The sequence below is a fragment of the Triturus cristatus genome, chromosome 10, assembly GCF_964204655.1.
Source record: "Triturus cristatus chromosome 10, aTriCri1.1, whole genome shotgun sequence".
Lineage (NCBI taxonomy): Eukaryota > Metazoa > Chordata > Amphibia > Caudata > Salamandridae > Triturus > Triturus cristatus.
The window spans coordinates 612,817,398-612,889,486 of NC_140593.1; the positions used below are offsets into that span (position 1 = coordinate 612,817,398).

The following is a 72,089-nucleotide window of genomic DNA, read 5'->3' on the forward strand; positions in this document are numbered from 1 at the left end:
TGGAGTGAAGATTTACATAGACTTCACAATTTAATCGTGCATTGCCGAACTAGTGAGATTCAGATGGTCTTTCCACTGTCCTCAGAGGAGACGCTTTCTTTGCTCCAGCCTGAAAGAGTTAGACTCCTGGGCAAATCCTTTCTCACTTACTTCACTGAATCTTTATTTGATTCTGCCTTTAGAGGCTTTACTTGCTGATATCGTTTGCCTGACTTCTCCCCGGTTTACCGGACTTCATAGCTTTAGCATTTTAGGGAACTTCCCATTGTGGGAAGCCGAGCCTGCTTCAGTTTGCTTTATAATAACTTTGACAGTTTGTCTCTGTATTTGATATTTTGAATTGATTTGAAAAATACTTACTAGTGCATTCATGTATTGATTACCGAATTTCACCTAATTCGAATTTGCAACTTTACTAATTTGTTATTAAACCTTCATGGTTTGCAAATCTATCACTTTCTGTCACCATTGTGGGACCTTATGTGGTTCACTGTAGCTAATGTATTTGATTTGTTGAGTCACGCCTATGTTTGGTACTAGTTGTCCGCCCTTTTGGGTGTAGCTTGTACTTGAGTTTGCATCAAAGATCTGCATGGTGCAGATTTGCTGTATTAATCCATTTCCTCAGTTAAATTATCTCTCTGCCTCCCCACTCCCACTTATATTGAATAATGCAATACTCCCGCTTGTTCTATGTCCAATGCTCTGTTGTTTTTAAAATCAAATTCAATACATGCATAATATATTCTTTTGTGGCATAGTTACACATGCTTTCCACTGGGGAGAAGGAGTATTGAGGGTGGCCACGAGCTGGCTGTTGCTATAATCTAATTTACTAAGTACCAGTGAATTAATTAGTTCCTTGGCAGTGTAGAACAGGAGAAAAGACATATTTAAATAACATTTATAGTCTGGTAGTCTGCTACAGTGTGATCACAGAGGGAAATGACTTCATGGGCACAGAAGGATTATAAAGAACCCTGAGGTTTTTGGGTGTGGACATGGAAGTCAGGATGCCTGAAGGAAATTCGGTAGAACTAGGTAGAGGAGCAGGGGCAAAAGTGGCGGGAAAGGGGAGAACCTCTGGTTGGGGGAGTTGAGGATAAGAGACCTGACGGTCAGTTCTTGTTGGATGTTGATCATACTTAGAAGCACAGGGAGAGGGTGGAAAAGGATAAGCTGTGTGTGTCATAGGTGCAAAGGTAACAGGAGAGGCCAAAAGAAGAGATGGTATCACTAAGGGAGATGTTATAAAGAGAGACCTGGGACTGACCCTTGAGGGACCCTTGATCTACTGAGCTTTAGCCTCACTTCTCAAGTGCACAAGCTCTCTTCAGTGGCTTGCTTTGAATTGCAAATGAGGGCCTTGTTAAACATATGACAGCATGTCTTTGGTGTGGTGCGCCTCTTCAGTAGATTGCAGATCCCAGTGCAGAGCTGTCCCAAGTTTCTCAAGTCTTTCCTCTGCCAGACCTGTTCTCCAACTAATGATAGGTGACACTAGACTGTGGCCTCGGTGGACTTTATGTGTGTAATACCAAGCCCTTGAATTCCAAACCTTCTACAGTCAACAAACATGATTCAGTCTTAGCTGCCATTCATTCTGTTATGAAACGATGTTCTCATGAGACCTGTTATTTTCAACATGAGGAAGTGCTGAGATGTTGCACGGCCATTTTGACAAAGCACAAATGTATTGTACATCCATACACCTCTTCTTTCTGTTGAGATTTTTGCCATTTGCAGAGGTCGACAGACTCTTGTGATCCAGGCACTAATGCCAAGAATTGGAAATCAGGAACTGGAGCCTAGAGACAACAGTATCGAGAAGCAGAAAGTCACACAGGGTTGAAAACCGGCTCCAAGTTAAGTAAGTGTAGAAAAAGCAGCCGCGGCCCGTGCATGTAAGAGCGGTGGGGCCCAGTTGGGTGGATTTCGATGGACGATGATGAGGGAAAATTAATTGTTTATTTAGTTTTCCCTCGTCATCGTCCGTCGAAATCCCCCACACCCGGCCCCACCTCTCTCACCTGCACGGGCCGCGACTGAGAAAAAGGAAATTACAATCGTCCCATCCCCTAACTCATTACAGACAGTTTATCCCCAAAGTAGCAAACTATTCTAAAAGCTCCCTCCAAGGCTCTAATTGGAAAGCAGCAGGGGGGTTGTGTAGTGCAACAGAAGGAAATAAAATCTCTGAATACTACATGACAAGGGTAAAGTTGCCATTATCGATAGATTATGAAAACCTTGTGACATGAACAATATCAGACATTCTGTGAGTTATATAATGCCAATACATCGGTAATTTTTTTAATTAGACAAATGTCTGACAATTTTGTGAATATAATGAAAATATTTTAATATTGAGTCTCATGTTAGGACTCACCTGTCTCTAAATGCTCCAGATGCTGTTGATGTCAAAAGAGAGATAGTGGACAGAGGCTGACTATTATAGAATAAGAGAGCTTAAATGTGTTAATCTTTGCAAGTACCTACAAGTGCAAACAGTCTCAAAATTAAAATTAGGTATATCATGCTGCAATTGGGTAGTTAAATCTGAGTTACACAAAAGTCTATCTTTTCTTTAATCGGGTGGCAGTACAATAAAAAATAGAAAATGGATAAAAGCTCCATATATCAAGTACTGAAATCTAACTATTCTAATAATTATTGTAATGAATACCTCTATGTTTCTTAATTCATTTTTGCCAGCAGTATGGCTAATAGAGCTCGGTCGTTGCTGGCAACTGCGGCGCTCTGAAGACCACAATTTGGAATTTTGACGAAGCACATTCAACCTTCCATCCTTCTGAGAGTGATACATTGTGTACCATAAATTCAGGTGTGACAGGGCGTAGAATCAACAGGAGTGTGGTATGAAGCACTATATATAAGTAGGACTCCTACACTATAGTAATCTCACACAATTTCACAAATTTTGCATTACATGGATTACACAAAATTCCTGAAATTACATAATTACGACACGCAATGTAATTTCACCTTGTTCAGTTCGAAAGTTCAGGAGCACAGGAGAACATGACCGGCTACTGTTCGCTGCACTTTTTTTTTGCACTATTTGTTTGTAGCGTAAAATGTATCCTTGTGTAGAAAATGGACACAAGGATGCATTTAGCACTCAGATATAGAGCTTTTCACATAATTTTGATTAATTGTTGCAGAATTTAGTATAATTACACGCATTCAGCGCGCGCGCGCACAAACACACACACACATATATATATATATATATATATATATATTCACTCAAAAAAACATAGGTTTCAGGGGTGTTATAGTTAGCTGGACTTTTCACTTGTACAAAACCATTGAAATTCCCCCGTTATAGTTAGTTCAGCTAACTATAACTCGCGCGCCCGCAATGCACTGCTGATGACGTCACATATCACATCACTCATGACATGGTAAGTGACATCACTCATGACATCACTGATGACATCTCAAATGACATCACTGATGACATCACTGATGACATCATCCAGTGAATGTCTGTTTTTCTGAAAATTAAATATGTTTTATATATGTATATCTAAACAATGATGGAAGAATAAATGGGTATATAAGCGTCTAAATGGATGATTTGTTTTTGAAAAATTGATTGTGTAACTGACTGATTAAGTGTATCATAGTGAATACATGGCTTAGTGAGTAATGTTTAAATATGTAAATATCTGTATCAGTCTCTCACTTTGTGTATAAGTGGCTGCATGGGTTGGTGAGTGGCTACATGGGTGTCTATATAGGTTATTAGTTGGTTTTTTGAGTATCAGTCTGAGTGTCTGCATGGTTCGGTGGGGGGTATTACGTAGTGCCTAGGTGCATGAATGAGTGACTCACTGTTTGTATGTGTTGAAGACAGCATGTGTGCAGGACTGTATGGGTGGATGAGTGTGTGTATGGGTGTGTTAGTGAGTGCATGACTGTCTCAATAGTGTCTTTATGAGTAACTACATATGTTTTAAACTAGTATATGTGACTATTGGTGTATATAAGTGAGTATATGTGAGAGTGAGAGATTGAAAGAGTTACTGTATGAATAAGTATGTGTTTCTATAAGTGATTGTTTAAAAGACTAAGTATGTGTAAGTTTCCGTAGAAGTAAGTGTGGTGGTGTGTGTATAACTGTATATGCAAGTAAATGTATGTTTCATTCTTTATTAGCATGAGTGACTATGTGTGTGAGTAACTCTATGGATGAGTGGCATTGTGTAACAGGATGTATAGGTGTATGAGTACATATGATGAGTGAGTAAATGTATGAGTGACTGTATAGGACTGTTGGTGAATGAGTGGATGTGTATGTGGATCTTAGAATTACTGAAGAGGTTGTTGTAACTGGTGTTGGTATGTCCATTGTTTTGAAAATTTTAGTCTCTATTTTTGAATGTGTGTATCAAAGGTTATATTAGGGTGAGAGGAGGTCTGCCACTCTATCACAAGGATGATGTCATCAGTGATGTCATCAGTGATGTCATGAGTGATGTCACTGACCATGTCATGAGTGATGTAATATGTGACGTCATCAGCAGTGCATTGCGGGCGCGCGAGTTATAGTTAGCTGAACTAACTATAACGGGGGAATTTCAATGGCTTTGTACAAGTGAAAAGTCCAGCTAACTATAACACCCCTGAAACCTATGGTTTTGTGAGTGAATTTCTGAGGTTTTTTAAATGCTAATTCCTAACTATAACGTGCCTGAAACCTATGGTTTTTTCTGTGAATTTCAAAGATTTTTTAAATGCTAATTTCTAACTATCCCTACAGAGATAGGACATGTGAAGAAAGAAGAAAAAATGCACAGAAAGAAAACAAAGAAGTGCAGAAAGAAGCAACAGAAGTCCTCAAAGATGAAGAAAAGTGCAGGAAGAAGGATAACGTGCAGAAATAACAAAAAGAAGAGCAGAAAGAATCCTTGTTGCAAAATCATCCTGTACCCTCAACTTTTTCAGACGGATACTGGTGGTAACTGAGTCTGACTAACCAGTCCTAGAGCCAGTGCTATGTTAAAAGACACTTAGAATACAGTGAAAACACCTACATACACTAGGGAACATTATGTGTTGGGGTCCCCCTGTGATTAGCATGACCTCCTCTGTAAGCCCCTAGTATATAATAGGGCAGGGGGGTTAAAACTACCTCTTAAAACAGGCCACAGGGCGTTTTTGCACACGTTAACTCAGGCCCCGTCCCCTCCCTTCACCACTGTGTAAACACGCCCTGTGTCTGTTTTTACTTGGGAGATTAAGTTCATTTGAATCCTGAGGGTCCCTAGAGTCCAACTAGCCCACTAGGTACCTCCAGTAAGTGCCACAGAGCTGCGTTGCAGAGAGGTGTAAAAAGTGGCACGGCCTGGACCACCTCTCTGCAATGCAGCTCAGTGGCGCTTACTGGAAGCACTTGGTGGGCTAGTTAGCCCCCAGGGGCCCTCAGTATTGAAGGGAAATTATATCCCCAATTTAAAACGTGCCATAGTGCGTGTTTGCACACGTCACCTCAGGCCCCATCCTCTCCCTTCACCACTGTGTAAATGCGCCCTGTGGCTGTTCTAAGTTGAGAGATTAAGTCCCCTTGAATCCTAAGGGTCCCTAGGGTCAAACTAGACCACTAGGTACCTCCAGTAAGCGCCACAGAGCTGCGTTGCAGAGAGGTGTAAAAAGGGGCTTGGCCTCAGAACACCTGTCTGCAGCTACTGGAGATGCCTGTTGGGCTAGTTGGCCCTCAGGGACCCTCAGTATTGAAGAGGAATTAATTCCCCAACTTACAACTCGCCAGGGGGCGCGTTTGCAGAGTGCTGCAAGGAGAGGGCGTGGCCTCCGGCACGATGACAGTCTTTTATTTATTTTAATTTTTTAAGAAGGAGGGCTGTGTGGTTCCCCTTCTTATTCTAATTTATTGGCCCTGATGACCCCATCCCCCAGGGCCTGTCTCCTAATTATATTTTTTTGACCCCAATCCCCAGGGCCGGTCACTGTTTTTTATTATTTTTAAAAAATATATATTTATAGACACACCTAGGACATGCTGGACAAACCGTACGTACCTATCACCATGACGATTTGCATGATATTCATTAAAAGGCGACTATGCATACAATGAATCCACGTGGAATGTATTTACACCACTAGTGAAGCTCTGACATGTCTGATGCCCTACCGTGCCTAATCCCAGTAGACACCCTTGTTGTTTATTTATACAAACATGGGTAGCTATTGACGGGCACATTTAATACACATGCACACCAAGCCATTCAAAGGGGATTCGACAAAAATTCGACCAAAACTATGCAAGAAACCCCCCTCACGGTTAATAAAACACACATCCACTGCCGGATGTGTAATACTTTTTATTTTACTCTCTGGAAAGGGGACGAACATCACTTGAGAGTCACAGCGCGCTCCTGGCAGAGCCCAATGCTGTGTTACACCCACCATTGCCTGCCGAGTGCCACACACCTCTGTGTTGTATTCCACCAACTAGTGCGTATGCTATGACACTCTCTAGCCCATGTGCACTGTAACACCACCCCGTGAATATGTCATGCCACACTTGTCTTCGCACGGGTTATATTGCCCCATCTAACGTGCCTTACGCGATGCCTATGTTATAACGCACAGTGCTATGCCATACATATTACAATCTGGGATCCATATCTTTGTCACAGTGCATATACAACGTTACACTCCCCAGCACATATTTTATATTACAACTTTAGAGACTAGTTAGGTTACACAACACTGCCCTGTGCATATTACACTCCAAGGCGCATATCGCATAGCACGCGCTAGTGCCTGTGCTATCTCGCGCTCTCCAATGAATCTGTCATTGCGCACAATGTATAGCATATTATATTTCACGCCCGGTTCATCTTATATCACACTTTTTGGTGCATAGTTTATACCATACACTATATCTAGTTTTCATTTTCAATCGTGCTCTCAGGACTATGTTCTATATAACACTGTGTTCACCTACCCTTTTCACGGGCATTACATTTTGCGATAGGGGTGGAGGGTCATGGGGTGTTTCTGCCAAGTGAGCCCGGAGTCACAGTCACAAACGTCCTTTTCTTCCTGAATAAAAGTGAGATTATGCTGCATACTTGTTCATATTTTAAGTAGTTCGCACAGACACACGTTTTAAAAACAATAAAGTTCCTAATACCCGCCTTCTCTGAACAGTTAGCTTGCTGCCCCATCCCCCTCCTCCCTATCCTCTGTTGTGTGAATCCATGGACTAGCCTCCTCCCTCCTGCCATGCATGGTCTGATGTGCTGCCACTGCCCTCAATTTAGTATGATGTACCAGTCCACTCCTCCTGCCCTCCATTGCCCAATTCTATGCCCCATCATTGACCTCCTGCTTAAACTCTGTGCTTAGCTTGCTGCCCCTATTCTCCTCCCCCCTGCCCTCCGATGTCTTTGTGCATGCCCCTGCTCCATCCTTTTTGCCCACCATGTTCCATGGACCTGCCACTCCTATCTACTCTGAGTGTTCTGTTGAGCTGCCATTCCCCTCCTACCTGCCTAGCATTGTCAGATGACTGTAACCTGTCCCTGCCACCTCCACCCTGCCTGTCCACATGCCATGCCCCTATCCTCTTCCTTCTGTCCTACATGGTCCATTGTACTGCCACACCCTTCTGCCCTCCCTGGTGTGTTGTGATGTAACTGCTCCTCCTGCATGCCCCGTGCGGTCTGTTGTGAGGCCCCTTCCCCTGAACTTTCTTGTCTGTGCACAGGTCCTGACCCTCCCTTCTATCCTCCATCGTCCTTTGTGCATGCCCCTGCACCCTCCTTCTTGCCCATCATAGCCATTTTGCTGCCACTAACCCTCCCACTTGCCATGCATGGTCTTCTGTGCTGCCATGGCCCCTCTCACCTTCCCTGTGTGGTCAGTTAGCTGCCCCTGACCCCCTCCCACCTTCCCTCCATGGTCTGTGTGTATGCCATCACAGTCTCACTGTTGCTCTTCATGGTGTGTCTTGCTTCTAGTGCTCATCCTGCCTGACCGTCATGGCTATCTTGCTGCTCCTGCCCTGCCCCCTTGCCCCCAGCCCTCTGTTTACATGTGCAGACCCCTACTCCCTCCCTCCTGGCTTGTCTGTTCCATTGTAATGCCCCTGATCCGTCCCTCCTGCCCTTTATGGTCTGTTATGCTGCAGCTTTCTCTCCTGTCTGTCCATTATGGTCAGCTAGCTACCATTGCCTCTTGCCCCTCTGTTCTCTGTTGCCCATGTGCATGGTCCTGTCCCCTCCCTCTTGCTTTCTATGGATTGTTGTGCTGCACTCCCGTCCCGCATGCCCTGTGTGGTGTATTGTGCTGCTGCAAACCCTGATGCCTGCCCTGCAGGGTCAGTTTGGTGCACCTCTCCATGTCCCTCCTGTCCTCTGTTATCCAAGTCCATGTCCCTACCCCATTTCCTTCCATGATCCAATGTACCGTACTTGCGAACATTTTGAGCTTGGTAAGAGGGAGATTTTGAAAAAAAACTGGGGTATTGATTTTCTCCTTTGAGTTACATTGAAAAAAAGGAGATTGTAGACAGGAGACAGATCAAATAAAGCACATTTGAGCTTAAAAACATTGGACGTTTCCTGGCTGAATCGGGTCTGTTGGCATGTATGGTTGTACTACCATTGCCTCTTCCTTATGCCCACAGTGGTCTATTACATTGCCACAGCCTCTCTTGCAAGTCCTGTATTGTTGGTTTGTTGCCCCTGCCCCCCTTTCCACTGCCCTCCATAGTCTGTTGTGCTGCCACGGCCCTTCCTGCCTGCTCAGTGTGGTTAAATTGTTGCCTTTGCACCCTCCTACCTGCCTTCAATTTTCAGAGTCCGTGCCCCTGGCCTCTGCCTCTCAACAGTATCCTAATGAACAACTAGATTGCTAACATTCTATATTTATTACAAAAGTGTGGAACGCCTGACGTCATCTTGATGTAATCAAAACGGTAATACCTAGAGCATTTCCTTTAGAAATTACATATATGAGAGGGTCTTATTGGCATCAAAATTATGGTTAGTGCTCTAAAAGACTAAAATAAGGACATATTTTCTGAGTTTTCAAATAGCGACAAAGCACTTTTAAATTATTTGTTATCTTTATGTTTTTTTATCCAGTTGACCACTTGATTGAATGTTGCACTTAGGGGAGAGGATGTGGTGTTACTTCCAGAACTGCAGACTTTGCAACTGGGGAACCAGGTTGGAGTTTCTGCTTCAGCTCGACATTCTGTGATTCTGGTCAAATCACTTAGTCTCCCCATGTCTACAACCAAAATGAATTTGTTCTTGTGTGATGTAACCAATGCTCATGTAAAGCACTCCACTACCTGACAAGTCTGCACTATATAACACTGCAAAAACACAAAATAATAAGTGTTTTGCACACTTCTGTCATTGGGCTATATTTGGGCTACATCTGGGTGATTTTGGGCTACATTTGGGCTCATTTGTCTCTGGTGGCCATCTTGGGAGACTTATTTGTTATGAAGTTTCCTAATTTCCTCATTTACTGCAGTCTCCTCAGTAGGAAATACTTTCAGTTTTTTACTTTGATTCCATCAAGAAGGCATTCAGATGTGTCACACATTTGCCATAAATTCAGAATGTTAGCACTCTTTTTGCTCATTAGATCACTGTAGTAAAGCTACTGCTCACCAGGGAAAACTGCTGCTGGTATTGAAAGTGCATGTTTCAGTCTGCATGTCAGAATTTTTTAATGAAATAGAAGAGGATTTGAGAAGTCACTCAAAATGTGCCCTAATTTTTCTTTCTGCAGCACAAATCATACTTTTTATGGAAAAATGAACCCCCTCATTTTGTTCCTTTTTAAATTAAATGTTTTAAGAGTTACCACTTTAATCCAAGCAAGATGGCTTCAGGTGTGCCATACGTTTATCATAAGTAGGACTGTTAGCGCTCTAGTTGTTCTTTGGAACACTCTGGGAAGCTGCAGTAGAACACAAAGGAATCAACTGACAGTCTCTGCCCTTGTTGGATGTACATGTTTTACTGAGAATGTCAGACTTCATTCTCACATGACTGAGAAAGATAATGTGAATTTACAGAAAATAAGCTCTCAGTTTAGCTTATAGATCACCTTCCAAACCTCTGTGGGAAAAGCATGAGAAAATATTTTTCTCTCAATCATGATATCCCAGTAGAAGGCTTTTTCACATGGTGAAATCACCTTAGAACATACCACAATTCCTAAAATGAGTATGGTACCATCAACAAATGATTTATAATGTAACTAAAGTCTTAAAACCTTCTATTAACTGCAATGCTTTTTAATGAGGTGCTATCATGTATATTGGTCCCAAGATGGCTGCCAACACTTCTTGGATGAAGTGCTGACAGCCAATCAGATCTCAGGATGAGATGTGTGGTTAGGCTCCGCCCACATATATATATATGATTTTACTTTTGATTTTCTCAGGAACTACTGAACAGATTGACACCAGACCTGCAAAAGGCACTTCCCTGAGCTGAGGACTACCTCTCTGCCAAATTTCAAGTAATTCTGTTCAACCGTTCGGGCTGTACCTTGGACTAAAGGTCCCTATGGAAAATTGCATGGGGAAAACGCGCTTTGGGACCCCCCTTTTTTCTCAGCCCCCGCTTGACGAATCCCCCCGAGACTTTCAGGGTAGGAGTGGAGCGGAGCGGAGCGGAGCGGAGCGGAGCGCCCCACCTATTTTGAAAATTGCGCGAGGATTCGTCAACCGGCGCCAAAGTTATTCCAAATAGAATGTTGCGGTTTTCCTATGGAAACACGGTCCTAACTATAACTATCTACTGGCGACCGCCAGTAGATAATATATATGCACAATTTATTTTTTTAAGGAATTCTCATTCCTAGGGGTTCAACATCTTCTCCAGATCTCTGCTCTTTCTTGGAAAACGTGTGTCTGATAACTACCAGACTTGTTTGTATGTCAAAACATAGATCTAACTTTTTTACAGTTTCATCAAACTCATTGGGTTCCTCGTCTTCGTTGTTAGCTACAAACGGTGGTAAGTGTTTGGATACCAACCTTACCTTCAAATTCCAATGAATGAAGTAGCAAGAATTTTATCTTCCCTGCCCAGAATGCAAGGCACCTATTTTTTCCAAATATGTGGTAAATGCATCATACCAGTTCTTCCATGCAATTGGTGGATTACAGACACCTCAAGGAAAGGCGGAGGTGGTGTGACTGCTTGCATTGTGTTCTATAATCAGTTTTATTCAACTAAAAAAAAAAACACAAGTCAATGTTGCACACCTGAATAACCTTCAAAAGATGCCCAGCTGCGTGGCCCTTAATGCTTAGCGTGAACAGCTCCATATGAAGGTGTCACCGTGATGCAACTGCGCCAGTAGAACCAAACAGGCCACAATGGTTACTCTCCAGTGAGTGCATAGGACTTACTAAACATGGTTGTGCATATCACGGCAAAATCTGTGTCAAAATATTTGTTTATATGAAAAACACCAGTGCTCCTTACAAGTATTAGGACACACACTCCCTGAAACCTGTATTTATGTTTATTTTATTATTATTATTTATTTATTTTGACTTGGTGTGGAGATCACCTTGAAGTGCCTCCTAACATCAATTGGAGCATGTTCTTCTTTTGTTATGGTGTGCAGATCACCATGTGTTCCACATAACAACCCCTACATTGTTTTGATTCAATTATGTGCACAGATCACCGACAAGACTCTTCCTTGACTGACAGGTGTAACCTGGGTTATGCCGGCTGGTGCAAAAAAACAGAACAATAGCCCTCTCACTCTGATTGGATAGGTGAATTCTGTGCTAGATACAGTAGCCAGTGCAAAGGACATCGCTTACAAATGGTGGTACGCACGTGTTTTGGGCGATGCGCATTTCTGTAGAAACACTGCTCCAAAATGGTGGCGGCTGATATTGTGAGACGTCACTCAGCAGGTCTTGCATCACACTCATCAGGCCCCTCTTGCATTGTCCTCCTTCAAGCAATTCGCATGAGTACTGACCGTGTTCTCCGTGATGAACTGCTTTAAAATGTTACCGTGTCCACAGCACTTCCTTCAAATTTGTAGTGCTCGCTGTGAGTCTGCACCCCTCTATGGCAAGATGTACCTCAGCCAGCAATCTTCCACACTCACCAGTAAGCAGTTGTTTTTTCTGTCTGCGTTGTGGGTCCTGCAGTCTCTTGTCTTCCCCAATCATTGCAACAATAATTGTGGTTACCACTTCATACACAAGTGGTTTGTGTTGATAGGCTTTATTCTTACCATGGATTGTGTTTTAGAGAATTTATCTTAGTGCAGTTGCCTGGTCTGGGTGTTTGATGCCAATTACTAATGCATAAACTGCTTCCCCTTCATCCTTCCTCTTCTCTTGTCCGTTGCTTTCAGCTTCACTGTTCTCCACTCTTTGTCTGCTCTCTGATCTGCTCCACTCCTCCATGTCTTGTTGTATAGTTCCTACAAATCTATATAGGATCAGTGCGTTTAAACAACATAAACTAAGGAATTGGTGTCCAGACTGATTCCAGATTCCCCCAAGGGATATGTTACCTGTAGACCAGCTAGCTCACCGTGCCACTATAAGCCCCACAATCTTACCAAGAAGCGAATTGTTTCTTGCAACTATCGAACATGACAACTCTCTAATCCCTCAGGGATCGTGGAAACAGTACACTACTTTTCACTGAGTCCCTTGTGCTAATTTGTTCTCAGAGAGATATACAGAATAAACGATGGGGATGTTTTCAATAAGCATTAATTGAACCAGCGTCATCTAGTATAAAATATGGGTTCTGCAACACCCATTAGACAGAAACAGATATATCCGGTTATAAGCACCAACAGAGTAAATAAAAGGTAGAATTCTACCATGGTGCTAAAACAATGAATATACGCAGGCATAGAGATACATGACAGTAATCATGAGTACTCCTAGGATGCATAACCTAACTAGATGTACCAAAGTGCACCTAGCATGTATCAGGGTTATAGCCAAGAATCCCCCTAGGAAAGAACCAACCCCATTACCTGATGGGAGAGAATGAAGGGCCCTGACTTGATCTCCGGTTGGACACCACACGAGGGATGTCAGACCACTGTGTGCTAGAGTTTCTGCGTGCAGGGACTTCAGCTTCTCATGTCAGTATGGAAGCTCCTCCTCTGGTTTCCCCAGCAAAGATGTGGTACTTTTATACCCGGAAGGTACCCTCTGGGGTGCTACTTAGATGTGTCATTGTACTGTTGGCCTGTCGGCCAAGGATGACAATAGTGGTGACTCTTGTACAGAGTTATTATGCAGAAGATGGTAATCCTGCTGTGATACTAAGAATCCTCATGCATAATAAATTAGGCTAGTTTTCAATGAAAAACATTTATTCGGCACCTAACTAGGTAAAAGGTCAGTACCAGAGCCGTTATGTAGAGCAAGGTAGGATAAATGTAGGTAAAAGGTCGTGCAACTACCTAGGCCTATATTGGGGTGCATTGGGGCTCATAATAGTCTTCCTTGCTCCTCGCCACACTCTTATTCTCCAAGCCTCTTCTGATTTCTGCTTCACACCTCTCCACCACACCTCCGTCTCAATCCATACTGCACTCTCGTCATCCTCCAGGCCGATGTCCTGGTCTCCATGCCATTTCTCCATGCCACTTGAGGGATTTCTTGCTTCTACTTCTTGTGCCACAACCCCCTCCATTTTTTCACAATTTGTATTTATGGTGTTCCCCTTCACCCTAGACACCATTATATTTATACAAAAATGCCTTTTTCTATGGAACGTGCACCTGAGGCTGAACCGTAACTACACAGTGGCGACCGCCACTCGGTAATGTGCTCGCGAGTGTGTGCTCATGCATGCGCATGTGTGTGTGCTTACGTATGTGTGTATGCATGTGTGTATGTTTTCATCACTTTTTTCTGTTTTATGAATTTGCAGTAGAGTGCATTAAGTGGCAATGAGATCCATTAAGAAGAGCAGGAGTCCACTATCCCTTAAACTCTGTTAAAAAAGGCGCTGCTGCTTAATAATGTGAATAAGGACAGACAAGTACTACAGAAAAGAATGGGATGAGAGGAAAATCCTGAAATCAGAAATCAGCAATAAATAAATGGGGGGATTGTGAACCTAGAAACAAAGGGGATCTTTATTTTGAAAACGCTAACGGAGAAAGAGAGAAAAGTATAGGAATACAACTTAACATCGAAAGTAAAGAGACAAAATTGAGCAGGCTGTTAACCTCACGGTTAAAATGCATGTGAGTTATTCTTCTGTAAAGATCCCGATTCAGTCTGATAGTCATTGACATCAATCCTTGTGAGATAGTTGGGGGTGCCGCTCGTAGGTTGGGTTTTCTTCTGCTCAATTCCTGACTCTTTTGAGCTGACTGTGGAGCTGAGGGCACTTTAAACAACACGAACGTGTGCCTTTGCATTCGGGATTTCCAACGTCAGGACTGCGAGGACCAGGGCGCTTTGCGCCAAGAACATCGCCAGCACCTGGGGGCCTCTTCCTGACTCCTCCCCTCAAAGGTACTTCACGCCTCGCGGCCCCCGCTTTGCGGGAGCCGCTCGTAGGCTGGGTTTTCTTCTGCTCAATTCCTGACTCTTTTGAGCTGACTGTGGAGCTGAGGGCACTTTAAACAACACGAACGTGTGCCTTTGCATTCAGGATTTCCAACGTCAGGACTTCGAGGACCAGGGCGCTTTGCGCCAAGAACATCGCCAGCACCTGGGGGCCTCTTCCTGACTCCTCCCCTCAAAGGTACTTCACGCCTCGCGGCCCCCGCTTCGCGGGAGCCGCTCATAGGCTGGGTTTTCTTCTGCTCAATTCCTGACTCTTTTGAGCTGACTGTGGAGCTGAGGGCACTTTAAACAACACGAACGTGTGCCTTTGCATTCGGGATTTCCAACGTCAGGACTGCGAGGACCAGGGCGCTTTGCGCCAAGAACATCGCCAGCACCTGGGGGCCCCTTCCTGACTCCTCCCCTGATTACTTAAGCCACGCCCATACCCGCGCGAGCGGGACGCGTGCGGGGCGTACCCCGGGGCGAAGACCGGGCAAAGAGCGGGCCGTTTGAGGCCGTTCGAGAACGGGAGAGATAGGGCCTGGGCCACCCCTCCTGGCCTAAAACTCCTCATTTAAACGTGAAACTGAGCTTCGGACCATGACCGCAAGAGAAACAAGGAGCAAAACCACGCTGGCCGCTGGGATGGCAAGAGGTACTTTGGACACGTATTTTGCTAAAGCAGTGTCACTTCTTATTGATGAAATAACTACCCTAGAAAGGCGTATTTCACAAGAAATCGACTGGGTTAAGAGATCCTCCTTGGGACCCCTCGCACATGCCACCACCCCAGAACAAATGCCTGACTGCATATTAACTGATGCTGGGGGGATAAATGGTATGCCTGACCTACCTGATTTAAGTAGCCCTATTATATCCATCACTGATTGTGACATCTCTGCCCCCGTAGAGATTAGTAGATTACCTTTTCCACCATCCAGGCCCCCTCCACCTCCAATCATTGCCAAAGTGAGTGTCCCTGATAAGGACGCAACTACTGATAGGGCTCACCTGATTGCGCAGTCAACACAGGGGGAGAGGGAGAGAGCTATTCCGAAAAGAAAAAGAAGGGCACAAATCACAGGGGGCCGAAAGCCCAAGATCCCAAAGCATAATCCGATGCGGGAGGAAAACCAACATGGCATAGCTAGTAAGGGGTTAGATCCGCTTTCAAAAAAAGGGCATTGCCCTCCCATACCCCGGCCCAGACATCTCCTAGCTTCAATGTCATATCGGGGCAGGAGGTCGTCACTCTCTCGGATATTCGCTCTCTCCTGAGGAAAATGCTTAATCCCCTAGAAGACCGTCTAGTAAAGATGGAAACGTGCTTATTGAACCTCCAAAAGGGAATTGCACAATTAGTAGATGCCCCAAAAATAGCCAGACAATGCACGAAGCTTACACCAGCACCTCCAGTTAAGGAAGGGCGTCCTCCATCAAAGCTCGCACAAACACACCACCTCACATTATCCACTCCAGACACCTCAAATCTACAGGTTCCATCATGCGCAGCTAACGCTAGTTCTCAAGAGAAGTTAGCTGCACCCGTAACAGGGGTACAAGGCAATGGTACAAAACATAGGCCAGTTAATTTGCCACCGGAGGCCAGTCCGTACACAGTTATTCTAACCGGCATTCCTGAACTAAAACCATCTACTAGAGAACCTATGGAGGCCCTAAAAAACAAGGTAATCCACTGGCTTTCCACCAACAGGCCCCTCCCTGAAGGTATTCATAGTGAGGTACTCATGGTGAGGAGAGTCCCTTGGCTAGGTAACACTAGAAAATCTATTCATGGAGACTGTGTCCTGATTAATTTCAGGGACCCTCTTACTGTCTCACACATATGTAGCTGGCCTCACCACGCCCAGGGGACTTCTATCCAATCCCTTCCCCTTTCATTCTTTTATCCCTCTACAAGCAACAAGCAGGAAGAGGAGGGGTGGGAACCAGTACGCAAGAGAGGAGGTAGATGGGGCCCAAGTGAAAGAAGGGATCACCCTATTCCCAGATTTCCGCGATATGATCATTTTTCAACCTATAACAGGTTTAGTAACCTAGACATGGTGGATTGACCGAGTAAGACGGGGGATGGAGAGGACCTGGGCCAAAATAGGATCCTGATATCCAATATACGACTAGCAATTCCCACGGTGAAGGATTATTCCGAGCATATCCAAATAAACGGAGAAGGTCGTGTAGGGACCCCCAGCCCTCCACACAATACATCTGAGGTGATGGCTGCCCAAGCTGGTAGCTCTGATTTCATCCCATCACTGGGGATACATTTTGGTATGGCTGCGTTTCCCAATTCACAAGCAGAGAGAATTAACCCCTCCTCGCTCAAGATTCTTTCATGGAATGTGGTGGGCTTGGGTAATAAACTGAATTGCCTGGCCTGGAGTTCCTTCATCAAGGATAAAGATATATGCCTGTTTCAAGAGACCTGGGCGAGGGAAGACGTCTCCTGCACGGGCTTCGCTGTATTCTCCACACATGCAGCATGGGGGGGTAGAGGGCGTCCTTCGGGAGGTCTCGCAATCTGGGTGGCTACCGACCTGGGATGTAGGGCCGCTGTCCTTCCATTGAACATGGAGGACATTTTAGTTGTATTACTGGAATGGCCAAACTCACACAGCCTCCTGCTGATAAATGTTTACTCCAGGCCAGTTAATATTACACAGGAGTCGCGCACCATTGAGGAGCTTGCGCTCGCCCTTAACGAAATTCCGGAGGGTATCCCTTTTTTAATAGGCGGTGACCTGAATTGCCATTTTGAGCCCCTTTCAGGTACACTGGATGGTTTGGCTCAGGAGGAGGACCTGGCGTGGTCTATACCTCCTTCGCAGGCACCGGCCCCAAGAGCATGGACCCCTTTGGCTCTACAAATTACATCTCTAACCTTGAAATACGGCCTACGGGCCTGTAATGGAAAGCTAAAATCTGATATCCCTCCAAGATGCACATATAACAGAGTGGGCAGGGAGTCAAGACTTGATTATATTCTGGTTCCATTGGCCTCGTGGTCACTCATTAGAGACTTCCGGGTGACAACTAGGGAAGATAGCGATCACAACGCTTTAGAACTGGAATATGACCACCCTGGTCTTGAGGTTAGGGGGAAGCAGAGGGAGGCATCTGAGGTGGGGTTAGCCCTTGCGAACAATAAACGTAGAGTGAAGTGGGAGAAAATAGCTTCCAATCCAGGGAAGATATCCAAGCTGTACGCTCGGGTAATTCCTACACTCGAAAAGGTCCAGGCACTAAAGGTGCAAGGCATTACCCAGGGTGCATACAAACAACTGGGGCAGTTACACGAAGACCTCATTAAAACGGTGTCTGAAATCCTTACCACCACACCAAAAAGGGGTAATGGATGTGCTGCCGGCCCCCTCTGGTATAACATGGCATGCCGCAAGGCAAAAACTGATCTCCTGACCTTGATTAAGGCGGGGAAGGGAAGTGTGGAAATTAGGGCCAGGAGAACGGCCTATAAGATCCTGACTACCAATGCTAAAAGCGAATGGGAGTACCAAAGATGGGAAAAACGTACTACCTCCCTGGCATGTGGGGATTCGCGCAAATTCTGGCGTTGCGTGAATACAGGTTCTGACGAGTTGGCCTCTGCCATAGAGCCCAACATCTCAGCTAAGGCATGGCAAGATCATTTTCAGTCCCTTTATAAGTTACCTGAGGGGGATAGGACAAACCCCACCCAGACGGTTAGCATCACTTCGAAAGGGGTGCCGTTCACATTAAAGGAGGTCCGAGCGGCTATTGCCGGGTTGGCATCAGGCAAGGCACCAGGCTTGGATGGCTTGCCCGGAGACTTATTTAAACAAGAACCGTATGTCTGGGCACCCTATTTTATGACTTTATTTAATTCTATCCTGGGGGGCATGGAGCTGCCTGATACTTGGCTGGGTGCAGAGATTGTCCCAATATTTAAAAAGGGCTCGCCTCTGCTCCCAGCCAACTACAGACCCATCAGTCTCATTGATGTGCCCCAAAAGATCTTCGGTAGACTCATGCTTAATCGCCTTCAGGATTGGATTGAAGAACGCAAGATTATGAGTCCATATCAAGCAGGGTTCAGAAGAGGTATTTCCACTACTGACCAAATTTTCAGTCTGAATCTTCTATATTGGAAGACTGTGTTAATCGAGGACGGCAGCTTATACACGGTGTTCGTGGACTTGCGAGCCGCCTTCGATTTAGTGCCCAGGGATAAACTATGGGCAGTCTTAACGGACCTTGAGGTTCCCGCTGACATCTTACTAATTATGAAAAGACTACACCAGGGAAATTTTGCCAGGGTTAGGTGTGGAAGAGGAGGTACTCTTTCGGATGGCTTCCCCGTTGACAGGGGGGTTAGGCAGGGTTGTGTGCTTGCACCGACCCTTTTCTGCCTCTTTGTCAGCGGGGTCATTAACCATCTCAATGGGCTGAGCAACATCGATGCCCCTAGGTTGGATGGCAGCAGGGTTCCTGCTATCATGTTCGCAGATGATACCCTGCTGCTTTCCAAATCCCCTATGGGCATACAACGGGTGTTGGACGGATTTGCGAGTTTCTGTGCGAGTCGTGGATTGGAGATTAATGCTTCTAAAACCAAGTACATGATCTTCAACCCGCCCTCCTCAACACGCGCGAATCCCGCTATAGGGTCTTCCAGATTAGAGAGGGTTTACACGTTCGAATATCTGGGGGTAACAATCAACCAGTCCATGACGTGGGATTCACACCGAACCAAGGCAAATCTGAAACTGATTCAGTTGACGGGTGGCATAGCTAGGATGACAAGAGGACTGACCTATAGACCATTTGGTCCCTGCATCCAAATTTACAAAATCCAGGCAAGAGGGGCAGTGACTTATGGAGGTGAAATATGGGGGCATACTGCCATCCAGAAATTTCAGGTCACCGAGAACAACTTTATAAGGCAATTGGCAGCTTTATCGTCTAGTACCCCTCTCCTCCCACTGAGATTGGACCTGGGCCTAAGACCTATTACAGAGGAGTTGGGACTCAAACCCATAACTTTTTGGCGCAAAATATGGAGCACGCCGGAACTATCTAATTATAGAGCTGAGCTCCGAGAGATTTTGCGTCTTGCTAAAGCTGTACAAATCCCATGGCTAAGATATATCAAGCAAACATGTGAGTCACTAGGAAGACCGGATTTGTGGTCTGATCCAGGAAATGCATGCTGCAGGATCTCACGCAAATCCATCTCCAAGGCTTATTATGAGCATAACTTACGCGTTTTAATCAAGAGCGCACGGGAGGGGTCCCTATCCGAACACTTTCTGGGGTTTAAAGACTCATATCAACTAGAGCTCGCATTCGATGATATAGGCCCTTCGTTAACAAGGAAGCTATACATGCAATGGCGATATAGTACTCTCCCCCTCAGGGCGCACACAGACCGCTGGACATATCCCCAGCCTACAGTGCAATGTCCAGCTTGCGCGCATCCGCGAGAGACTGACTTGCATATTATATTCTTTTGCCCAGCTTATCAAAGAGCAAGGAACTATTGGCTTGTCCCACTTCTCAAAAATCTCGGCTTCAGGCAGTATTTTCCAGCATTCAGAATCCTAAAAACAGATTTATTGGCCCCAATTGTATTTGCTGTCGCAAAATTTTTAACAACAATGTGGATCAGCCGTAACCGATGTATTAAGCTAAACACAGCTGAATGAACATTTTTTGATGATTCTAGGTCATTTGTTTTATGATTGATTTTAATCTAATCATGTGTGCTATTTTTATATTGTTTAATTTTCAATTGTATACTTGTTGCACTCTTTTATGGTCCTAGTGACCGAAATAAAGATGAAATGATGATGATTAAGTGGCAATGAGATCCATTAAGAAGAGTAGGAGTCCACTATCCCTGAAACTCTGTTAAAAAAGGCGCTGCTGCTTAATAATGTGAATAAGGACAGACAAGTACTACAGAAAAGAATGGAATGAGAGGAAAATCCTGAAATCAGAAATCAGCAATAAATAAATGGGGGGATTGTGAACCTAGAAACAAAGGGGATCTTTATTTTGAAAACGCTAACGGAGAAAGAGAGAAAAGTATAGGAATACAACTTAACATCGAAAGTAAAGAGACAAAATTGAGCAGGCTGTTAACCTCACGGGTTAAAATGCATGTGAGTTATTCTTCTGTAAAGATCCCAATTCAGTCTGATAGTCATTGACATCAATCCTTGTGAGATAGTTGGTGGTGATACACTCTCTACGTTCATGTGGATGTGGCCTGCTAGTCAAAGGCTCTGATGCCAGTTATAAAACTGGATGGACAAATGGGCATACTTCAGGCATCGCATCCTTGTCGCAAAATCTAATATTAGTGATCATTAGTGACGCCACTTCTTACAATTTAATCAGGAGAAAAGGGTTTGTGTTCCACTTCCAGTTATGTCATCTTATTGAAAGACCTTTTGATGTCACTCCCTGTAATTATAAAGAAGTGGCAAAGTGCTTGTTATGTCACTTCCACAACACCCGCTATTGTGGGGAAGGGACATCTGTGACGTCCGTGATCTCATATGGTCTAATAATACAAATAAAAGTCCTTTGCATGTTTACTAGGAATTAATCAGCCAAGGGGAAATCATAAACTCTCATAACCTGAAAACCATCCCTTGCTCACTTCTGTTGGATACATTAAATTACCAGAAACTCAAAAACCAGTAACACCACATCAACTTTTCACTTCATCCCTACAACCCTAACACCAAAACATTATAGCAGAACCACGTCCACTGAAAACCAGATCACCACAGAGAACATTACAGAGATTCCGGTTGAATTCCACCCCAAAGACACCATTCTTTTGAATTACCATCAACAGGTGCCCCATCACCTCTTTGTAACTGTTTTTAAAAAATGTTTTAAAGCGCTCAATGTACAGCACTTAATAAAACAGAAGGCCTGATATGCAAAGTATAGTGAAACCTAATATGCCTTATATAGCAAAAAGTACTCTTTAGAAATGTAGATTCCAAATCTTGGTGAAATTGTATTTACTTAGAGCCTCCTTACACATTTTGGAACTTTGACACTCTGACAAAATGTTTGCATTTGACAGTTTAGACTTGGGTGGGAGTGTGTGGGCAGTACTGGCTTGGCCAAGGTGGTAAAGTAATTAAACAACCAAAATCTCTAGAAAAGCGCATCAATTTGCTCCAGTCAAAAGCTTACTAACTACATTTCGAGGGAAAGACATTGGAAAAAACACATCTCTATGTAATGGAGGGATGGGGTAGGGAAAGGGATTTCCCTCCCTCTGCATGCAGAAACAAAGGGTTTCCCCTGCCTCCCCATGGAGAACCAAAAAAGGTTACATGAGCAAATGCACGTATGAATCAGATTTGCTCATACATACGTTTACACCAGGTGGAAAAATTGCATGTCTACATCATATGCTTTTCAGTACTACAGAAAATCTATTACAGGCATGCATTTCCAATTGTAATATTACACAAAGTGCTACCGAGGCGCAACGGGCATATAGAAACACATTCTGTAACCCTAGGGCACTTTGGTATTACAGAAGGGACAGCAAGAACTTGCACACCCTCTAATGTATTACCAATCACCCTGGCACACATGTGGCAGGAGCGCAATCCTAACCTCTTTTTAATGTGAGCGTCACCCCATTGACATGAGGGAACACTTTGGCTCTCTGCCTGTGTCGCATTCTAGATGCAATAATAGCATGTATATTATATACCTATGTAGTGTTAATGAGTTCGATCATCTAAACTAATATATAACACTTCATGTCACACTTTTTACAAGAATCGACTCTGATTTTCAATGCATTACAACTCAAGTTCTCCAAATTTGCATATAATGAAAGCAACAGTTGGAAAAAACGTGTCCATCTCACTTTCAATCACTTGTGTCTTTAAAAAAAGGGGAAGAGAGCGACCACCAGCAAGAGATCTGACTATGTGGATCCAACCCCTCAAAACTACCATCCAAAGAGTAAAGTCCCATCTCTCTTTTCCCAAACAGGTTCCCAAAAATGTAGAGTTAATACACTATAGACAATATTACTACTTCCTCTAAATTCCATTGGTTGATACCAAATCTTAATAAAGAATCGATAGAGCCAGTCTTCAACTTGAATCCCCGAAAAGTGAAACCCCTCTGACAATGAAGTAAAATTTCACTTATGCTACTTCAGCCTGTAGAAAGTCCTCCCACAAACACTAAAGATGCAATCAGACTTTCTCTCCTTTAGAAAACACTTGCAAACATATCTATTCCTTTATAATCTAAACAAATTTGTCTGTATCCTATTTCTCATTCATTCCAACTGACTATGTTGATATACCAAACCATTAAAGGTTGCAAACCGTTACTCAGCGGCGGCCCGTGCAGGTAAGAGCAGTGTGGCGGTGGGGCTGGGTGGGGATGGGGATTTCGATAGACGACAACGAGGGAAAATTGACTACATATTAAATTTTCCCTGGGGCTGGGTGGGGGAGGGGATCGACGGACAACGATGAGGGAAAATTAATTAATTATTTAATTTTCCCTCGTCGTTGTCTGTGGAAATCCCCCACCACTCTTACTTGCAAGGGCCGCAGCTGCCTTTATGTACATTTAAATATCTTTCTGTTGCATGTAGAGTGGACGTACAACATTCAGGTATAGCAGGGCTATAAAAAAAAAAATACATTGAATAGAACTAATACCTGTAGGGTCACGCTGACACAAGTCAGTGATTGAAAGGGACTGTCCCAAAGCCTCTCTCAGTATGTGTCATGGCCTGTGCTATGTGTTGTGCTGATAGGAGCTCTTCCAGGCATCTAAAAATTACTGTAGCCAGACCTAAATTTTTAAGAGCAAAGGACTAAACAAGGGTTCTATGTTTGTGCAAGAAAGAAATGCAAAAGATCAGTAATCAATCTTTTAGCTTCAAAAACAAAAAAAGTGTTACCATTTTCCAAAGAAGTGTTGCTGTATCTGATGTAAACTTTAAGTCAGAGGGTCAACATGCCAGTGACGTGGACTCGCATCCTGCCTTATCTCCATCTCGAATAAACTTGCTTAGCAGGATAGGAGAGTACTTCAGACACTGCAATATAAAAGGGACACTTCAGGCTGCCTTACTAGCCTGTCATTTTCCATAATTTGTGCTATCTAAGAAGGAAAATATGTCAAGTACTCTGCAGTATGTAACTTCCTAAGGATGAATAGGAGATGCATTATATGCTTGTTTCCCTTTTAGTCCTTCCAGCCAATATCTAGGAAAGACTTGGAATGTATGCCGTCGCCTTCCTATTTTTACACGTACAATGGCTACTTGTTGCAAAAGGATCTCTGGCTGTATGAACTGTCTCCCCGGAATCCCAGTTATAACCTCGATCTTTCTGCACATCAACATTCAAATGCTTTCTCGGTGAGTTAAATGCAAGAGCCGGCCAAACGTTTAATGGTTATCAATGCATATCGTGTTTTAAGTCACATATTTAGGAGTTAATTTCTTTCACTATTCCAGTAATACAAGATTAAAATTTTAAAGTATTGACTGGATAGCATTATCAGTGGGATTCGTTGGGTAAGAAGGTGTTGCAAATAGCCCTTTAGCAGGGTTACCCCAAACTTTTTGCTTTCCTCCTCTTTTTGCTGAATTCTTTTTGTTGGTCTTAGGACTCTGAGCACTTTCGCACTGCTAACCAGTGCTAAAGTGCATGTGCTTCTTCCCTAAACGTGGTGACATTGGTATATACCGGATTGTCATAATTAGTTTACTTATAAGGCCCTTGTAAAGTCGGATATTGTATATCATATACTAGCGGACCTCCAGCACTGACTGTGCCACCCACACAAGTAGCCTTTCAAATTTCTTTCAAGCCTGCCATTGCATGGCCTGTGTGTGCAGTTTACTGCCACTTTGACTTGCCATTTAAAACCACTTGCAAAGTCTTAAACTCTACTTTTATTAAACATAAGTCACCCCTAAGGTAGACCCCAGGTAGGACTACGGGCAGGTTGCTCTGTGAATCAAAGGAAGGACATGTACTTATATTTTTTACTTGTCCTGGCAGTGACAAACAGCTACATTTATTTATCATTATTGTGAGGCTAGCATTAGGAATTCCTTAAAACACTTTTAAGCTGTAATTCCTGATTATAAAGGAGTAGTTAATCATGTTTCATGTCTTTGTAATGGTAATGATAAAACCTCTATCGTGGTAAAGTTGGATTTGGCATTACTATTTTAGAAATGCCATTTTAAGAAAGTAGACATTTCTCTGCTCTTAACTTAGCTCTGTGTGCCTGCTGCCTGTCTCCAATACACGTCTGGGCTGGGTAACAGCTATACTTTGTGCATCCTTCTAGACAGCCACAAACACAGGAAGGGTGGGTGTGACAGAACATTTGTCTGCATTTTGACTGCATTCCTGGACAGGAAAGCGAAGAGAGAGAGTACACTTACATCTTACAGACTTCACGGGAGGAACAAACATCCGCTTCTGCCACACCACCCAGCCCCCCTGGACTGACCACTACTGCATCCACTTCACTTTCAACACCACCGCCTCACCCAAACCCGCCCCGCGCCCGCCACGATGGAACTGGAGCAAGATCACAGAGGAGCACCTCAACACCACCCTCCGTCAAAACCCCCCATCACTGTGACCGACACCAACTCCACAGCCAGGGAATTTCACCACTGGATCTCCTGCTGCGCCGACAAGCTCGCACCACTCCACCCCTCTGCCAAACAACTCCCGCTGAAAGCCGCCTGGTTCACCGCAGAACTTCAAGAAGCCAGACGCGCCTGCAGACGTCTAGAGAAAACCTGGCGAAACATGGAAACCACGTAAGCACAGATCAATCACAAGAGCACCCTGAAGGAATACCACCAGCGCATAAGGGACACCAAACGAACATCCATAAGAGACAAAGTTCAGACGAACGTAACCTACGCCAAGGAACTGATTAACGTCATGCAGCAGTTCACAAAGCCCATCTGCGAAGCCACGGACATCACACCTTCCCAAGAACTTTGCGACAAACTCAGCTCCTACTTCCATCTGAAGATCAAGGCCCTCTATGCCAACTTCAGCGAATCAGCTACGAACACCACCACCCCACCCACAACCGCCGACAAGCCGACCATCACGTCCTGGGAGCCCGCCACCATCGAAATCATCACCACGACCATGAAGAAAACATACTCAGGAGCCCCTAAGGACCCCTGCCCTCCACACATCTTCCACAAGGCCGGTGCCGTCATCGTACCCGAACTAGGACGCACCATCAATGCCTCCCTCAGATCAGGCATCTGTCCTGACGACTGGAAACAGGCAGAGGTGAAACCACTCCTCAAGAAACCAACGGCCGACCCAACAGACCTGAAGAACCACCGGCCCATCTCTCTCCTCCCATTTTGCGGCCAAAGTCACCGAGAGACTCGTTAACACCCAGCTGATCGCCTTCATAGAAGAGAACTCTATCCTGGACGCCTCCCAGTCTGGATTCCGCAGCAACCACAGTACTGAGACGGCCCTACTTGCTGCCACTGACGACATCCGCATGCTGCTGGATAAGGGAAACACTGCGGCCCTCATCCTTCTAGACCTTTCCGCAGTTTTCGGCACAGTCTCACACCACACTCTCGCAGCCAGACTACACGACGCGGAAATACAAGGAGCCGGCCTCGACTGGATCCAATCCTTCCTCTCCGGCAGGACCCAGAGGATCCGACTCCCTCCCTTCATCTCCAAACCGACAGAAATCAACTGCGGCGTACCCCAAGGATCTTCACTCAGCCCCACGCTATTCAACATCTACATGGCCCCCCGCGCTGCCATCGTCAGACAGCATGGCCTCAGCATCGTTTCCTACGCCGACGACACCCAGCTCATCCTTTCGCTCATGAAGAATCCTGAAGACACCAGACTCTGCTTCCAGGAAGGAATGAAGAACGTGGCGACCTGGATGAAGGACAGCTGCTTGAAGCTAAACTCTGAAAAGACCGAGATCCTCATCCTCGGCCCCTGCACCTCTGCCTGGGACAACACCTGGTGGCCCTCCGCCCTCAGGAGCCCCCCCACCCCTACAGACCACACTCGGAACCTCTGCATCATCCTGGACTCCTCCCTCTCCATGAACCGCCAGATCAGCGCCGTCGTTTCCTACAGCTTCAACTGCCTCTGCATCCTCCGTAAGACCTTCAAATGGATACCCCCCGACTGTAGGAGGACCGTCACCCACGCACTCATTACCAGCAATGCCCTCTATGCCGGAACCAACAAAACTCTTTTGCACAGACTCCAGACCATCCAGAACGCCGCAGCCAGACTTGTCCACGAGCATATGACACAGCACCTACGAGGCCTCCACTGGCTCCCAGTCGAGAGGAGGGTCACCTTTAGAGTCCTCACCCATGCCTACAAATCCCTCAACCACATCGGCCCCAAATACCTCAACAAGAGAGTATCCTTCCACGTACCCAAGTGGAACCTCCGCTCCGCTGACCTCGCCCTAGCAGAGGACCACCGCATCCGCATAGACAGAACCGGGGGAAGAGCTTTCTCTTACATCGCAGCTAAAACCTGGAACAAGCTCCCGTTGAACATCAGATGCTCCCCAAACCTGCACATGTTCAGGAAGGACCTAAAGACCTGGCTCTTCGACTGATCCAGATTCGCCGCCCCCCCCCCCCCCATCAGCACCTTGAGATCCTCACGGGTGAGAAGCGTGCTTTACAAACCCCTAATTCATTGATTGATTGAATAGACTGTGTCCTGTTCACACACAAAGTACTGATTAACCCCAACAGATAGTCTGGCAGACAGGGCTGGGATGAAAAGGGACCTGTGCACTTCAAAGAGATGCTTTAAGTCAGACACCCACACTTCAAACGTACATTTGGATATAAGTGCTGGTGGTCTGATCCGATCAAATCAGTACACTACTGGACCTCGAGAGAAATCTGCTGGAGTAAAACTCCTGTGCTGTAAGGATTGGCACTATGCCTTGACAGACTGTTCTGAAGGACTGCTTCTCCGCTTTGCTAAGCTGCCCTGCTGCCTGCTGATCTCTGCCCTGCTGAGGACAAGGACTGGACCTATCTCACTTGAACCCAGTGTGACTCCATGGGCTTGCTGGCTTACCTCCAATTTTCTGAGGTCTCAGGGACACAAAAGACTTCCTACAATCCTGCTGGTGCTGCTGGACTCTGCCATCTGTGAGTTCTACTCTTGCCTGAGGTGCCCCTTCCAGTCCTGGGACTCAGAAGTGGGTTCTGCAGGTGATTCTCTACAAACCCGATGCATCGTCACCATTGCCCCGGTCGGAACCGATGCATCACCCTTCGATGCCGAAGCACAGACTGTTCGAAGAGAGCAGTTCTATACCCGGTGCAGCCCGACGGTTTTGGTCTGTGCAGCTGAATGACAACTCATTGCCTGCATCTCAATAGAGCTCGACAAGACGTAGTGATTTGACTGCATGGAAAACATTGACGCATAGTGCCCTCAGCATCAACGCTTTGCTCCATTAAAGATACTTTTTTCAGCCTGAGTCTTGTAGCGTGAGTCTCGTAGCCAGCCTGCCCTCCAGTGCGGTCGGCTTGCACTTTGGATTTACCCAGGTCCCTCGTGACCTCAAGTAACCTTTTAGTGCTATTGACTTCTAAGCTCTGTTTTTGCATTTATTCTTTGAAAATTCAGATCTCGACTTCTATTGATCTGATTTTTGTTGTTTTGGTCTAATTTTACTCAGATACATATTCTCTATTTTTCTAAACCTGCATGGAGTATTTTTGTAGTGTATTTATTTTGTGTATGTTGCACAAATACTTTACACATTGCCTCTTTAGTTTTGCTTGACTGCTCTGTGCCAAGCTACCAGGGGGTGAGCACAGGTAAACTTTTAGTGTGTATCTTACTTACCTTGTCTAGGATTGTGGTCTCTGCTTTGACAGGGTACAAACCTCTGCCGACTAGAAATCTCAATTTCTAACACAAGGAAGCAAAATATTCAAAGGGGAATTCAGAGAGATCTGAAAATGAAAAACACTTCGAAATGATGAGCCGTTATCTCTCAGAAGGAAATAAGAGTTAATACCCAATGAAGTTGTTTTTCCATGTGCTTGCAGCTATCAATTGTTTGGAGTAATTTTGAAGATCAAGAATTTTATTGAATTTTATAGGGAAAGAAACGAAACGAAAACAGTACAAACTGACAATACAACCATAATCTAGAGAGTATTTCATGGAGAGTATATGGTGATTTTAAGCAATATTTTTCAGGGGAAGAATTGCCTGCAGATGTCTGTGCTTAGGAACCGCTCACAGATTCACAGGAGTAAATCAGCGGTGAACTATTGCACCAGAGATGTAAATACCATCTGGATATTGAAAAAATACAGGAGACATCTGAGTCTAAAAATTAGGCAAAGGGAATTCATGTCCCTGAGCAGACAGATATTCCAGAAGGAACCTGAGAAAGCAGTTGAACTTATGAACCCTTTTCTGGGAGCTCACAGACTATGGAATGCGTTATGGACCGATGAAGGAAGGCAGATGTTGTTTCCTCTCTCCTTTCTTATGTCACCAATCAGCAAATCCAGGATAATCCCTAGCTGGGGGTGAGACGCTACCACGAGGATTTTCTAGGGAGCAACAAAAAACGAACGTAAAAGAGGCATAAGGATGAAGTTAAGGCTATATGCATTACATAATGAAGGTGTTGGTTAAGGCCCATAGGAAGGGTATCTGGTGCGAATGACAGTGAAAAGATATATGTTTAAATGCTCTCATAAAATGTATCCCAGTCCACCAAGAGCCTCTCTCTCCTCTCTGGGGCAGCCCATATTATTAACACCTTTGTGTCTTTGCATAAATTGCTTCTCTATTTAATTGTGTATCCTTCCCCCGAAAATGAACTATTAGCCTTTTCACAAACTCATTGGGACTCACCCTTCCACCCCAGACACATGAAAGTGTCCCAAGCATCCTGATGGTACTTTTTTAAAAATTATTTTAAACTTTGCTCATTTACATTAATCTGCACCATGTATACATATATTGGGTGTGATTTTCACTTTAAAGTTGACCATAGGTTGTGTAGTCCTCCATTATAAGTGGCTCATGTTAGGTGTAATGCTTTTCTGTCTGCTGTCTATTTTTCCTTTCTCTCGTTTCAGGAGCCAAGCTACATCAGTCCAAGTTAATTAAAATGTATCATATTGTTTGGTTTCTGTGTGAACGTTTATCTGTGTATGTTCCTTGGGCAACTGAATAATGATCTCTCGCACCTTCTGAAGGAACGCTTTGACCAAATTGTATCTTGCCTCTACACAATATCCATTGGAGGTTATGCAGTAGAGACTGGGTGGCAGCTGGGAAGAAGACCGAAATGTTATTACCATACAATGTTTCATTCTGATTGGAGTGAAGATTTCTATAGACTTCACAATTTAATCGTGCATTGCCGAACTAGTGAGATTCAGATGGTCTTTCCACTGTCCTCAGAGGAGACGCTTTCTTTGCTCCAGCCTGAAAGAGTTGGACTCCTGGGCAAATCCTTTCTCACTTACTTCACTGAATCTTTATTTGATTCTGCCTTTAGAGGCTTTACTTGCGGACATCTTCCGCCTGACTTCTCCCCGGTTTACCGGACTTTATAGCTTTAGCATATTAGGGAACTTCCCATTGTGGGAAGCTGAGTCTGCCTCAGTTTGCTTTATAACAACTTTGTCTCTGTATTTGCTATTTTGAATTGATTTGAAAAAATACTTACTAATGCATTCATGTATTGATTACTGAATTTCACCTAATTCGAATTTACAACTTTACTAATTTGTTATCAAACCTTCATGGTTTGCAAATCTATCACTTTCTGTCATCATTGTGGGACCTTATGTGGTTCACTGTAGCTAATGTATTTGATTTGTTGAGTCACGCCTATGTTTGGTACTAGTTGTCCGCCCTTTTGGGTGTAGCTTGTACTTGAGTTTGCATCAAAGATCTGCATGGTGCAGATTTGCTGCATTAATCCATTTCCTCAGTTAAATTATCTCTCAACCTCCCCACTCCACTTATATTGAACAATGCAATACTCTCGCTTGTTCTATGTCCAATGCTCTGTTGTTTTTAAAATTCAATACATGCATAATATATTCTTTTGTGGCATAGTTATACATTTTTTCCAGTGGGGAGAAAGAGTATTGAGGGTGGCCACGAGCTGGCTGTTGCTATAATCTAATTTACTAAGTACCAGTGAATTAATTAGTTCCTTGGCAGTGTAGAACAGGAGAAAAGACATATTTAAATAACATTTATAGTCTGGTAGTCTGCTACAGAGTGGTCACAGAGGGAAATGACTTCATAGGCACAGAAGGATTATAAAGAACCCTGAGGTTTTTGGGTGTGGACATGGAAGTCAGGATGCCTGAAGGAAATTCGGTAGAACTAGGTAGAGGAGCAGGGGCAAAGGTGGTGGGAAAGGGGAGAACCTCTGGTTGGGGGAGTTGAGGATAAGAGACCTGACGGTCAGTTTTTGTTGGATGTTGATCATACTTCGAAGCACAGGGAGAGGGTGGAAAAGGAGAAGCTGTGTGTGTCATAGGTGCAAAGGTAACAGGAGAGGCCAAAAGAAGAGATGGTATCACTAAGTCAGATGTTATAAAGAGAGACCTAGGACTGACCCTTGAGGGACCCTTGATCTACTGAGCTTTAGCCTCACTTCTCAAGTGCACAAGCTCTCGTCAGTGGCTTGCTTTTAATTGCAAATTAGGGCCTTGTTAAACATATGACAGCATGTCTTTGGTGTGGTGCGCCTCTTCAGTAGATTGCAGATCCCAGTGCAGAGCTGTGCCAAGTTTCTCAAGTCTTACCTCTGCCAGACCTGTTCTCCAACTAATGATAGGTGACACTAGACTGTGGCCTCGGTGGACTTTATGTGTGTAATACCAAGCCCTTGAATTCCAAACCTTCTACAGTCAACACACATGATGCAGTCTTAGCTGCCATTCATTCTGTTATGAAACGATGTTCTCGAGACCTGTTATTTTCAACATGAGGAAGTGCTGAGATGTTGCACGGCCATTTTGACAAAGCACAAATGTATTGTACATCCATACACCTTCTCTTCTTTCTTTTGAGATTTTTGCAGAGGTCGACAGACTCTTGTGATCCAGGCACTAAAGCCGAGAATTGGAAATCAGGAACTGGAGCCTAGAGACAACAGTATTGAGAAGAAGAAAGTCACACAGGGTTGAGGGTTAAAGACCTGGTCCAAGTTAAGTAAGTGTAGAAAAAGCAGCCGCGGCCCGTGCAGGTAAAAGCGGTGGGGCCCGGTGGGGTGGATTACGATGGACAATGATGAGGGAAAATTAATTGTTTATTTAATTTCCCCTCGTCATCGTCCGTCGAAATCCCCCACACCCGGCCGCACCTCTTTCACCTGCACGGGCCGCGACTGAGAAAAAGGAAATTACAATCGTCCCATCCCCTAACTCATTACAGACAGTTTATCCCCAAAATAGCAAACTATTCTAAAAGCTCCCTCCAAGACTCTAATTGGAAAGCGGCAGGGGGATTGTGTAGTGCAACAGAGGGAAATAAAATCTCTGAATACTACATGACAATGGTAAAGTTGCCATTATCGATAGATTATGAAAACCTTGTGACATGAACAATATCAGACATTCTGTGAGTTATATAATGCCAATACATCGGTAATTTTTTTAATTAGACAAATGTCTGACAATTTTGTGAATATAATGAAAATATTTTAATGTTGAGTCTCATATTAGGACTCACCTGTCTCTAAATGCTCCAGATGCTGTTGATGTCAAAAGAGAGATAGTGGACAGAGGCTGACTGTTATAGAATAAGAGAGTGTAAATGAGTTAATCTTTGCAAGTACCTACAAGTGCTAACAGTCTCAAAATTAAAATTAGGTATACCATGCTGCAATTGGGTAGTTAAATCTGAGTTACACAAAAGTCTATCTTTCTTTAATCGGGTGTCATTACAATAAAACATAGAAAATGCTCTGGATAAAAGCTCCATATATAAAGTACTGAAATCTAACTATTCTAATCATTATTGTAATGAATACCTCTATATTTTTGTCAATCCGTTTTTGCCAGCAGTATGGCTAATAGAGCTCGGTCGTTGCTGGCAACTGCGGCGCTCTGAATACCGCAATTTGGAATTTTGACGAGGAACATTCAACCTTCCATCCTTCTGAGAGGGATACATTGGGTACCATAAATTCAGGTGTTACAGAGCGTAGAATCAACAGGAGTGTGGTATGAAGCACTATATATAAGTAGGACTCCTACACTATAGTAATCTCACACAATTTCACAAATTTTGCATTACATGGATTACACAAAATTCCTGAAATTACATAATTACGACACGCAATATAATTTCACCTTGTTCACTTCAAAAGATCAGGAGCACAGGAACAACATGACCGGCTACTGTTCGCTGCACTTTTTATATGCACTATTTTTTTTTTTAAGGAATTCTCATTCCTAGGGGTTAAGTTCTTTCAAACCATGTACTTTTTGCTCTCCCTTCCTCCTGCTCCAAAATCTGATGTCCCCTCTGTAACACAATAAGCAGCTGTGTTCCACTTTAGCAATAGTGCTGTACAGTACATGTCCATATTTTTAGAGCAGGCCGAGTCATGCTGCTCAGCTGTTCTCTCAAAAAAATTTGCGGCAGGCTGAGCCGCTGTGACCCCTTATGTGACTCCTTTTCTCCTGATCTGAAGACTTGTTTTGAGAGAGAACAGCGCTTCAAAGTGCAAACTAATGGACTCCGTGATTAGCTGCACCTCATGTGGTCTGCGGTCCTCGGAGGGAGCCATCCGGGGTAATTCGTCACCGCTGCGTGAAGGCCACAGACTCTTATGCTGATGAGACATTTCAAGGGTCAGCCCTCATTACACCAAAATATAAATAGCCGAGCAGCTGGAATGGATGAAATTTAGCATTTGTGTTAACTGAGCTTCAAAGAAAGAGAGAAGATGGCGATCGAACCACGTGACGTGAACAGGCATGGACATTGGTTAGTGATTGTCACGGTCAGCCGCGGCTCCTCTGACCCGTCCTTTGGTATCACTGGCAACGACCTTGAGTAGCTACGCGTGGGCCGAGGACGTCTAGCCATCCAGGGCCGTAGCTACTGTTCGTGCAGCAGGTGCAGTAGCACCGGGGCCCAGAGCCCTAAGAGTCGCATTGAACCCTGATAATTGCTATATTTTAGGAGCCCAATAATAGTCAAAGTGATAATTTTACTAGCTTCAACCGGAGTCCATTACCAGTCTTTCTACACTACTGCTAGCTATAGGAGCAAAAAGTAAACTGGGGTTCTCTAACTTTACTTATATTCTTAGGTTTCCACTCCTTTTTCTGGTTTATTGGCTCAGCTGCAGATAGGAGGCCATGCAAAAGCTAAGCACGGGTCAAGGCCACTGCAGTGCTTAATTTGTCTAAGTAAATAAATAAATCTAAAATTAAGAATGAATAAATGAATGCATGGATAGCATTTCTTTTCTTGGGACCCGACCATCATCTCTGCAAAATGCTTGGGTTGTGCAATAGCCAGGTTGTCTAGTCTTTCTCCCATATCCCAATATTTAAAGTCTCTTTATCTGACTCTTGTGGGTACTTTTTAATCCCTTGTTTTTTCCCCTTTTGCTCTAAGCTTCCTATCTTTTTCTTCTTTCTTTTTTCTCCCGTTCTGTTTCTAATCTTGCGCTAGTTGAAATTCCAATGATGAAAAATAAGTACTGATTCCCAAAAATAACTGCTTGTGCCCAGCACATGCATTCACAATCACAAATTAAGCACTGGATAAGGAGTGATTCTAGTGATTTTATTGGGGTCAAATGTTGTATGTTGCATTCGACAAAGATGACAATTTAGAGAATTGATATCTATGTGCCCTTGCCCCCCTGGATTTTTCACTTGCGTCTGCCATGAATCATGCAAATCAGCTAAACCTACAGCTGGAGATGTACCTCTCCTTGAAGATATCCAGTATTTAGGCTTTGCGTCAAGGAGCCTGCCCCCGAGGGCTGCAGGCCAATCGGAAGAAGGTTTATATGGTGCAGTGGCCTAAAGGGCAGCACTGACTGTCATGCTTGGTAACATAGGCTAATATCTCTTCCTTCCCAGCACTGGTTGGGGGATGCTGCAGTGATGTCAGACCACGTGTGTGTGTGCTGCTTGGCTTGGCTGTGGAGGGATTGCCCTTTTTCGGAAGGAAAAGGGTCAATCACGTCTGGGATTGGTCATCATAACCGTCGTCCATTAACGGTGAGGCAGACGATTGGGGAAACTAAATGGAAGACCGGGGAAGGTTAGCAACACACCAATACCCACAACACCCTGCTGCCAAGTATCCATGGTTATGTCATCAGAGATGACAGTTGAGCTGTAACTGTCAGTATCTGAGATGATCACGGCGACGGCAGAAACATGGTAATGACAAGTCAGGGTAAGGAGCTCAGCGGAACACTCACAATATCAAGTTCACTCCCATGTCTGCTAGTCTTAAATCATGAATCTTTTTCCCAGAATCACTTTGCACACCGGGCATTTAAACTTAAACAACTAATTAAAAAAAACTCAGAGTGCAATGTGATATTGGCTAAAAAGCTGGAACTAGCTGATAATGTCACACACTGTAAGGGGACACTTGCCATCTGAACAGTGTATAACAGAGAGCTTTTCACCGTGTGTGAAACAACAGCACAAAATACATGTGGGGATGAATAGTGCATAGTGAAGACGGAGGAAAGGGTGTTATGAAAGGGTATAGGGACTAAAGAAGTAGTGAGAAGCAAAATGAACAAGAGAACACAGGAAAGAACGATTATGGGGAAAATGGAACACTTTCAGGGGTGGTTTGCGCACGATACCCACGGTGGACTTCTCAGTGGAAGACATTTAACGAGTTAAAAGTGACAAATGATGAAATTGATAACTATACACATGTAATGAAAGTGTACAATTATTGTAATGGCGTACTATACAAAAATATGTAATATGTAAGATGTTGATTGCTAAGGATACAGTTATGAGTCATGTACCAAATAATAATAATAAAAAGTTTTTTTTTTTAAAAGAGAACACAGGAAAGCTTGAGAAGTTTGGAAGGCCGAGATAGAGAAGTTGAGATATTAATGCGAGAGGGGATGAAGATAAGTGGGTAAAGGGTAAAAGACGAGCGTGAGAAGATGAAGGCAAGAGAAAATACATACATAAAGAGAAAGCGAAAAGGACTAGCAATTGAGACAGGAAGAGAATGTGAATTAATGGATGAGAAGTATGTGGAAGGGAGTCCGAAAGAGAGAGGAATGTGCTAAGAATGTTCTAGTCTTCAATGCAACAAAAGAAAGGTCCGGGCCGCTGGTGCTTGGCCTTGCGATTGACTAGTTCAGGGCTTGTTTTAGGAATAGATGGAAATGGAGACAATTCTGCCTCATGAGAAAAGTGGTCAATCTAGAAAATAATTCACTGATGGAATTACTTTCATGGTGGAGGAAATATCACAAGTGGAATCTCCATTTTATGCTGTCTGTTTTTTCTCTGCCTGTAGGTCCAGTAACCCAGCTGTTTAGCATTGCTGCTCCAAACTGTCAATGCAGTCCCCACCTCTGTCTGACTTTTAGCAGACTCAGATGCAGGATTGAAGAGCACATGAGTGGCTGTAGTACTGGTGACAGACTCCCTCCTGCAGCTGTGATTGCCTGTCAGTGGCCTATAGGATCCAGGTCATTGCATCCCAAAGTTGACATGCCAATGTAAGCACCATGGGGCATATTTATGTTCCCTGGCGCATCCCTGCAAATCAGCATGGATGCGCCAGGGAAGCTGCGTCACGCAAGTTTACCCTTGCGCCACCGCAGATGCGCCGCATTTACAATGCGGTGCATCGTGGCGCAAGGACAAGCCCCTGCGTGGAAACGCCCACATGAAACCTGACGCAGGTTTCATGTGGCGCAGGGCTTTACACCGTGACGCATCTCCATAGATGAGTCACGATGTAAATAGGGCGCAACGTGGCGCAGGGTTTACGCCGCCGCTGCGTCACAAAAGTGACGCAACGGCGGCGTAAAAGTGGCGCAACTCCATCATAGATCTGCCCCTACGTGTGTCTAATGTTCCTGAAGATTTCAAAGCCCTTCTAGATCATTATGATTTAGATAAAGGCATTATTGTTACAGATACTCTTTTTATATTCCATGACACAACTCCACATATGATTAAATGCCATTCAAAGTAATTGAAGCGTCACACATAAAATCATGGCAAATGTGAAATGTCACACATAATCAATCTCAAAACTTGGCAGATATGTATTGAGATGACGCCACCTTGAGACGTGATGTCAGCGCCGCACAGAGGATAGATGACATTGAAATTATGCACCTACTTTAAAAAGTTCTGCGGATGCCCATGATGCCACACACAAGGATAACAACTATAAAGGAGGAGAGAGACTAAACTCAATGTTTGACCAACATTTTTGATGTGACAGCAGTGCTTGAGTTGTGCCATTGGTTACAGGTGGTGAGCACATCACTCATATTTGGGGAACAGGACTTTTCATCCTCAGACTTTGACCCAGAGCAAGAAAGAGAAAGGCAGAAAAGAAAAGGAGTATTAGAAAGACAGGAACACAATGACAAAGAAAGACAGATTGGATTAAAAATATCCACTATGTGTGATAAAGAGGCAGAACATGTAGAGTGGTGGCATAAGAGGTATGATGTGGAATGAAATCTAGGCAGCTTTGGTATTTGGCAACCTTGACATTTGGTAGTGCTGACAAAAGGCTCCTAAGAAAAACCTTTTTTTTCTTCTTTTTTTAGAAATTCAATATTGTGTAACAGTGAATGTGAATCAGAATGCAAAACGTCGCCTAAAAATAGTCACTATGTAAAGGAAAGATTGCACACCCACTCGGCGAAGAAAAGATGTGGAATATGAGAAAACATGCATAGGCTAAAGAAATAAAAAGTATCCTTAGAATTGTTAAAGAAGTGAGCCAAAGGGCACTGTCAGGAAACGACAAAGATTTCAGGTATATCCTCATATGGTAAGAAATCAAGTGTGGCACAAGAGAGGCTCTTTTAGTGAGTGATGGCTCTCATTGTCAGCCTTATGAATCGTGGCACACATACTACACACCAACAACAGCATGTTTCAGTCTTAGTGAATTCTGGAGGACAATCTAAGTCTGGGCCAACAATGACTCGATTTCAACCTTGATGATTGAGGGCTGGGCAGAACATCAAGTACTATCTCAAAGCTTTCCCATTGGGCAATCACTGTTCCTGGTTTCATTGTGACAGTGATGCACAGGAAAAGAGATCTCAACAGATTGCTATTGTGTGACCCCGAAGGCAGATGTGTGACTGATCATAGGATCCCTAGGATGAGGGATGGCTGTCATGGTTACTCTGAACTACACAGGCACGTATGGGGAAGAGCTCTGGATGTAAACATCCAGGTCCGTTCTCAGATGCCACTAACTCTCCACCAGTTGTTGGCTTATCTTTGCCTATGGTCCTGTAAGTTCTCCAGTACCTTTTGGATAGGTTTGTGCAGTACAAAGAGACATATATACATATGTGTGATAGTCTACAGGAAATTGCCACCTTCTGGAAGTGGTTGTGCATCACATTACCTGAGCATGCCTATGGTGGTTCTATGTATTCTGCATCTTGTGTCGTGTGCATGTCAGCAGCACAGCACTACTCTAGTGCTGTAAAGTTAGGCATCTGGTATGGAGTACTTTATACTGCCAGACTTTAGTTTTGTCTCCCACCGCTGTCAATCAATCAGTTGGTTTATATAGCGCGCTACTCACCCGTGAGAGTCTCAAGGTAGGACTGGATCTGAAAGAGACTCTTTGTAGCCAGTAGCATTGATTAACTACAAAGCTGGTTTGTTGCCTTAGTTTATATTTGTCCTAATCTTTGTGTGTTCTTCAGTTTGCAGAGACTTGACTGCAGCACCAGTCAAGACTATGTTGAATCTTACGTCTTATAGATCACAGTCATGAAGTAGGTGCACAAAACAAATAACTAGACAATAGATAAAGGATGTGACATGAAATATTGGATTTAAAATAAGCCACAACAAACCATATATTTTCCCAAGTAAAAAATTAAAAGTTATTGTGCAATATGCTGACCAGTGGCAACCACATATGGAGGCTCAATATTAGATTTGATTCGTGCACATAACTTTATGAAACAGGGATATGATTACAACACAGTGTTGTTAAGGTTGAAGTTTTGTGAAGTTCTCGATTTTCAAAACTTGGAATGTTTACAAACATTCCCTGGTTACTAATGCCTGAGCAAAGATTTTTTTTCGACTTTTTGAAATAATTTTCCCTGTATAGCTAAACAATTTTCACTCTAATCAAATTCAAACAATTTAAATAAGAAATTCCTATGTTTCTCCCCTTCAAGGTAACATTTTGAAGAGCTTTTCTGTGCACAGATCTAACATAGTAGAGGGCACCTCATAGAAAAGAAGCGAGGAGGTGATTCCAGGTCTCAAAAGGTTTGGGGATTGGAAAACATGTATCAATGAGAAGGCTCGAGGAGGATCAATGGTGGTGAGTACAGTGAATGGAACCTTGAGAGACACAACTATGGCACCAAAAGCTGTTAAACTAGCATGGCTGTCTTGACCTGTCGCATTACAGTTGTTGTATAGACTGATGGCTAGGAAGAAGAGGGCTCTAGACGGCCTGGGGAGGAGAGGCGTGAGCTCTTGAGATACCTAGAGACCATCCCAGGAAGAAAGCAGCGCACAGTGTGGAGGTCCAAGAATCTAGTTTAATCTGTAGAAAAGGAGACCTGCTTTGTTAAACACAATTTAGTGCTGTAGAAAATATCTGCAATTATATTTTTTAGTCTGAGCTTTAGGCTTTAATCCTTGAACGTCTTTTGCTGGTTCAGCTGCAATAAAATGCACTTAATTTTTCAGATTCCACACAGCAGACTGCACAACTCATCCTCCCTTTCTTGTTTTACGATCCTTTGTGTGACATCCATGACAAGATTCTTTCAGGATCCTTTACTCTCAGACCTTGGAAGATTTCAGGTCACCATAGGATGCCCCAGGATTTTTATCAGACCAGCGGCGGCTCCTCCGTAAAGGTGGAGGATCATCGCCCCACTTACTGCGAGCGTAGCAGGTAGACACAGAATAATAAAATGGTCATTATCATTTTATCATTCCATGTACTGTCGGCCGAGCTAGTGCAAGCATGATGGTGAGTCAGGGCAGACAGATTCCTGCCTATTGCAGGATGACTGCCCAGTGCGCATGTCAGATTGACTGGCTGTCTTCAACCGTCCAATCTGACATGCGCACTTCAATGCCTGCAACCCCAGGGCTGTAAAATGCCAAGGGATTGCAGGCACAGGCCCCGAGCATCAAAATGAGCGTTGGGTTAGCCTGCTCCAACCAATCAGCTTCAGGATTGGATTCCTAAGCAGGAAGTAAACCTCCTTCCTTCCTGCTTGCCATCGTCGGGAGAGGGGAGTGGAAAAAGTCAACATATCGGTGAGCTTACAGCGCGCTGTGCCTCACTGATTTTCACAGTTGCTAGCCGCCCCTGCTTCAGACGCTATTACATTAATCGAAAATGCCTGTACTTAGGAGACACAAGAATTTACAGGCGTAGTCTTCCTCATCTCAGTGGTGAATGGATGCAGATACCAATCCCATATCTGCAGATGTCACACACATTGTCAGTTATCTAACCTCACTGGCTTCAGAGGGCTAGTCATCAAGCAGTTAACATTTCCAGGTCAGCCATTTCACTCAGCCACATCTATTTAATCAGAACCCTATTAGGGAGCATTTTTTAGCCTGACACCTTTTAAAGGGATCATACTATCCAAACTCCATCTATCGAAACACTCAACTCTGTAGTACATTAATTTGCTCTTCAGCCTTTTACTGACCTGGGTGAAAATGACAATTTGCCTCTAAATTTCCTTCTGTAAAAATGACATTATTATTTGCAGGGCTCACATATTCAACAAAATTATGAACCTTTAAGGCACCCTCCCCATTTATTTAAACCAACAAAAGGACACAGTTCCTAAAGCAGGGTGCATAAAGTAACCCATACTTAAGGGTGCAAAAAGTCACCCGTGCATTTAAAAAGAAATGTGAACAGAGAAAGAAACCCTAGGTAAAGAGTACCCACAGGTAAGGGGAGAACACTTTTTGTCCTCTAATGCCCTCACAAACCCGAGGGGTGTCATGCTTCATCATCGGGCAGTTGCTCCTCGTAGGGCCGGCGCTGCAATTCCCTACGGGCCCCCCGAGGGTCACTTTATCGGATATCTTTTATAGGACTGCCGGATGGTGCATGAGGGTGTGTGGGGAGTGGATCCAATGAGGGTAAAAAGAAGAATGTGTGCGTGCAAAAAAATTGATGAGATTAAAAAAGGGTCAACATGCAGCGACACTGTAACTGTTGTACCCTTCGCAGTCCAAAAACCGCTAAATAAAACATTGACCCAAAGGCACACTATGCCCGGGTGTCAAGGGTCACCATTTACACTCACTGCTTCCCCACCACATACTACCTCCCCAAACAATCTCCAAATCTACCTGCCCCCAATACTCACCACATCAGTTGTTTGTTTGTCAGTCACCTTCCCTCCATTTTAAGACATCTCTGGTGTCATACTTTAAAAGTTAATTTGTGCTACCTGTGGTGTTGAGTTGGCCCTATATTAAAGCAGCGGCATTTTGCTTTGCACTGCCCCATTCTTCATAAATCTCGAATTATCTTCCTATTTCAGGACTCTGTGTGTTTTTAAATGTCAGTCTTCCGACTGAGGATTATTGCAATGAAAGTAAGGGCATTAATATACTTCGCCACCAGGCACTCGTTACGGATTTCACTTGTAAAATTAATCACTTGTACGTCACTGATTATTGAAAGAAAAGAATAATTAAGCACCGATTTCCAATTTTCATCTGAGGCCTGTTAGAAATGGGGGTCTCTAGTTGGCCATGGCTGGCGCCAATGTCCAAATAGGGACCCTTCTTCCTAAGTCAGGGCAAGTGGGCTACCCCCTTTGATAACCCCTGCTCAACCCTGTGGTAATGTAGCACGAGCAGTTAGGCCTATATCAGAGGCAGTGTGTGAAGCGTTTATGGTGACAGGTGGACTCCCAGCAACCACAGGTCTTGGAGGCTGAGGTCCGCAGCGCGCACCCACATTGGTTCGGGCACTCAGGGACAGGCGGGCGCTCAGTGTCAGCAGCGCGCGGCTGCGGCGGCCCGGGTTGGTGGTGGCGATGACACTCGTCGTGCAGCTCCGTGGTGGCCTCACAGCGGCTACAGCTCTCTCTTTGCTGCGGCGGCCCACTGGACAAATCACGATGATGCACAGTAGCAAAGGGTGCGGGCACTCAGCGGCAGCAGCTCTCTCTTGGCTGCGGCGGCCCACGGGACAAATCACGATGGTGCACCATAGCAAAGGGTGTGGGCACTCAGCGGCAGCAGCTCTCTCTTAGCTGCGGCGGCCCACGGGACAAATCACGATGGTGCACAGTAGCAAAGGGTGCGGGCACTCAGCGGCAGCAGCTCTCTCTTGACTGCGGCGACCCACGGGACGAATCACGATGGTGCACAGTAGCAAAGGGTGCGGGCACTCAGCGGCAGCAGCTCTCTCTTGGCTGCGGCGGCCCACGGGACAGATCACGATGGTGCACCGCAGCAAAGAGTGTGGGCACTCAGCGGCAGCAGCTCTCTCTTAGCTGCAGTGGCCCACAGGAAAATTCAGGGTCTCGACCAGGTGGGCACCACAGTGGATACTCAGTGGCCACAGCCCTCTCTCGACTGCAGCGGTCCACGCAGATTCAGCGGATTGGCATGCTCTGTACCAGGGCAGTGTTCCACCGTCAAATCCATACCCTGTAGGGAAATGGACCACCTTAACAACTTAGGATTCTCACCCCTCATCTGCATCAACCATCTATGGGGCCTGTGGTCTGTCTGAACCTGGAAGTGAGTCCCAAACAGGTATGGTCTCAACTTCTTCAGCCCTCAGACCACAGAAAATGCCTAACGCTCAATGACACTCCACCTCTGTTTCCGGGGAAGTAACCTCCTGCTTAGGAAGGCTACCGGTTGGTCCAGTCCCTCCTCATTGATCTGTGACTGAACAGCCCCTATACCATGCTCTGAGGCGTCCGTCTGGACAACAAATTCCTTTGAAAAGTCGGACACCTGAAGCACGGGTGAGGTGCACATGGCAGTCTTCAGGGCGTCAAAAGCTTTCTGACAGGTGCCAGTCCAGTTAACCTTCTTGGGCTGCTTCTTAGAAGTCAGCTCAGTCAAGGGTGCAACAATGTTGCCATATCCCTTGACAAACCTCCGGTAGTACCCCGTGAGTCCTAAGAAGGACCTCACCTGCGTCCGAGTTTTGGGGGGTTCCCATGACAGGATAGTTTCAATTTTGGGCTGCAGGGGTGGCACCTGGCCGCCCCCCACCTGCTGCCCCAAATATACTACAGAACCCTGCCCATTCTGGCACTTAGTGGCTTTGACTGTGAGGCATGCCTTCCGCAGTGCCATCAATACCTCCCAGAGGTGGTGCAGGTGGTCCTCCCAAGAGGAGCTAAACACCACAATGTCATCCAGGTAGGTGGCACTGAAATCGTCCAGCCCAACCAACACCCTGTTGACCAACCTCTGAAAGGTGGCAGGGGCATTCTTCATTCCAAAGGGCATCACCCGGAACTGGTAATGCCCATCAGGTGTGGAGAATGCCGACCTCCCCTTTGCTCCCTCGGTCAGGGCGATCTGCCAGTACCCAGACGTCAAATCAAATGTGCTGAGGTATTTGGCAGCCCCCAACCGATCTACGAGCTCATCAGCTCTGGGGATTGGGTGCGCGTCAGTCTTCGTGACTGAATTGAGGCCCCGGTAATCCACACAGAACCAAAGTTCTGGGGTGGCACCAGGTGCGGCAGCTTTCGGGACCAGAACCACTGGGCTGGACCACGGGCTGCTAGAGGACTCAATCACCCCAAAGGCAAACATTTTGGTAACCTCGTCCTTAATGTAGGCCCTTACCCGGTCAGTCACTCGGTAAGCTTTATGCTTAATGGGGGAACTGTCCCCGGTGTACACATCATGGACACACCAATCAGTGACACTAGGCACCAGGGAGAACAGATCACTGAATTGCCCCAACAGTTGGCGACAATCACCCTGTTGCTCCGGAGTCAGGTTGGAGGAGAGGACCACACCTTCCACTGACCCATCTCGCTCCCCGGCACACAGGAGGTCAGGAAGGGGCTTGCTCTCTTCCTCCATCCCAGCATCTGTGACCAGAAGCATGCCCACTTCAGACCTCTCAAAGTGGGGCTTCATGCGGTTAACATGTAGGACCCGCAAGGGGTTCCTGGGAGACTGCAAGTCCACCACGTAGGTAACAGGACTTTTGCAAACCACCACCTCAAAGGGGCCGGTCCACCTATCCTGGAGCGCACAGGGCTCCACTGGGGCCATGACCCAAACCTTTTGTCCAGGCTGAAACTCGATCAGAGTGGCATTCTGATCGTGCCAGTGTTTCATCTCTTCCTAGCTGGCTTCCAGGTTTGCATCAGCAAGTTTCCTGAAACGCCAAGTCTGGTTTCTGAAGGCCAGCATGTAATTAAACACATCCTGGGGAGGTTTCCTGGGAGATTGCTCCCAGCCTTCCTTGACCAGACTCAGAGGCCCTCTTACCGGGTGACCATAGAGTAGCTCAAAGGGACTGAACCCTAAGGACTTCTGTGGCACCTCACGGTAGGCAAACAACAGGCATGGCAAGAGGACATCCCACTTACGCCTCATGGGCTCCCCTAGGCCCATAATAATGCCCTAAAGGGTTCGGTTGAATCTCTCAACTACCCCATTACCCTGGGGGTGGTAAGGAGTGGTGAACTTACACGTTACCCCACACTCCTCCCATAGAGACTTCATATACTTGGAGATTAAATTAGGTCCCCTATCGGACACCACCTCCCTGGGGAATCCCACGCGGGAGAAAATCCCCATCAGTGCCCGTCCCACCACGGGGGCCATCACTGTCCTGGGCGGGATGGCCTCGGGGTACCGGGTGGCATGGTCCACCAAGACCAGGCTGAACCTGTTGCCCATGGCTGTCTTGGGATCCAGAGGCCCCACAATATCAATGCCTACCTCTGTTGGGGTACTCACAACAGGGAAGGGCTGTAGGGGGGGCCTTAATCTTCCCCCCACTCTTCCCACTTGCCTGGCAAGACTCACACATCCTGCAGTGTGCATCTGAGCTCCTGCGCATCTGGGGCCAATAGAAGTGGGTGACCAGCCTCTCAAAGGTCTTGGTCCACCCCAGATATCCGGCCAATGGTATATCATGAGCCAACCCCAGAAGGAAGGTCCTGAAGCGCTGGGGTACCACCAGCACATGGGCTGATCGAGGCTCAGCAACCTTAGGCTCGCTGTAAATGATGTCATTCTCCCAATAGATCCAATGTGACCCTGTCTGATCACCTGCTGCTTGGGCGGCGGCCTGTCACCGCACCCCCTTAAGAGCAGGGCAGGTTCTTTGTTGCTCGCAAAATTCCTCCCTGGAGCCCCCTCTTCCTGCTTCCAATGGGTCAGCTCTGGTAGGTCTCCCAGTTCAGCCACTTGTTTCCCTGTAGGTTCCAGGGCATCCCCCTCAGGGTCTGCTCCCTCCGGGACCGTGGAAACCGCGGGGGCCGGTTTCCCATGCCCCCTACCCCTTCTCTTTAAGGCAGGGGCCTGGGCCATACTTTCAGGCACAGGGCCCTCTTAAACACCCTTCTGAGCTGCCATGGACCGAGTGGTTGCACACGCCCACTCAGGTAGGCCCAACATTTCCAAATGAGACTTCCTCTCTACTGTAGCCCAAGGGGAGTTCTCTAGATCATTGCCCAACAGACAGTCTACAGACATGGCAGGACTCACAGCCACTTGAAGAGTTCCTGAGACCCCCCCCCACTCAGAGGGAACCTGAGCCACCTGACACTGGCTCTCTGAGTTGTCTGCTGATACTACGGGACAGAACGCATGGGGGACAATCTGCTCTTTGGACACCAACCTGGCGCTGACAGCAGTCACACTAGCTCCTGTGTCCCTGAGAGCCTCCACCCTATGGCCATTGATGGTCACCCACTGTCGGTACTTCTTAGTGTTATTGGGCAGTGTGGGGTTAGGGACCTTCTCAAAGTCTCCTAGCGAGACAAGGGTCAACTCTACGGGATCCCACCCACCTTGGACCTCCATCTCCCCCCCCCCCCAGGGCTACACTGGCAATCTGGTGGGATGGTGCACGGGGTGGTGCATGAGGGGGTGCATGGGGGGCCCTCTGGGGACTCTGGGGATCATAATACCGGTGGCACACTTGACCACACTTGAAACAAGTAGGCGGTCCCCTCTGAACAGGCCTACCTGTTGGGGATGCCGGCTTCTTCTTATCAGGGGGAGGCTGGGACACCACTGATTGGTTCCCTGGGGAATTACTTTGGGGCCCTTTCTGGAACTCCCTCGGCTTAGCCTTGTCCCCCCCTCTTCTCTGCTGGGGACACTGCCCACCTCTGGCGAAGTCTCCCATAAAACCTTTGCAGACCAGGGTGCTCACCCAGCGGTCCGCCTCCTCAGCAAGCTTCCTAGGGTTAGTCAGCTTGCTATCAATCAAGTGCTGGCGTAGCTCTGGAAAACAGTTACTAGAAAAATGCTCCCACGCAAACAAATCGTATAACTGCTGAAAAGTTTCCACTTTGCTACCTTTCACCAAGCGATCCATTGCTCTGCAGAAATAAGATACATATTCAACGCATGTGGTACCCTCTAACTTCTTACAGGTCCTAAGCCTCTGCCTGTACATTTCTGGGGTCAAACCATAACGGGTCATCAAAGCTTCCTTCATATGGGCATACACCATCCTGCTCTCCTCAGACAGGTACAGGTATCCCTACCATCACTCACAAAGCGTCCCCACAACCCCGCTCCCCAATCCTTCTCAGGGATCCGGTGGTACACCATTGCTATCTCATATGCGGCAAACCATTGCCCAATATCCTCACTCTCGTGAAAATCCTTAATGACATCTTTAGGCATATAAACTCTACTCTCAGGAGTTACTAAAGGTATGATGCCACCAGAGGGGGAGACCGGGACACTCCTCGCCCTGATCTCCATACCCCTCAACATTCTCTCATGCTCCATTTTCATTTTCTCAAGTTCAATTGACAATCGATTCTTCTCAATGTCTAACTTCTTATTCTCAAGGTCCTTCTGACCATCCAATTTAGCCATCTCCAAACTATGCCTCCTATCTCTCTCCCTGTCCTCCAGCTCTTCTGGGGTCAGGCTCCTTTGGGATACACGATTACCTGGATTGGAGGGTGTTCTCTCCCCAACCCCTCTACTGCACCATCCGGCTGGCCTCCAGCATTCTCTTCCTCATCCCCGGTGGAATCTCTCACTTCCTACCTGGCCTTTAGCGCCTTCTGGTACTCCTCTTTCCTAGAGAGGCCTATCACAGGGACTGCAAATTGCTTACAAAATGACTTCAGCTTTCTGGCAGTATAGGTATCTAATCTTTCCTCCTCAAAGGTGAGATCCTCCGAAGCATTGGATGTTGGCCTTCCTCTACAAGCAGTACTCATGGCTGCTATCAACAAGTCACTACTAAGGCAACCAACCAAACAATGATAAACAATTTGTGGCTGCGCTTGGTCTACACTCACCAGTGGTGTTTACCAGTTATTGTACGAGGATCATGAAGGCAAGTCCTGATCCTCACCGCTTACCGCCAATGTTAGAAATGGGGGTCTCTAGTTGGCCATGGCTGGCGCCAATGTCCAATTAGGGACCCTTTTTCCTGTGGTAACGTAGCACGAACAGTTAGGCCTATCTCAGAGGCAGTGTGTCAAGCGTTTATGGCCACGTACAATAAGGCAGCAACAACACCACAAAAGGACACAACTCAGGTAGATATAGAAAAATAATATCTTTATCCAACAGTTTAACTCAAAGACTCTCAAAACGTTTCAACAACTACAATTCACGTCAACCCGTAGGGACTAAAAGAGACAACAACGTATTCACCCAAAGCGGGACACGGGCTGAGTTCAGGGCCGGGGCCTACGCTACCCGTTGCGCACCAGGTACCTGTCGTTGAAAGGGACTACAGCACCAGCTTCTGGAAGAAGCGGAGACGGTGAAAGGCGGACTCCCAGCGACCACAGGTCTTGGAGGCTGAGGTCCACAGCGTGCACCCACAGGGGTTCGGGCACTCTGAGATAGTGGCAGCAGCGCGCGGCTGCAGTGGCCCGGGCTGGTGGTGCAGTGACTCTCGTCGTGCAGCTCCGTGGTGGGTTCACAGCGGCAGCTGCTCTCTCTTAGCTGCAACGGCCCACGGAACAAATCCCAAGGCGGCAAAGTTGTCAATGGTGCGGGCGCTCAGCGGCCACAGCTCGCTCTTAGCTGCGGTGGCCCGCGGGGCAAATTACGAGGATGAAAAATAGCACCAGGGGTGGGCACTCAGCGGCTACAGCTCTCTCTTGGCTGCGTTGGCCCACTGGACAAATCACGATGATGCACAGTAGCAAAAGGGTGCGGGCACTCAGCGGCAGCAGCTCTCTCTTGGCTGTGGCGGCCCACGGGACGAATCACGATGGTGCACAGCAGCAAAGGGTACGGGCACTCAGCGGCAGCAGCTCTCTCTTGGCTGCGTCGGCCCATGGGACGAATCACGATGGTGCACAGTAGCAAACGGTGAGGGCACTCAGCGGCAGCAGCTCTCTCTTGGCTGCGGCTGCCCATGGGACAGATCACAATGGTGTACCGTAGCAAAGGGTGTGGGCACTCAGCGGCAGCAGCTCTCTCTTAGATGCGGCGGCCCACGGGACAATTTAGGGTCTTGACAAGGCGGGCACTACGGTGGACGCTCAGCGGCCAAAGCGCGCTCTCGACTGCAGCGGTCCATGCAGATTCAGCGGAAGGCCCGAAGGTGCAGATTCAGGCGGGCTCTCAGCGGCGGCAGCTCTCTCTTAGTGGCAGCGGACCACACGGATCCAGTGAAAGGTTTGAAGATACAGATTTAGGCGGGCTCTCAGTGGCGGCAGCTCTCTCTTAGCTGCAGCGGCCCACACGGATCCAGCGAAAGGTTTGAAGATACAGATTTAGGCGGGCTCTCAGCGGTGGCAGCTCTCTCTTAGCTGCAGCGGCCCGCACAGGTTTAGCAAAAGTTCAGAGCGCCCAGTCCGCGGTCCTCACAGTAGAACTAGAGGCTCCGGAATACTCGACGGAGGCCTCACCTACAAGCAGAACTCCTCGCACAGGAATTCCAACGGCGGAGGGGTGAAGTCTAATGTCCCTGAGACTTCTGCAGGAGGCGCTCTTGATTTAGGCCCTCGGGTAGTTTCTTCGGCAAGCTTGATGAAAGTTGCAAAGTCCTTTCCTCTGTTCACTCACAGAGTTTCGTCTTGACATCCAGAAGGAACACACCTGGCCAAAGTTCCAGCGCAGCATTTTATACCTAAAAAGTCTTTGTTCTCTAAGGTTGCAAATCACTGACTCTGGTCAGAACCAGTTCGGTGGGGTCGGGAAGCACTTGGTTTACGAGGTGGCATCCTGCCCTTTCAGAATGAGGGGGTCTGCTATCAGACACCCAGTGGGAGGTGGAGCCATCATTCACCTTGCCAGGCATGGCCCTGCTCGGATCAAAGAGTCACCCCTCCCCATGCTCTGAAAACCGATTTCTCTTGTCTGACCCAGCTGGCCCTGCTGCTCCAAAACGAGACGGCCAATACACATACGCGCAACAGCCTACAGTAAAGCTTAGGCAAGAAACTACCATGTTTTCAGAAAAGGTATTTCAACACATGCAATATATAAACGGTCCTTACTAAAAGGTACCACTCAATGTCCTGAGCATATTTACGGATCAAACTTGAGGGTCCTATCAGGTTCCTAGGGCCCGATAGGATGATAGAAAGCAATCTTTAACCGGCCCATCCTAGCCTATGAGAATGGATCGTTTTGCAGTAGCGACAGTGAAATGGAAGGTAACTCACTATTGAAACAGGCTACAGTGATGTAGGTATTATAGTTATCCTTATTCATACAGTTATTTATATACAGGGAGCATTTGCGCTCTGCCACTGAGTAGCAGTGGCATGGCGCCCAGAACATCTAAATCCAGCCAATGGAAAAGATAGGGAGAGTAGAGAGGAAGGGAGACCCACGCCAATTATGCCAGGTCTAACAAGGCCCTAAACACAAAGCAAGCTGAGGCACTTTGCAAGAACAAGCTTTAAAGCGGTGTTTATTTAATGAGGGGTTTCATAGGGAATTGATATAAGAAAAGATGTTGTTTGAATTTGGAATTGGGGGTGTTTCGCAAAAAGTACAAAATAACTGAAGCTTTTGATCTGCATTAAACTCCAGGTGGGACCCACTATTGAAAGGTGAGTTGCCAATGAGCCTGGAGGATGAGTCTTCCGCTCAATGCGCCTCCTTAGCGTGAAGTCAGAAGTGAGTGACTGAACCTGTGCCTGAAGTTGAGTTGTGTGGAGAGCTGAGCTGCAACAAATTCCCACCCTACTATGCTTAGCTTTGCAGTTTCTGTATCCCCATGACTTACTAGGGTCCTCTACGTGTTAGAATCAGAGAGCGGCGAGACCGGATTTTAGAGACCCACATCACAATGCATCAATGCCGCCTAAAGCAGTGGGTTAGCAAGGCCCCTGCAGCCCATAGGACGCAGGAGGCCCAGAACCCTCCAGGGGTCCCCCATTCAGCCCAAAGCTCAACACTCAAATTACTTTAATATTTCACAATACTAATTCACCACTAATCCTTTATGGGTTTCTGGAGTAGCGTGCTACTGCCCCAAAAAAACAAAAAAAACAAAGGCGCTTCAACACCCCATCAGGGGTAAAAAACGCTATATAAATACAAACCTTTTTTCCTCTTCTATCCTTCCGCTATCCTTCTGAATCCAAATAGCTGACTAACCTATCCACCACTTTAATTACTTTCATATTTCACTAAACTAATTCAACACTAATCTTTTATGGGTCCCGGAGCTGCATGCTACTCGCCGAAAAGGCGCTTTGATACCTTGTCAGGGGCAGTAAGCGCTATATAAATGCAAATACAATACAATGCCTAGCTGTGAGTAATGGGAGACTCAGGCAGCCCTCGCCACATTCTGCAGGGGTCCCCATCATTTTAGGTTAGGCCACTGGCCTGAAGAAGCAGGAAAGTGGCTCTCCCACATAGGCCTGACCTGGCGCGGGATCATGGTTATGACGTCTGCATCACGCCAACCCATTTACGTCAGCGTGCTGACATCATGGTCGTCATTTATTGTGGTCAGATGTGTGGAAAGGGCACCGCGCTCACTGCCACACCTCCCCACGTTGGTACACGTGCCAACTAAATATTCCCACCCACTGGATGGGTTTAGAGGGCGCTTTCAGATGAAGCATGAAAAGCGAAATAACAAACGTGTGTCCGAAAGTGGAATTCCTGCTATTATAAATTAATTGGGATATTTTTGAGATGTCAAGGGAATCATTAATATTACAATATTCCAGGAACCGTGGACATGCTCACGCGCTCTCTCTTAACTCAAGAAAGCCTTTTTGGATTACGCGCTCCATGGAAAAACCCAGGACTCTCATGCACCAATTTGTAGAAAGCCGCGACCACATCCTAAATATATGCCCTTTGGTAAAGACTCTATTTCTTCCGCTAGCTTAATCCTTTACGGATGAGCTGATGCCTAAAGAATTCCTAATGTGATGTCTTTTCTGCGGCCTTCCACACAGCTGACAATCCTCAGCGAGCCAATGGAAGAGGGCGCCGTGTGACCGCGTGGGGCGACGCGCACAATCGGAACTTTCACACCAAACCCAGACTGGCGGACAAAGCGCCTATTGATGCGAGCCTCGGGCCCAGGATGCGGCTGAGCTTTGAGCCAGTGCACTGCATGTTACGGCTCAATTAAATGTGACCGGCAGGCAGGAGGAGTATTACAAACAGGATTAGAAAATACCTATGTGAGAAAAAAAGGTATTTTTTGGTGCATCACAGTCTCACAAGCTAGGCCAAGGCGGGAGCAACAGTTCCGTTGTATAATATGAACAACGCAACACAAGGAAAGTATTCATCACAAGTCAGCCATGACATCTTGATCTGAATATTAAACATCTATGCTAATGCAATATAAGTAAAATATTGTGACTACCACAGTTCTACTTGCATTGTAAGGGTTTTGCTTCTCTTCTGAAACATGGAAGCCATTATTTCTGAATTGTATTCAATGTAAAGCTCCCCTGTACAAATGTCTCAGTCATAAGAGGGTATTATGCACTGTTGATGCTGTTAATCCACGGATTCAGCATGACTTTATGAGCATATCATAGAGCACGGGAGTCACACTGCAATCAGTGCATCATTTTTGCTGTCTGTGGAGGAAGTAGTGCTACATTTCTGCAGGTGATGGGCACCGGCTCACATTTTTAGGTTTTCGCTTGAGACAGAGCATGCTCTGTAACCCCAGGCGTAGTTCGCATAGTCGTGCTATGCATAGCTACGCAAAGTGCACTTTGCACTACGCACCGTGTGCGTAGCTCCGCGAACTGCATAGTGCGGTAGGGAAATGCTGTTCGCAATGATTGCACAGTGCCAGATGCTTGTCCGCAGTGTGTAATCATTGCGAACGGCATCATGCACAGTGCAAGCGGTCGTTTTCTGCCGCTCGAGTAGATTTGTACTCCAGCGGCAGCTTTCTCAACGCGGACTGGTAGTTTCTCATCGCGAGCGGTCACGAGCATACGCGACCACTCGCAATGAGAAACCTGACCTTGCTGGAGCGGGTAAAATAAAATATTTGGTATACCCAATCCATTTATATATGTTTATATTAAAACGACTAAAAATAAATTTAATAATTAAACTGTGTGCTGTGATAAACTAATCAACCTTATTAATCAAGAGAAACATACGTGGGAACGCATTTGCATGGCTAAATTAATAAGTGAACTAAGTTTGTACGCATATTAAATTTATATGTTTAGTTTAAGCAATGTTTATGTGATTTGCGCCTAAATAAACCTGCATTTAACGGCTTTAATTGTCGCATATGGCTAGATAAATACATACACATAAGGGTATTAGTAAGGGAATAACATTGTTTTATTCATTTCCATGTATTAATTACGTTTTGTGTTTCTTTACCTTAAGTTGACTATTTCGGCCTGCTAAAAGATGGCCGCCAACTGAATCCACACTAAAGTACATGACTTCATGCAATTGACAGCAGAGGAAGGCGTCTGCAATGACTACGCAGCAACCTCTCCTTGAACCCCTGTACCAGGTCCATGAAGACTACTCTGGGCGAGAAGCCAATGTCCCTGAACACAGATGAAAATGTTACTAGTTTGGAACCAAAGCCACCTTTTCCACAATAGACTGATACATTCCTAACCTGGGAACGATTTTCCCATACGCCTGGTTGAATACATCATCCGAATATGAACATTTAATATGTTGCTTAAATTCTTGGGACGGGGCTGAATTCAGCCAATGAAATGACTAGAAATTATAAAATGTTTCCTTTATATGCAAAATTTTAGTATAAATATTAGTAGTCCAGAGAGGGAAATTAGCCTGCCGGTTACCACCCTACAATCCTGAGACGCACCCTGATCGATGCTATTCACGACGCTGGCAGCAGAGGACGGGACGTTAGACTCTTTGATGATTCTCTGAGGACCCGATTCTGACTTAGAAAACGACAATTAGCCAGAATAGGTAATTATGACTCAAGATTATTGCACTTGTTAGGATTTTAACATGAAAATTTAAATTAGATAAAGAAATTGATTATTTGAAGAACTGTGTCGGGTGGTTATTTCTTGAAATGTATATTTGTTTAGCATAAGTATTGAAGTGTTTCTCATCTCCTCCCTAGCCAACTGAATGATCCAATTGGCCTCCGGATGGAGGAATTGTCAGGTTAATTAAATAGATGTGGTCTCCTCCATCCAAGGGAAATAAAGCTGTAGTTCAGAAGGGAATTTGAAGACCCCACTCTCCCCTGTAGGCACGGATAGATTGAGGTGAATGAATGTTGGTGTTATGGGCCCCACCAGCGTGTGATGTATGTATGTGCGTGTGACTGTGGAATCATTCCGTCCGTGGAAGCAAGAGGAGATTTTGTGTTCTGAACTGCACCAACCTCTCCGCGTTGAGAATCTCGCCTGGAAGTTTATTTTCCATGCTCGCGATCGGCAACTTGATGTTGCTGATCGCGAATGAGGAAAAAGTCTCGCCGGGATGTTGATTTTGCTCGCTTGCGGTCGACAACTTGACATTAGGGACCGCGAGTGAGCAAAAAATGCCCGCTACGCGTTTTTGCACTGTGCTACGTGTGATTCGCGCAGTTGCGCAAACTACGTCCACTCCGCAAGCGTAGCATAGTTTTCCGCCCAGGCCTAGTCGGCTAAATCGTTTGTAAACAAAAAAAAACTTACTACAGGTTTTGATCCCGCCTATTACCTACCATTGGTTGGCTTCGGCGTCACTCTCATTTCCTTGCTTCATATTGGTCAGTGCCTTCTGCTTGCCTCTTGTGTCCTCCAGGCACTTCCATTGCTTGTCCCTGCCATGAGGCATGGACTAAGTACAGCTTCCTGTCTGCGGCCAGTGTCATTCAACTGGCCACATGCTCCTGCAGGTACCTTTGTTTTACTTTTTTCCATGCACTCTACAAGAGTGCATGTGTCTTCAGTCCATCCCCCTCTGTCCCATCTTCCCTCCTACTTCTCAACCTTACTCCCCCACTCTCGCTGTCTGTTGTGTTGCTGCTCTCTCCCTCACCCCGTGCACATCACACATGTAGTTTCCCCCTCCTTCCGCTGTCCATTGTGTTGCTCCTCTCTCACTCCTCCCCCACACCTCCCACATTCTCACATATTGCACAGAAGCATGGAATGCTTTACAACATGGCTCAAAGAAATAAAAGTGTTATGACACAGTCAATAGCTGCCCACATTATTGCTCTTTTGTTTCTTTACTTTAAGTCATGTTCGGCAGCAGCCTGCGCTGCATTGCAACGTGTCTAAAAAGCATTGACAGGGGGCGGAGCCAAGATGGCGGAGTGAGCAGACGTTCTGCTCGAGAGCTCCCGCTTCGGATCCCTGTAGCACCGGCCGGAGGCCGTCTATAGCGCCGACGGCAACCCCTGGAGCAGCCTGCTGGAGGGGCGGAGGATGAGAGTGCGCGCCATAGCCTGGAGCTGAGCGACCGGCGGTGAGCGGTGGGAGCGGGTCCGCGAGCACGTGGAGGCCAGGGTTGGAGTCAGCGGCGCCCGGCTGTCCCTGCAGCCGGGTCCCGAGTTAGGAAGATCGGGGGGTGTGTTCCCCTTCTGGCACAGTGAGTCCGGGGGACTGTGGGAAGACTTCGGCGCCAACCAGTTTTGGAGGCCAGCCTGTGCAGCACGCAGACAGCCGGGACAGGCCACGGCGAGCGCAGCTGGGCACAGCTGCGGTGAGGACGAGTATTTGGTGGCCCGGACGACGGAGTTGGTGGCCGCGGCTGGCGGATTCGCCGTCAGTGGGGCGTGGATGTGAGCCTGCCGGGCTGGTGGAGTGGCGTGACCTGGTCGACCGGCCTGCCACAGGGGGAGCGGCCCACCCACGTTGGGCGGCGTGACGGAGCATCGCCGGGGGTGCCGGATATCTCCGTGTATGTGGCCGGCTGGGGGGACCAGCTAGGATGTCGTCAGGTGCGGGGCCTCGCGCCTTCCACGGCCTGCCTCATAGGACCCTACCCTTCGGACACGGGCTGGTGGCCGTGGCGCCGGGCCTGGAAGCGGGGCTCGACGGGCCTGGGGGAAGTGCAATGTCCAATCACAGGAAGCGGCTGGATAAGACAATCAAGGACCTGTTCGTTAAGCAGGTGACGGGACGCACGGTTTCCGGTATGGAGGTGGATGCCATGAGCCGGAGCCCGCCGGAGACCGAGGGAGCGGAGCCCATCACCAAGGCGTTCTTGGAGTCCATGTTCTCCGCGCTGCGGGACGACATCCACACGCTGAAACGCAAATTCACGTCAGAACTTAAAGAGATCCGCCGCGATGTGGATGGCATAGGGGAACGAGTCACGGACTTGGAGGGTAAGAGCGACGGGAGAGACGAAGAGGTAGCGACTCTCCAACAGGAGATTATCAGACTCCATGATCAGCAGGTGGACCTCCAGACCCATATGAAGGACCTGGAAAATCGCTCCCGCCGCCACAACGTCTGGATCAGGGGGGTCCCAATGGCTGCTACCTCACAAGATCTCTTTCTCTATGCTAGGGAACTCTTTAATCACATCCTGGAGCGCCCCTTGGACACGGCTCTGTGCATTGATCACGCGCATAGAGTGGGCCGTCCCAGGGCGGCGGCGGCCCCCCCATCAGACATCCTAGTATGTGTGCAGGACTACCGCACCAAGGAGCTTATCCTACAAAAAGCCCGTCAGATGCACCCCCTTCAGTTCCGGGATCATAAGCCGGTGCTGTATCAGGACTTGTCTGCTCTCACACTGCAGAAGAGGCGCCTCTTCCGGCCAATCACTTCCCATTTGCAGCATCTCAAAATACCTTATAGCTGGGGCCACCCCTTTCGCTTGGTGTTCCGTAAGGATGACAAACTCTACCAGCTGCACTCTCTGGCAGAGGCTGGCAAGTTGTTAGGAGTGGAGCTCCCGGAGGGGGACGAGGAACACAAGACTGGTACAATGGACGCAGGGCCTCGTTGGAAGCAGCAGGGGTGTAAACGTCATCTCACGAAGCCACCAACAGCGGAGATCACGAGGGGCCAGCAATCGGCGCTGGAAGCCGTCTCTGCGGAACTTTCTGGTTCGGCCCCGGACTGACACTTGAGCGCTGTGTTGTACTGAGGGGTGCCGTCTATGCAGCTCAGATCCTTGGTGGGAGGAGGGCTTCCCTTCACTACTGGTGGATTACCCGATGACTTTTCGCCGATCACCGCCGAGTGATGGACTACATGTTCTTGACCATGATGGTTGCAGGTTCCTCAGTTGGGGATTTTGGGGGGGAGGGTGGGGAGGGTTTATCGTGCTTCACGTCCACTTCCTTTTTGAGATTTGTAGGGGCTTCCTTGGCGTTGCCCTTCAGGTCCGTTTGTGCACCACGCAGCCTGGAGCTGTGCTGATAGACCTCTCTTTTAAGCAGGACTCCTGGCTCGCCGCCTGTCATGCCTCCCACCACACTTAGGATCTTGACCCTCAACGTGCGGGGTCTCAACAACCCAGTGAAGCGCAGGGCGGTCCTGTCTTACTTGGAGCACTCCCACGCAGATCTCTGTCTTTTGCAGGAGACGCATCTCCTACCGCAAGACTGTCACAGACTAAGGTCCCGGAAGTTCCCCACCCAGTTATTTTCCTCGGGGCCCAAGAAGACAGCAGGGGTGGCGATCCTGGTGGCTCAGGGGTTTCGGGGTGAGGTCTTGCATAAGGTGGCTGAGATCAGGGGGAGGCTACTGACGTATCGCATGGCAATAGGGGGAACGACGTTCACAGTTAGCTCACTGTATGCCCCGAATGAAGGCCCAGAGAAATTCTTACATTCCGCGGTCACCGAAGCTACAGCTACACATGACCGTAACATCATCGTGGGCGGCGACCTCAACCTAGTCTTTGATAATGCTCTGGACAGATCCGCACAGCGCACTCACCAGGTGGTGGCGCTTTCGGCGGAGGGGCGGGGGCGACTGCAGGACCTGGGTTTATGCAATCTCTGGCGCTGCCTGCACCCTGGGGACAGGGACTATTCCTTCTATTCCAATGCACACAAGACTTATGCTCGACTGGATTATTTTTTAGTGATGAGCCCAGTCCGGGCGCTCACGACATCGGTCGACATGGGGGTGGCTTCCCTGTCGGACCATGCCCCGGTGTTGATGACCCTCACCCTTCCGCCCATGTCACGTCCGGCCAGAGTGTGGCGCCTCAGGGACACCCTTCTGCACCGCGAGGCAGTGGTTACACGCATCCAGCACTCCATCCGCGACTATCTTACACACAATGCCAACCGGGATACCACGCTCGCTAAACAGTGGGCAGCTCTCAAAGCGGTTCTGCGGGGGGAGTTCATCTCAATCTCGGCAGCAGACAATAGGGAACGGGAGGGCAAAAGGGAGGAACTCATACAGCAGGTTCGTGAACTGGAACGGGTGCACCAGCGGACGGGAGCTCCGCGAGTGTGGCGGCAACTTAAAATCGCTCAGCTGCAGTTAGCGGCGCTCGATCAGGACCGGGCGGAATATGCAGCTCTGCGACTGCGCCATGCCTACTACGCAGGGGGGGACAGATGTGGTCACCTCCTAGCACATAAACTGAGAGAGGCGCGCCAGCGCCAGGGGGTAAAGGTGATCAAGCGAGACGATGGCACGTCCGTCACAGACGATGGGGCCATCTCGGACACCTTCCGGGAGTTTTACGCCGCACTGTATCGGGGAGCCTCTCTAGAACACTCTGAGGGGGCGGCGTTTTTGGACTCGGTCACCTTGCCGGTACTACCAGCAGCACAAGCCGTGCACCTCGACAGAGCCATTCACGTGGAGGAGGTCATAACCGCCATATCCCGCCTCAAGCTAGAGAAAGCTCCCGGCCCTGACGGCTTTTCCGCTGTCTTCTATAAAAAATTCTGCTCCGTGCTTGCCCCGATTCTCACCAGCTTGTTCAACTCCTTTGATGTCCCGGGAGCGACCCCGAGTGACCTCCTGGAGGCCTCCGTAGTGGTCATCCCCAAATCTGGGAAGGATAGCTCCCGCTGTGGTGCGTACCGCCCAATATCTCTCCTCAATATCGACCTTAAATTGTACACGGGCATATTGGCAGCTCGGTTGGGTCCCCATATGCCCTGCCTCATCGACCCGGACCAGGCGGGCTTTATCCCTGGGCGTCAGACGTCGGATAATACTAAGCGGATATTGCATCTTATTGAGAAGGCTACACGGGTTCCGGGGGAATGCTTGATGTTGGCCATAGACGCCGAGAAGGCGTTTGACCGTGTCCACTGGCCGTTCCTAGAGCGGGTGTTGGAGAGGGCGGGGTTGGGCGATCGTTTTCGCACGCTCATCCTCAATTGCTATCGGTTCCCCGCCGCCACGGTCCGGGTGAATGGCCACACCTCGTCTCGCTTCCATATTGAGCGGGGCACGCGGCAGGGGTGTCCGCTGTCCCCCCTCCTCTTTGCCCTTTACATGGAGCCTCTAGCACAGCGGCTGCGGCAGGATCCGGGGGTCCCGGGTATAAAGTTCGGGGACTATGTCCATACAATTAGCCTCTACGCGGACGATGTATTGATCTCATTGGCAGAGCCGGTGTCTTCACTCCCGGTCTATTGGTCTGTCCTGGAAGCCTTCGCGCGAGCGGCCGGGTTTGAGGTGAATGCAGAGAAGTCCTTGGCCCTGGACCTGTCGTTGTCCACTCCCACTCGGGGGTTGCTGCAGTCCCTGCTCCCCATTCGTTGGGGGACGGACACTATCCCGTATCTTGGGATTCAGTTAGCGCCCACCCTTCCTTAGGTGGTTCATGCTAATTACTCGGCGCTTCGCGGCAGAATCCGACGGGAACTCGATGGGTGGCGGCACTACCCCCTCTCCTGGCTGGGTAGGGTTGCAGCGGTCAAGATGACTGTTCTTCTGCAAATTCTTTATATTTTTCGCACCATACCCCTCAGACCGCCTGGCGGGTGGATCCCGAAAATGCAGGCTGATTTGGCCAGGTTTATCTGGAACGGCCGGAGGCCACGAATGTGCCGGGCGCTGGTGTCCCTGGCCCCGGAGTCTGGGGGCCTTGGGGTTCCCGATCTCAAGCTTTATTTTCAGGCAGCCCAGTTGCGCTGTCTGGTGGAGTGGAGCAGGTGGGAATCCGAGAAGCACTGGCTGTTTCAGGATCAGGCGGTGGCGGTGAGGCCCCTGCAGGGGATTCCCTTCCTGCGCAAGTCCCATAGGCCTCCCAATTTGTACGCCTCCTATATCACGCGGGTTCCTCTTGAGGTGTGGGACGCCACCAGCCTCACTCATGATCTCACGACTTTCCCATCCCCGCTCATGCCATTGATTGGCAACCCTGACTTTACTCCGGGGTTGGACGACGCCGCCTTCGCGGGCTGGCGGACGGTGGGCTGCCGGTTTCTGTACCACATTTACGGAGCGGAGGGGGTGAACTCGTTCTCCCAGCTGAGGGAGGATTTCGGGCTGCCAGAGACAGAGAGGCTACGGTATCTGCAGGTGAGGCACTGGGCGCTCCAACCGCAAGTCTGTGCGGGGGCCAATAGACGTCTCTCCGTATATGAACATTGGCTTATCACGCGCACATCGGATAAAAATCTCATCTCCGATCTTTACAAACAGCTGCAGCTCAAACACATGCACATACACAATCCCGGCAGGGAGCTGTGGGAGCGGGAATTGGGCAGAACCCTGAGCCATAAAGACTGGGAGGGTATTTATTATAGGGCCAGACACTCTGCGTATCATATGGGGCTTACAGAGACTCTTACGAAGGTTGCTGCATACTGGTACTATACCCCAGAGCGCCTGCACGCTATGGACCACTCTCGCGAGAACACCTGTTGACGGGGGTGTGGTCAGGTGGGGACATTGCGCCATATTCTCTGGGACTGCGCACACATCCAAGCTTACTGGACCAAAGTACTTTACGAAGTGGATAAGCACTTCAAGAGAGAAATACCACGCTTCCCGGCCTATGTCCTGTTGGGGCTTCCCAACCCCCTGACATATCCCCTACGATCTCGTAGGGGCAGACAGATGGCCATTGCCCTGGGGTCGGCGACACAAAACATTATTGCACATTGGCGCACCCCCCAGACCCCCACCTTCACTGGCTGGCTGCACCGTTTGTGGTATGTTTTGGGCATGGAGAAATTGGCAATGACTCTGGCGGGGGAGGGGGATCGATATAGCGACCTGTGGCAGCCCTTCTTATCGCTTCTGGCCAATGAGTTTACGGAGATCACATGCCCCAGGTATCTCCGGTTGCTCCGCATCACTGGGGATCGGGTGGAGGGTGGCCGGTAGGAGCACAGAGGGCTAGGGATGGACGGTGGAGGGACGTGGAGCACGGGGAGGGGGTGGGATGGGGGGGGCAGGGTGTTTTGTTGTAAGGTTGTTCGGAGGGATTCTCCCCCACGCACAGTTCGGATGGCACTTCCATACGATTTCCGTTAAGGTATATTATTGCTGTGCTTGGTGAGCATCTACACATGTACTTTCTTTGTTGCAGGTGATATATTAATAAAAACATTTAAACCATAAAAAGCATTGACAAAGCCAATAGTTCTCGTATAGGGAGGGCCACTGGAATTATGGGGCAAGAGAGGGCCAAATCATGCAGCATGACATGGCACATTTTGTGATAGTTTCAGTTCATTATTCTATTTTTTTTTTGGACATGTGAACACTGTCTGTACACAGGTTGCACCTTATTAGTACTAGTTTAAAATCCAAATACAGCAATATGCAACTGAAAGGGGAACAGACAACCTTTGCAAAGTGCCTTCCTCTGCCCAGCAACACGTTGCAGCATTTATAGTAACTTTTGTTCCGTTTGAGCTAGAAACATAATTTATTTTTTGTTAAAATATGCAAGAGATGCAGCAGATGATGGAATATGCCACAACCCACCTACTGTCTAATAGGCGGATACGCATAGTAGACGATAGCAGAGATTGTGCTGGTCATCCCTGCTTAAGATCCTGATAAAACATCATCTGCATTCCAGCTTGTCTTGGCAGATCAATCCCCATGCACGTCCAGGCCGTCAGGTGGTCACCACAGAGAACTTGGGTGCTATCCACCTCTTCTGGCTGCTCCTCAAGATTCCTCTCTGTCTCCGCCCTTCCTCTCATTGCATTCCAGAAATAGCCAACATCCCCAATATCTTGATTCTGGGATTTGTATTCCACTGTTGGCTGTGGGAGCCTTGAACACCTTCTGGGAGGGAGGAAGAGCTATTAAAATTGAATATCTATAGAAAGAGTTCCAAAGACTGTACGTAACTCTTTATACCACATCCGCTGTTCACTCAATGAATAAAACAGTAATTTACCCACCCTGCCCATTGAACAATATGCCTAACGGAATGAATTATACAGAACCCTTAATCAAAGAGTGATTGTAACAATGAAAATGGTAAAACCCTGACAAAAATAATCCCTGCCAATTTCAATAAGATTGTGCAGAAAGATAGCACGCCAAACAAAGCAGAAATGACTGAACATTGAAGGACGCCATCATTGTTCTGAGCCCCCAAATCAGGTAGGATTCAGAACAAATATCCAATATAGACCACAAACTCCTCATTAGGGCTCTCCAAGAAAGAGCCGGACTTGGCGAGGTGGTCCTCCAATGGTTCTCTTCCTTCCTACACAATCGCACTCCAAAAATCAAAATCAAAAACTTTACATCCGACCTTCACCCAGTCAACAAAGGAGTCCCTCAAGGCTCAGTGCTCTCCCCGCTACTCTTCAACATCTACATGGAACCGCTCACCAAAGTACTAAAAAAAGACAATATCTGCTTCCATCTTTATGCTGACGATACCCAGATCTACCTGGAAACTGCCTCCATCAGAGACATTCAAAGACTCAATGACGTACTGAGAGATGTTCAACACTGGCTGTCATGTAATCACCTTAAATTAAACCCCGACCAAACCGAATTACTCCTCATCTCGAACAAAGAGGAGAACCCCCAAATTGCAGAATGGCTAAGGTCGATGCGCTCAACGGGAACCTCACCCTGGCCGACTATCAAATCAGTAGGCATCACGCTAGACCCAAAACTGGACATGACCATACACATCAAGAACTCAGCTAAGAGCGCTTTCCTTAACCTAAAGCTACTGAACAAAATAAAACCTTTCATTCCGCCCAGTGATCTCAAACAGGCCACCCAAGCATTGGTGTTGTCAAGACTGGACTATGGGAATGCTGTCTTCTCAGGAATAGCAAAATCACATCTGGTTCCCCTCAAAACAACTCTAAATGCGGCAGCCAGAATGGTCACCGGAATCAAGAAATTCGATCATATTTCTCCTGCACTCAGAGAACTTAAGTGGCTCCCAGTCAAAATGCGGGTTAGCTTCAGAATCAACCTGCCTCTCACACAAAGCCCTGCACACCGGCAAACCCGAATATTTGGCGGCCAAACTCAAAAAAGCCGGTCAGGCCAGGAACCTCAGAAGCTCAAACTCCCTTCTACTCATCCCGCTGAAAACTCAAAAACAAAAAACTGCGCGACGATCCTTCGCAGGGAGCGCGCCTAAAATCTGGAACTCTATTCCCCCCCACATCAAAACTATTCCCTCTTTTGTAAAAGTCAAAAGCCAACTCAAAATCCTGTTCCTCGACCGCTCCCTAGCGAACCGATAGGAGCAGTTGGAGCAGGAAAGCAGACACCTCCCACTGCTTCGACTCCTTGTCCCCAAGACTTCGAAACAGATCTCCCCACCATCGACCTGCACTGCTAATTGTTTCTTTTTTTTTTGTGACTCTCTGCAATGTATCTGTTGTAAAGTGCTCCGATACCCTCGGGTCAGGCCACCGCTATATAAAACTTCTTAAAAAAAAAAATAATAATTAATAATATATTGGAGAATATATGCTGATTTCCCTAGTCCATAGGTTCTTCTAAGTAATATAGCTAACCTTCCTGCCTTATCAGTCTTATTTTACAATGGTAGGTTGTCAGCAAACATCAACGGGCTAGTATGACACACAATTTTTTTAAAGAGACTAATCAAAAAGAAACTCCCAATGGTAATTGATATAGAAACAGAAAAAGCCTTTCGATATCATTTGTTGGATTTCCTGTACAAAACAATGGCGGTTTTTAAAAAGAGACCAGGTTTTAGTAGGTTGACTAGAGCCTTCTCGGATACAGCATCAGCACCAATATTTGCCCAGGGTTTTCTCTCACCTCCTTTTAAGATAAACACTGCAACAAGGAATGGCGGACACAGTATCATGCTAGTTTTTAACGTCACTAAGCCAGAACTCTTTCCTCTGAATACATATTGTTCTCTAGAGGTGCTGACCACAGTGAGACACAATGGTGTATCAACCACAATAATCACCTAAAGATTCTTTTTGTCAACAATATTGCAATATTTTTCCAATGTCTACAAGGTGGTAGGATCACTGACAAATTGAAAGTTTGTATTGCTTGGGCAAGACCGAAGAGATAAAGATTGTTATACTCCATGAAGTGTTACACCTCCTTAGCTTATTGCTTGTGCTGTTCTAGTCTAAATTGTTCAAGCAAGGGGACAAGACAGAATCCGATTTTATTTGGCAGGGCATTCACCCTAGGATGTTATTTGAGTTCAACACAACCAGAGGCAGTGGTAGGCTAAACTTGCCAGATGTTGCCTTTCATAGCAATGTATAATCATATTCCAGGAATATCTGTAACCAAAAAGAAATTGAGTTGCCTACACGGCTCTCGAGATGAAGACATGTTCTATATTCACTTGTGCTCACCATGACTGGTGTACCTAGCCCTACATCATCAATCTTTAGGAGAGGATGTGGCCTAGGGGTGAAAGCGGTCGACCTCGAAGCTGGGGAACCAGGTTTGAATCTCGGCAGGGACGCTCCACACCATGTGATGGTGGGCAAATCATTTAATCTCCCCATGTCTAACGGAATTAATGTGTCCATCTGTAGCACAACTGGTGCTCATGTAAAGCACTCTGATACCTTCTAGTTGAGTTTGCACTATCTAGAACTCCCCCCCTCAAAAAAAACAATTCTTAGCTACTAAGACAGCTTTTCTTGAATGCATTTTTTAGCAGTGTTATGAAGGAACCCAGATGTTAAGTTATTGGTAAAGCTGATGTGTTTGTTGGGGCTAATCCAGGATGTGCGCGCTACTAAGCGTAAGGTTTGTGTCATAGCCTTACTATTAGCCAAGCGTAGAGTTTCGTTATGCTGGGGTACTAAGAAAGCCTCAACCATCAAAGATTGGCTTGAAGATATGGCCTACTGCCAGGATGCTCTGAAAACGTATGAGGAGGAGCTGCCTACTGGAGCCAAGCCTAGAGATTATTGGAAATATCTGGTGGACTATTTACAAAGGAATCAAGCTGATTGACTGTACATCACATTGTAAATTGTAAGTGAAGAATTTGGAAGATGTCACTATGTATTTGTAAGGTACGGGATGAAGGATGTGGTAAGTTGTATACTGTTTCTGGACGTGATAAGTCCTGTTAAATGCTAATAAACAAAATAAAAAAAATAAAAAAGCTGATGACTTGAAATCATGGGCCTCACAATCAGCACTGTGTGGTGCATGCTCAGGTTCCTTTCCTCTCATTTTGCCACCCGCATTACCTGCAGCATGAGGACGGGAATGTCTTTTTGCTTCTGCACATCTCTTCTGTGTGGTGGTAACTTGGTTGCTACTGCTCATGCATTGAAACGCAGTGTAATCTCATCTTGAGGTATCATCAACTCATTTAGTCAGCAGGTTTTTTCTTTAGTTACTCTGCCTTGAAGCATTCCTGCCATTTTGCCAACCGCACTACCTACCACCCTGAATACAGGAGCTTGTTCCTCCTTCTCCATCCATCCCGCAGAAGCCCCACGTATGTCCGAGCAACCCAAAGACATAGCATGCATAAGACGCATTGTCATCCTTGTCTGGAGACTACATAAAGCATCCCCCGGGTGACCACATCCAGGTTTTCAAGCATAATACAAAGGAGACTAGGGGTTTGCCTGACTGTATCTACCAGTACCTGGAAAGCCCAGACACATGCTCAATAGTCTTCAATATCCGTAAAACACACTCATCTTTGGACCTATCATCGTATCAGTCATATATGTCTAGGGGTTTACTTCTTTGGACTTCTTGTTTCTCTGAATAGTTATCCCACAGAGGGACACCACTCGCCATATTGATGAAACTCTACATCTGTAAATACTGAAGACTTAATTACCAGAGGCCTCCACTAATTACAGTTTTTGCTAAGGCTATAGACAGTGTCGGCTGGTAAAATGTGTAATTGGTGAGGCAAAAAACTCCTCTTTAAAATTGCACGGAGCAGGCGAGCAAGGGAAGCGAGTCCAAGTGATTAAATGACTAGATGCATGTCTAAAATATTGATGGCTCTTTTGAAAGGCACCATGTTAGCTATAGAGATGCAGACAGGAAAATGCCTTGATCGCCCCATTTTCCTGCATTTCTGAGGCCTGTCGAAGGGTTAGGGCCTGCATAGCGGCTCAATCACTCTGGTTCTGTTCATTTTGTGCTAGACACGTATGCTTTTTTTCTCTATATGTCTCTTCCATCGGCATATTGTACACCTTATCCCTTTACTATGCAGCACCTTCTTTTCACTCTCCCTTGAAATGCACTTCCTCCCTTCTCCTTCACTCTACCTCAAACACACAATGCAATCACAAACTTGTAAGCTCTGTATGTTCTTTAACTTTCATCTGGTCAATTTTTTGACAACTAGATATTTTCTTAACACACATTTGCACAAAATCCCAATTGCGAATGGAATACGTGACCATTGCTCTGTGCGCTCTGCAGAGAGGCCAACGATTGGATGACCGTGTACTCTGTACACCGTTTTGTCACAGTGGCAGGCACTGCAAGAAACTCACCAAATCCAGAGCTTTCAATCGTAGCCAGAAACAAAACACCTGGAGGGGACTCACTTCAAAGTAAGCACTATACAAGTGTAAACAATAGTCTACGTGAGAACAAAATATAGAAACACAACATCCTGGAAGTAGATAACACTCTTAGGGAATGCGATATTAAGTAAAACAGTTTAACTATTATAGAAACGAAATAGCTGACATCGATTACCTAAAACGTTTTTTGCGTTCATTATTTATGACTCGATCAGTGTTTTTGCCATTACAACTAAGAACATTAATAAAGGGCCCCCTGGGGACTCGTTTCAGTGTCTGCTTTAAAGTATTGCTGAGTATAACTGGCCCACTTAAAGCCCTGCCCTCACTTAAAAGTATTGTCATAAAGCAGAGCGCATGTGATATGCTTTGACTAAAGAGAGGCCAGCAGCTGCACGGAGACACATGGCAGACGTTTTTTTTTTCTCTCACATTTTAGGCTCTGTGCTATTTAAGACCGAAAGGCCCCAGGCGAGCCCGAAACTTTTGAGACAATCTCCTGACTTAAACAATATGATACTCGAATCAAAAAAAACATGCTCACTGCAACCCTTGGAAAGATTGAACAAGAATATACCATGATTAGGCTGTGAGTGTATTGACAAACTTTTGTGAGTGCGGAGAGAGACACATTTAAAACGTCTTAAATGTAGAGCAACAGTGTCTTTGGTGGCCAAACATTCATACGCCATTATATAATTATTATCTTCAATGACATAAATACCTCTGTTCCAAAGCATACCTTTAAAGATGGTCACCCTTGTGAGGCCATACCACCAAATCAGCTTCATGTTTAAAACCTCACAGAAGCACGAAGTTAGTGTTGAAGCGCAAAAGTCCAATAACTGTAAGGGGGGTATGCAGTGAGTTCCTAGAGAGTGGCGCGTACTGCTGGGGTTAACTGTGATGACGCAATACACATATCCAGAGCTTCTGTTGAACCCCGCCCCTTTCACATTTCGTCACAGGGAGAGGCGGGATCTGTAAGCTTCGCTGATCACACCCTACCCTGTGACGAGATGGGAAGAGGTCAGAGGCGCAACTAGAGCCAAATTTCGGGGGGTGGCTGAGCAAAAGTTTCGGGGGGGGGGGGCTGAACTTTAAGCAATAGGCAGAGTGGAGCTGCAGGGGCTCTTAGAAGGGGTAAAACAACAGCAAGGCCTCATTAACATGCAAACGGTCTTTAAAGACCTGTGAAGTGCTCGGGTGCGGCTGCTTTTTTGCCCGGGAAGGTGTCTCATCCCGGGCTGCCACACACGACGGGAAGGGGGGGGGGCTGAAGCCCTGTGAGTCCAATGGGTGTGCCGCGCCTGGAAGAGGTGGTGAGCATCTTCACAGTTTGACACAGCTTCGAGAAACACGGGGCTTAAGCCTATCACGCCCGGGCTGTATTCAATAAGTGAGGCAGTCAGTGCTTAATTTGAGCCAATGGTTTCCGGTGCTCGGCATTGGCACTTAATTGTCAACATCAGTGCTAGTAACTGCACAAGGTAGAGCTGTCTGGCTAATTTAGGGGTGACCACAACAACAGTCAATTATTAATTTAATAATCATTAAAAATGACTATTACTTGCCGCCCAGGGCATTCCTTTAGCTTTGGGGGCCTGGCATAGTCCTCACTGTCACACTTGTAGGAGTGTGATGGTTTGTAGTTGTGATGTTACATACATTGGCAGCAATGGCGAGGCTGCACCATCTTACAGGGGATGTGGTCCTAAAACCTATTAGGCTTTAGAGGGCCAGGGCTGAAGAAAGGTGGGCCTGGCATAAAATACGACAGGCAGCACATGTGCTCTAGTGCATGTGTGACAATGCTGCTAGCATTTCCGGGGGGGACATACCTAATAAAAACAAGCATTTGCAATGCAATCGGTCTCGCCTTTGGGACCTTATAAGTTTTTATCCATGCAGCACATTATGCAGTAGCGGCTCCTCGAGGGAGTGGGGTGGGGCGGTGCGGCGGGGAGGGACATGGTGGGGGTAGTAAACTCCGGCAACAAAATAGTTTTTGCAACAACAACAACAAAAAATAATGTTGTCAAGTCCCATATTTGGGACCAAGACGGAAATTATGATCTTAGGCCATGCGCCCCCTGCAAATTTGGATGCGATGTGGCCCAGCTGTCTTGGCCCCTCCCCGGCCCCCAAGACTCAGATTAAAAGTCTGGGTGTATGGTTTGACTTCAACCTAAATTTCACAGCCCAGGCACGCAAAGTGGCTGCCAGCTGTTATGGCCTCCTCAAGATGCTGAGGAAGATTCTTCCCCTTCTCCCGTTCGAGGCGAGGCGTTTGCTGGTCCAAGCCTTGGTTCTTTCACGGCTGGACTATGCAAATGCAGTTTATGTGGGAGCGCCTTTAAGAACCATAAAGAATCTTCAGATGGTCCAGAATTGTGCAGCTCGCCTTCTCATGAATATCCCGTATCGCAGCTCGGCCAGGTTGGCCATTAGGCAGCTGCATTGGCTTCCAATTCGGGAGAGAATTAGGTTCAAGGCTATGCGTATTATTCACAAGTCGCTTGGGGGTACTGGTCCTCCTATAATTCAGCCCATGGTGCAGTTATACTGTCCCAACAGAATTCTTAGATCTAGCAACAAACGACTTCTTGTTGTTCCTCGGGCAAAACGGGCAAGGATGGGGGGGCGCCGGTTTCCTTACAATGCGGCAATGTTCTGGAACCAGCTCCCACACCATATTCGTCTCGAGCAGGATTATCTTGGATTCAGGAGGCAGTTGAAGACTTTTCTCTTCCCGTAAGTAGCAGTGAGTGATTAGATGTCACAGGAAGCGCTGGGATGCCCTCGGGTAGCCATGCGCTATACAAGTATGTATTCATTCATTCATATTTCAAATTTTACATGGCAGTGATCCAGAGGCTAAAAACTGAATGTCCGTGGAGGTGATATAGAAAATGTCTGCTTTGACACCAGTGGCTTTTTAGGGAGCTGGAAAGTGTTATAGGTATACAATTATTTGTTGTTTTGTCTGCCAAATAATGTTGAATACTACCTAGTAAATTGTGGTGTTTTCGGGAGTTGCCGAATCTTAGCTTTGTATTTAATTGTGGCGAATAACCTACACTAATGTGAATGGAGCAAGCCGTTAAGCAGGAGGACCAGAGTGATATATACACGCCTGCAACACTATCACAAATGTGTCTATAATTCGAGAATTCATCTAGTTGTGATATGACTAGTCGCCTGTGATAAAATTACACACCTCTTGTACTATAGGAGATATAGGGCATACAATTCCTAATCCATGCCGCTAGTCATTTTGTGTGCATTGGAGGGCTAGATGTCTTTATGGCTATTAACACCAAAGGAGAATGGGATGATGTGCTTCCCAGTGGCAGGACTGGGGGAGGAACGGGTGCATTAAAGAGTGGAAGCACAACGGAGGGCCCCAACGGGAGAGGTTACAGGTATGTGATTGATGGGTCCCTTAGAACCTAATTCCGCCATTTCGCATGCCTGCCTTTTGGTATGCAAAAAGCGGGTGGGACACTTCACTCCAGGGAAGGGGCGCAAAAGTTACCTTTTGTTTGACAAAGGAAGGGGGAGGGTACTTGAGGGGGTTTGGCGTTAACAGTGCTACGAGTTGCTGATGTGTATGTAATCCCCTTTTGAAGCCAAGGCAGTGGGAGTTATGGGTTGTTTCCTTACAGAAATAATACGTAGGCGGTTGGTGTATTGATATCCTACTATGAATCTTCCCCGAAGTTTGAGGACAGCGGCGAATCTCAGGTAAAATTGCACAAATAAGACAGTATATAAAAATAGACAAACGTCGATTAGCTGTTGACTGCCCACCATCAAGATTATCCCATCTATAAAAAAGAAGGGGAAATAACAGGAATAATAAACCAATTAAAACTTGCCTGAGGCTGGGCAGTGGGGAGGGCATTATAAAGAAGTTTTTAAACGGGTACTGTGTGAAGCTGGACAGATCACTGGTAATGCCCATGTCTTTGTGCGGAGTTTAAATTAGGATGCAGGGGCTAACACCTCCGGATATCAGGGGGACCAGAAGCTCTGCAAAGAAAACAAGTATCGCTATGTTGGTTCGACGCAGCTCGCTTACATGTTTCAACCTTGGTGATAATAAAGCAGCAACCAGGGCCGGACTGGGTACGAAAACCGGCCCTGGCAAAGTCCTCGGCCGCCCCCTCCCCTCCCTCGTGGGGGGGGTGGGGGGGGGGTTGGGGGTGCCGCCGAGCTCTTTGCCCGGGCCGATTTTGTTACAGGGCCGATTTTGCAAAAACGGCCCTGTAACAAAAACGGCCCCCAGGGGCCCAAAACCGGCACCCACCCGTGCGGCGCACCGGGTGATTGCCCGGTGCCCGCTACGGCCAGTCCGGCCCTGGCAGCAACTAGAAGCCACCCTCAGCATCCATTCTAGAACGGTTTAATCAACTTGTGCTCCCAGAACAAATGCCGACGAGGGAGGGGCTGCAATCCGACGCGGTAGAGAGTGCTGAAGTGTCCGAGGTAGAGCAAGACCAATGTTACACCATGCAGGACAGGAGGGAGCTGAGCGGTGTGATCCTGTGCTCAGACCGGATGTATACCCACGGGGAGAACCTCTTCCACTGCCTGCTGGTGGCGTTTATGCAATGTAGTGGCGTTTTTTTTTATGTGCCTGGTGGTGTTTCTATGCAGAGCGTTGCTATCAACAGTGCAACAGGCGCAGTGTCACCAGAGCATTTGGGGCCCAATGAACCCCAAACATGGCCGCATTTTTCTATTTACCCAGGGGGCAAAGGCCTCCATTTCCTTGCATGCTTTGCCCAAGCCTAGTCCGAGCTGAAATGGACTGCGGGCTGTGATTGGCCCAAGATTCCCTTGCACAGCGAAAGCCAGCATGAGGAACTGGATGTCCCCTTAGAAGAAAGAAGGTACCACTGATGGTGGAAAATCAGATGATCAGTTACACAGGGGTTCTCAGGGATCCAGCTGTGGCATGTGGATTTCATCACATCGATAAATGGATCAGTTAGATACGTCGCTGTATAGGTGTCAGCTGGAGAGATTGCAAGGGAATTTCTGCTGATGGGATACTGATATGGAAGTGGTTAATTTGAGGCGGTGCTTCCGTGTGCGGCCCCGTCACACTCATATTTTGGGACTAGCACTTATTAGAGAGAAAGAACGAGAAAAACACTAACAAAAAGAGGGGAGTTGATGTGGCGCTACTGCTGACTTTGGAACTGGGACACCAGGTTCTAGTCTTGGCGTTCACTCAACATCCTGTGATTGTGGGTAAATCACTTAACGTCCCTGTGGCCTGTGCCTGAAAACAACAGAACAAAATCAATGTGTCCTTGTGTAATGTAAAGGGTGCTTGTTTAAAGCGCTCCTATAACGTTGGGTCCAGATTGGGCAATATAAAACTTCAAAAAAAAAAGGGATGAAAACGAGTCAATGACATAAAGGGGCAGGGAGAGTATGTCAGTGGAAGAAAGTGGCAGAGGTGAAATATGACCTTAATATTAGGCCCCAACAGCCAGCTTCAAGAGACCACTGGAATCAACTGGAAGTTTCTCCACAGCAGATCAGTATATGCCCAACACCTCCTGCAGCAGCGCTAGGATCAAAGCGAAATTAACTGTAACTGGCCAATAGCGTTTTCACCCGGGTGAATATAGATCTGACGTTTCTCTGCAGTT

At 46.8% G+C, this 72,089-nt stretch overlaps 1 long non-coding RNA gene across 1 annotated transcript; it reads left to right on the top strand.

Annotated features, from left to right (window-relative positions):
• The first annotated feature begins 34,940 nt into the window (after positions 1-34,940).
• On the top strand, positions 34,941-53,459 carry LOC146789794 (uncharacterized). The gene is made up of 3 exons (XR_014969865.1): positions 34,941-35,100; positions 39,092-39,240; positions 52,914-53,459. It is a non-coding gene; the product is annotated as an uncharacterized LOC146789794 (long non-coding RNA).
• Positions 53,460-72,089: the final 18,630 nt, after the last annotated feature.